At 43.1% G+C, this 72,089-nt stretch overlaps 1 protein-coding gene and 1 pseudogene across 3 annotated transcripts; one reads left to right on the top strand and one right to left on the bottom strand.

Annotated features, from left to right (window-relative positions):
- The window catches only part of LOC120864526, a 6,538-nt pseudogene extending 2,606 nt beyond the window's left edge, over positions 1–3,932 (top strand).
- Positions 3,933–20,785: 16,853 nt separating this feature from the next.
- Positions 20,786–67,019, bottom strand: ZNF496 (zinc finger protein 496). 3 transcript variants are annotated; one of them, XM_040240370.1, is made up of 10 exons: positions 66,869–67,019; positions 66,484–66,709; positions 64,932–65,048; positions 64,157–64,583; positions 63,552–63,735; positions 57,139–57,215; positions 31,975–32,086; positions 31,354–31,461; positions 30,173–30,286; positions 20,786–24,244 (listed from the first exon to the last, which is right to left on the bottom strand). In XM_040240370.1, the coding sequence occupies exons 4-10, from the start codon at positions 64,544–64,546 to the stop codon at positions 23,487–23,489; spliced, it is 1,743 nt and encodes a 580-aa protein (XP_040096304.1). In that variant the 5' UTR covers positions 64,547–64,583; positions 64,932–65,048; positions 66,484–66,709; positions 66,869–67,019; the 3' UTR covers positions 20,786–23,486. The 3 variants fall into 3 exon arrangements, with proteins under 3 accessions (XP_040096304.1, XP_040096302.1, XP_040096303.1); XM_040240368.1 differs by having other exon boundaries at positions 31,975–32,107; positions 66,869–67,018; XM_040240369.1 differs by having other exon boundaries at positions 31,975–32,107; positions 66,484–66,674; positions 66,869–67,018.
- Between the last annotated feature and the right edge of the window lie 5,070 nt (positions 67,020–72,089).

Genomic DNA, 72,089 nt, shown 5'->3' with positions numbered 1-72,089 from the left:
ATACAAACAACCCAATAAACAAATGGACAGGGGGCAGAATCAAGATGGCAATGAGGGAAGACAGAGTCTGTGTCTCCTCAGGCCTAGGATACTCACCAGGTGCTGGTGGGGGACCTCTGGCAGACAGGCTGCAGGAGAAGCCCTGGGGGCAACCTGGTACTGGATAGGGGGAAGTGGGGGAGGTTGAAGTTGGGGGACCAACGGCTGAGGGGCTGCTGGGGGAAGGGGAGAGATTTGGGCTCAAAAAACAGTTTGGGTGCAGGAGTGGTTTTGGTTCCCTGGGTGGCAGTAGAAACACGTCCGCACAGCCGAAAGGGAGGATTCTCCTGGGATTGGAGGATCCACTGAGGGAAGCCTCTGGGGCTCTCCATCACTCAGCCAGCTTGACTGACGGGCTGCTGGGAGAGGGGGAGTCATTTGGGTGTCTTTGGGTGCTAGGAGCAACATGATTGCTTGGCCAAGAGAGACCCCTGATGGGATCAGAGGATCCATTGAGGAATCCCTTGTGGTTCCCATTTCACTTGGCCCCAGGAAGCCTTCTGGGGCCCCCTGGGCCTCTGCCTTCTGAAGCCCCATCTGCCCTCTGGGGCCCTCTCTACCCTCCAGTTGAGCCCTCACCCCTTTGGGGCACTCTCTACTCTTCAGGGGCTCCTCTACCTGTGTGGGTCCTGCAGACATGAGAAGGAGGGGGGGAGGTTCCTGTGGAGAGAGGAAAAGGTGGGCCGCTAGGGGAGGATCTTGCAGGATTCCAGGAATAGGTAACTGACTGTTCTTCCCCCACCCACTCAGCCCTGGGGAGACTCCTAAGGTCCCCAGGCCACCTTCTCCACCCTTTGGAGCCAACTCCATCCTCCAGGGCCCCCCTCTACCCTCCAGGCTGCCCTCTGCCTTCTAGTTTCCAACTCCCTCTGGGACCCCTTTTTCCTGGGGCACCCATCCTCTTTCTAGGGACATCCATCTGGCCTCTGGACTGGGCACTCTGCTTTCCAAGTTTCTCCTCTGCCCTCCAGGGCCCTCTCCTCCCTTTGAGGCCCTCTTCCTCCCTCCAGGCTGATCCCTCTGCTATCCAGGAGTCTCCCTCCATCCTCTAGGGTCACCCTCTGTTCTCTGGTTTCCTCCTCCCTCCAGGGTCCCTCTCCTCTGTGGACCCCTTCACTCCTGCAAACTCCACTACTGGAAACCTCAGGCCAAACTACTAGTGAGACAGGAGCAGAGACATACCCATAAAAAAAAAAAAAAAAAAGAAAGAAAGAAAGAAAAAGAAATGACAAAAAATACATTACAGATGAAGAATCATGGTGAAAAACTACAAAACCAAATAAATGAAGAGGGAATAGGCAACTTATCTGAAAAAGAAATTAGAGTAATGATAGTAAAAATGTTTAAAAATATTGAAAGTAGAATAGAGAAAATGCAAGAAATATTTAACACATTTAATAAAGACATAAAAGAAATAAAGAAAAAGCAAACAGTGATGAACAACATAATCACTGAAATTAAAAATACTCTAGAAGGAATTGATAGCAGAAAAACTGAAGCAGAAGAATGATTCCAGTGAACTGGAAGATAGAATGATGGAAATAACTGCTGAGGAGCAGAATAAAGAAAAAAGAATGAAAAGAGACAGTCTAAGAGACTGCTGGGACAATATTAATATTAAATATTAAATTAAATTAAATTAAATATTAAATCCCTATATTCAAATTATAGGAATCCCAGAAGAGAAAGAGGAAAAGAAAAGTTATGAGAAAATATTTTAGGATATTATAGTCAAAAACTTCCGTTACATGGGAAAGGAAATAACCGCCCACGTCCAGGAAGTCCAGAGAGTCCTGTACAGGATAAATTTAAAGAGAAATGCACCAAGACACATATTAATCAAACTAATCAAAATTAAACACAAAGAAAAACCATTAAAAGCAGCAAGGGAAAAACAAAAAATAACATACAAAGAATCCCCATGAGGGTAACAGCTGATTTTTCAACAGAAATTCTGTAGATGAAAAGGGAGTGACAGGATATATTTAAAGTATGAAAAGGGCGGGGGGGGAATATACATATACATATATATATATATATATATAGTCACGATTACTCTATAGATGTTCAGATAAATCTGAATAGAAGAGTGAGTCTTAATTTTAAAGATCTCGAAGCAGTCAGAGCTCTGACTTGTACTCTGATAAGGGAAGATTTTGGACTTTCTATCGATATTCCGCTGGAGAGACTGATTCCTACAGTTCCCTTGAGACTCAACTATATTCACTGGGTAGAAGATCTGATCGGTCATTAGAACTCTGACAAAAACCCCCCGAAGAGGAATTGACATAGGTACTGGGGCATCCTGCATCTGTCCTTTACTGGGAACCACCTTAAACGGCTGGTATTGCCTTGTAACAGAAGTAGATGATATGTGCTTCAACTACGCAAAGAAGAATGTGGAGCAGAATAACTTAGCTGATCTTATAAAAAGGGTTAAAGTACCACAGAAGACACTCCTGACGGATACTCTTAAAGAAGAATCTGAGATAATTTATGACTTTTGCATGTGCAACCCTCCTTTTTTTGCCAATCAGTTGGAAGCCAAGGGAGTAAATTCTTGAAATCCTTGAAGACCCCCACCCAGTTCTGTAAATATAGGAGGAATCACAGAGATCATGGCAGAAGGAGGTGAATTAGAGTTTGTTGAAAGGATCATCCATGACAGTTTACAGCTTAAAAAAAGATTAAGATGGTATAGCTGTATGCTGGGAAAGAAATGCAACCTGGCTTCTCTGAAGGAAGAACTTCACATACAAGGGGTTCCTAAAGTCACCTATACTGAATTCCACCAGGGTCGGACAACAAGATGGGCTTTGGCTTGGAGTTTTTATGATGATGTAACAGTACCATCACCACCCAGTGAGTGAAGAAAACTAGAGAAGCCAAGGAAGCCCATTACGTTTGTAGTCCTGGGGTCTGTGATGAAAGAACTAGCCTTCAAAGCATCATCTCCGGGTCCTGAGACAGTGGAAGGCATCGTGGTTGTGACAACATGGTTTGAAAAAAGCCTCATTGATCTAAAGGTCCAGCATAAACGAATTCCCTGTGGAAAGGAGGAAACCAGCCTTTTCCTAACGGCCATAGAAAACTCCTAGATTTACTTAAAGAGGAAGAAAAGAGACCGAGTGAGACAACTGAGAGAAGTGCCCCTCGCTCCCAAGAATGTCATCGAAGCCTTAGAAGAGAAAAAGTCTCCCTCCGGAAGAGTCTGGCAGTAGCCAGGATGTTGCCCAGGGCCCCCAGGAGAGTGCCTTGGGGGGCCTTGCTCCACCAGAAGGTGAGTCTGCCACTGTGGGGGCCACGGCCCCAGCCAGGACTCACTTTCTCAGGAGGAAAACCCAGAACCCATGGAGGATGAAAGGAGTGAGGAAAAGGGGAACATGGAGGTTCTGGAAGGTTGTAAAGGCTCTAGTAATGGAGCCCGGGACCACGAGGCTCCTGAGCCCTTCAGCAGCCCAGTGTCTAAAAAAGGGAACCATCTCCAAGGAGTGGCTGGATGTTACTTTTTCAAGTGTCTGATAAACGTTAAGAAGGAGGTAGATGATGCCTTAGTTGAAATGAACTGGGTTAAGGGCCAGAACAGGGATTTGATGAACCAGCTTTGTACTTATATACATAACCAAATTTTTAGGCTTGTTGCTAGTTAACTCCAAAATTCTTGCACAGTTGGGAAAGTTCTATAAAGCAGCTTGATTTGAAGAGTGGCCTGGGGCAGGGGGGTGGCAAGCTGAATTCCATCATTAGCCCACTTGTAACATTATGTGTAATTGTCTTAAAAAACCAACAAATAAGTCCATTTTTAAACACCCGCCTCCTTTAAAAAAAAAAAAAGAAAAAATACAGGGCATTGTAGTATGGTAGTTCAGAGAAAAAATTGTGGTGATCAGCATCAACAAAATGCCATAGGTAAACTCATAAGGGATTTAAAGGACGTGAGTCTGAGTGAGCTCCGGGAGTTGGTGATGGACAGGGAGGCCTGGCGTGCTGCGATTCATGGGGTCTCAAAGAGTTGGACACGACTGAGCGACTGAACTGAACTGACTAAGCTGATCACCTTTGGAGAAGGAAATGGCAACCCACTCCAGTATTCTTGCCTGGAGAATCCCATGGACAGAGGAACCTTGCGGGCTGTAGTCCATGGGGCCACAAGAGTCAGACACGACTGAGTGACTTTGACTTGACTACTCTATAGCCAAGATTATTTCCAGCCACAGAACTCTAAAAGGTCAGTTTTCTTAATAATCCCAAAAAAGGACAATGGCAAAGAATGTTCAAATTACCATACAATTGCACTCATTTCACATGGGAGCAAGGTAATGACCCAAATCCTTCAAGCTAGGCATCAATGGTACATGAACTGAGAAGTTCCAGATGTACAAGCTAGATTTAAAAAGGCAGAGGAATCAGAGATGACAATACTCATTGAAACATAAAGAAAGCAAAGGAATTTCAGAAAAACATCTACTTTCTGCTACTCTGACTACAATACTAAGGGCTCTGACTGTGTGGATCACAACAAACTGGAAAGTTCTTAAAGAGATGGAAACACCTGACCACCTTACCTGTCTCCTGAGAAACCTGTATACAGGGCAAAAAACAACAGTTAGAACCAGACATGGAACAATGGGTTGGTTCAAAATTGGGAAAGGAGTACATCAAGGCTCTATATTGTCATCTTGTTTATTTAACATCATGCAGAATGCAGGCTGAATGAATCACAAGTTGGAATGGAGATTGCCAGAAGAAATATCAACAACCTCAGATATGCAGATGATACCACTCTAATGACTGAAAGCAAAGAGGAAGTAAAGATCCTCTTGATGAGGGTGAAAGAAAAGAATGAAAAAGCTGGCTTAAAACTCAACCTTCAAAAAACTAAGATCATGGCATTCAGTCCTATAGCTTCATGGCAAATGGACTCATGGCAAAAAAAACTCTAATGCTGGGAAAGATAGAGGGCAGGAGAAAAAGGGGGTGACAGAGGAAAAGATGGTTGGATAGCATCACCAACTCAATAAGCATGAGTTTGAATAACTCCAGGAGATAGTGAAGGACAGGGAAGCCTGGCATGCTGCAGTCCATGGGGTTTCAGGGAGTCGATTGTGACTTGGTGACTGAACAGTGAGATTACTCTATCTAGTAAGGATCTCATTAAGATTTGATGGTGAAATCAAAAGCTTTATAGACAAATAAAAGCTAAGAGAATTCAGCTTCACCAAATCAGCTTTACAACAAATACTAAAGGAACTTTTCTAGCAGGAAGCATAAAAGAAAAAAAGTCCAACAAAAACAAACCCTACACAACTAAGAAAATAGCAATAAGGGCATATATATAGAAAACTACCTTAAATGTAAATGGTTTAAATGCCCAAACCAAAAGACACAGATAAGCTGAATGGATACAGAAGCCAAGACCTGTGTATATGCTACCTGCAAGAGACCCATTTCAGACCTAAGGAAACATACAGACTGAAAGTCATGGGATGGCAAAAGATATTTCATGCAAATGGGAATCAAAAGAAAGTGGGAGTAGCAATACTTATGTCAGACAAAATAAACTTTAAAATAAAAACTGTTACAAGAGGTAATAACGAACACTACATAATGATCAAGGGATCGATCATCCAAGAACATTTAACAATTATAAATATTTATGCACCCAACATAGGAACACTTCAATGCATAAGGCAAATGCTAACAACCATAAAGAGGAAATCAACGGTAGCACATTAATAGTAAGGCATTTTAACACCCTACTCACACCAGTGGACAGATCATACAGACAGAAGATTAATAAGGAAACACAAACCTTAAATCACACATCAGACCAGATGGACCTAATTGATATCTTCAGGACATTTCACTTCAGAGCTGCAGAATACACTATTTTCTCAAGTGCACATGGAACATTTTGCAGGATAGGTCACATCTTGGGTCACAAATCAAGCCTTGGTAAGTTTAAGAAAACTGAAATTGTATCAGGCATCTTTTCCAACCACAACAATATGAGACTAGATATCAATTACAGGGGAAAAATATTAAAAAAAACACAAGTACACGGAGGCTAAATAATATGCTTCTAAATAACCAAAAGGTCACTGAAGACTTCAAAAAGGAAATAAAAAATGCCTAGAAACAAATGACAATGAAAAAACAATGACCCAAATCCTATTCAGTTCAGTTCAGTTCATTCGCTCAGTCGTGTCCAACTCTTTGAGACCTCATGAATCGCAGCATGCCAGGCCTCCCTGTCCATCACCAGCTCCTGGAGTTTACTCAGACTCATGTCCATCGAGTCAGTGATGTCATCCAGCCATCCCATCTCCTTCTCCTGCCCTGTCGTCCCCTTCTCCTCCTGCCCCCAATCCCTCCCAGCATCAGAGTCTTTTCCAATGAGTCAACTCTTCACCTGAGGCAGCCAAAGTATTGGAGTTTCAGCTTTAGCATCAGTCCTTCCAATGAACACCCAGGACTGATCTCCTTTAGAATGGACTGATTGAATCTCCTTGCAACCAAATCCTATGGGATTCTTCAAAAGCAATTCTAAGAAAGAGGTTTATAGCAATACAAGCCTACCTCAAGAAATGAAAAAAACATCAAATAAACAACTTGACTACACCTAAACCAACTAGAAAAAGAAGAACCGAAAAAAAAAAAAAAAGGCCACAAGGAGAAGCCAATGGCACCCCACTCTAGTACTCTTGCCTGGAAAGTCCCATGGATGGAGGAGCCTGGTGGGTGGCAGTCCATGGGGTTGTGAAGAGTCAGACATGACTGAGCGACTTCACTTTCACTTTTCACTTTCATGCATTGGAGAAGGAAATGGCAACCCACTCCAGTGTTCTTGCCAGGAGAATCCCAGGGACAGGGGAGCCTGGTGGGCTGCACAGAGTCGGACACAACTGAAGCAACTTAGCAGCAGCAGCAGCAGCAGAAGAAGAAAAGAAATCATAAAGATTAGAACAGAAATAAATGAAAAAGAAATGAAGGAAACAATAGCAAAGATCAGTAAAACTAAAAACTGGCTCTTTGACAAGATAAAATTGACAGACCACTAGCCAGACTTGTTAAGAAAAATAAAAACAAATCAATAAAATTAGAAACAAAAAAGGAGAAGTTACAACAGACAACTCAGAAATATAAAGGATCATAAGAGACTACTATGAGCAACTATATGCCAATAAAATGGACAAACTGGAAGAAATGGATAAGTTCTTAGAAAAGTACAGTCTCATAATACTGAACCAGGAAGCAATAGAAGTGATCAGACCATTCATAAACACCAAAATCAAAACTGCAATAAAAAATCTTTCAACAAACAAAAGTCCAGGGCAAGATGTCTTCCCAGGTGAAATCTACCAAAGTTTACAGAATAGCTAACACCCATCCTGCTCAAAGTCTTCCAGAAAATTGCAGAGGAAGGAAATCTCCCAAATTTCTTCTATGAGGCCTCCATCACTTTGATACAAAAACAAGACAAAGATAACAACAAAAAAGAAAATTAGAGGCCAATATCACTGATGAATGTAATGCAAATATCCTCAACAAAATTCTAGCAAAGAGAATCCAACAACACATTAAAATGATTATACACTGTGATTAAGTAGAATTTATCCCAGGGATGCCAGGATTCTTCAACATATGCAAGTCACTCAATGTGATACAGCATGTCAACAAACTGAAAGATAGAAACCATATGATCATCTCAATAGATGCAGAAAAAGCTTTTGACAAAGTTCAACACTCATTTATGAAAAAAACTCTACAGAAAGTAGGCATAGAAGGAACATACCTCAACATAATAGATGCTATATACAACAAACCCACAGCAAACATTATTCTCAATGCTGAAAAACTGAAAGCAGTTTCTCTAAGATCATGAAGAAGATGAGGGTGCCCACTCTTGCCACTATTATTCAACATAGTTTTGGAAGTCCTAGCCATGGCAATCAGAGAAGAAAAATAATCCAGATCAGAAAAGAAGTAAAACTCTTACAGGTTGCAGATGACATGATACTATATATAGAAGACCCTAAAGATCCCACCAGAAAATTTCTAAAGCTAACCAATGAATATTGTAAAGTTGCAAGATATAAAGTTAATACACTGAAATGCCTTACATTCCTGTATGCTAACAATGAAAAATCAGAAAGTGAAGTTGAGGAAACAATCCCATTCACCATTGCAAATAAAAGAATAAAATATCTAGGAAGAAACCTCCCTGCAGAAAATTATGACACTGATGAAAGAAATCAAAGATGATGCAAACAGATGCAGAGATATTCCATGTTCTTGGATTGGAAGAATTAATATTGTAAAAAAGACTATATGGTCCAAAGCAATCTATAGATTTAATGCAATCCAAGTATGGCTCAGATGGGTTAGGTTTAGATACCCAGTAAAGAGAAAAACAAATATTGGAAATTAATGCACATATATGGAACCTAGAAAAATGGTACTGAAGAACCTATTTGCAGGGCAGGAATAGAGATATAGACATAGAGAACAGTACTTGTGGACACAATAGGGAAAGGAGAGAGTGGGACAAATTGAGTGAGTAGCATTGAAGTACATGTATTACCATATGTAAAGTAGATAGCTAGTGGGAAGTTGCTATATGACACAAGGAATTCAACCTGGTGCTCTGTGACAACTAGAGGGGTGGGATTGGCAGGGGCAGTGCGAGGCAGGGGCGGGTGGATGAGAGGGAGATTCAAGAAGGAAGGGATATGTATACTTGAAAAAAGGAAAGTGAAAGTGAGAGTTGTTCAGTCGCATCCGACCCTTTGCAACCCCATGGACTATACAGGCCATTGAATTCTCCAGGCCAGAATACTGGAGTGGGTAGCCTTTCCCTTCTCCTGGGGATTTTCCCAACCCAGGGATTGAACCCAAGTCTCCCGCATTGTGGGCAGATTCTTAACCTGCTGAGTACAAGAGAAGCCCAAGAATACTGGAGTTGGTAGCCTATCCCTTCTCCAGCGGATCTTCCCCACCCAGGAATCAAACTGGGGTCTCCTGCACTGCAGGCAGATTCTTTATCAACTGAACTATCAGTATACTTACGACTTATATGTGTACTTATGACTGATTCACATTGTTATATGGCAGAAACCAATACAACATTGTAAAGCAATCATCTACCAATTAAAAATAAATTTTAAAAAATTGGGGGGGGGGGGAAAGGTACCCAACAGTGAACATATAGTCTACCCTGAACTGGTGCTCAGTACCAGTACTGGCACTTTAAGTTCAGTTTAGTTCAGTCACTCAGTCATGTCTGACTCTTTGCGACCCCATGAATTGCAGCACGCCAGGCCTCCCTGTTCATCACCAACTCCCGGAGTCCACCCAAACCCATGTCCATTGTGTCAGTGATGCCATCCAACCATCTCATCCTCTGTCGTGGCCTTGTCCTCTTGCCCTCAATCTTTCCCAGCATCAGGGTCTTTTCAAATGAGTTAGCTCTCCGCATCAGGTGGCCAAAGTATTGGAGTTTCAGCCTCAGCATCAGTCCTTCCAATGAACACCCAGGACTGATCTCCTTTAGGATGGACTGGTTGGATCTCCTTGCAATCTAAGGGACTCTCAAGAGTCTTCTCCAACACCACAGTTCAAAAGCATCAATTCTTCGGCACTCAGCTTTCTTTATAGTCCAACTCTCACATCCATACACGACTATTGGAAAAATCATAGCCTTAACTAGATGGACCTCTGTTGGCAAAGTAATGTCTGTGCTTTTTAATAAAATTGGCACTTTGAGCCCCACCAACTTCTTGGTACTCCTTAGTGTTCTGATGAGCTCCCCTGATATCTGGGTTTCATCTTTTTTAAAATGGTGATCTTAAAAAAATTTTATTTGAGCTGTTTTTAATTAAGACTTAAGACTTAAGACAGATGCATATTCTAGACAAGAGCCTAGGAGGTTCTGGGTAGGAGGTCCAGGGAAACAGAGGTGGGTGGGTTTTTGTTAAATTTGGTTTAAATTGGGGGAAAAAAGTTGAATTATGGTCTGAACAAACTGTTCAGTAGTGAAATGAGAGATTATTATTATTATTTAGCCCCAAAGAATGAGAGACATTTGCTCCTTCTAGCCACAAGGTGTCCTCAGGTGACTGAGACCCTAGTGAAATTGTTTGAGGATCAATCCTTTGACAAGGAGCTGTCTCACAGGGTATACCAACTACAACAGTTAAGTAAATTCTCCTCTTTCAAGGATGCATAATACAGACTGATCACCCAGTGGTCTGAGCATTCATAGTGGTTTTAGACTGTCAGAGGGAGAAGCTGAGACATATGAAAGAGTCCAGTGGACCCAAGAGTGACTCTTTGGGGAGCTAGATACAGAAGCAACACAGGTCCAATCCACTACACTATTTTCAGGAACTTGTTCAGATCATATCTCATATCTGAATTAGACTACATAATAGTACCAGGAAATGGTATCTCAAAGGCCAAATAGCTCCTGGATGGAACAACCACCTATGTGTATACCAGCTGGGTTTATGTATAACACAGAACTGATACTTGCAAGAACTATTGGAGATTAAAGTAAATCCTGACCTGATTCCAAAACTGATTTTTTGTGTGTACGGTTAGAAAAACCCTATGGAAGGAAAGACCTCTCATTAGGTCAGTCAGTCTCCTTGATCCTGGCCTGCAGGGTCTATTGGAAGCAAGAGTGGTAAGAGCTTTTATCTTTTCTAAAATTACATCATCAGGAGAAAATATTTGCAGGACTAGCTCCTTAGACCCTTGGAACTGGAAAGACAATTGATAAAATTTTAGAATTCTCTCACCTTAAACTATTGTATGAATTTTAATTTGTATGCAGAAGCCCCCAAAAGGCTCCAAAACTTCAAAATTCATAGAAGACTAATCAAAGACTAATGATATAAAACGTATTTAAAACAAAAATTTGTAAGGCCTATGTAACTGCTGCTCCCCTCTATCCTCCTTTACTTGAGTACTCACTCTAGAAATCCTCTATTTGAATTGCCTTTCCACTGTGAAAAGACTTTTAAAATGTTGCATTTAGAAATGGGACTACATGAGGCTGTAGGTGATCCTATTCAGGACAAGGCCAAACTGAAGGGCATACTAACAAACTACTTCCCTGGTAGTCCAGTGGTTAAGAATCTACCTGCCAGAACATTTGATGACATATTTCAAAGCAAGATCCTCTATGACCCACCTCCTAGACTACTGGACATTTTTTTAAAAAAGTAAACAAGTGGGACCTGATTAAACTTAAAAGCTTTTGCACAGCAAATGAAACTATAAGCTAGGTGAAAAGACAACTCTCAGAATGGGAGAAAATAATAGCAAATGAAACAACTGACAAAGGATTAATTTCCAAAATATACAATCAGCTCATACAACTCAATACCAGAAAAACAAACAACCCAATCAAAAAGTGGGAAAAAGACCAAAACACATTTCTCCAAAGAAGACATACAGATGGCTAACAAACACAAGAAAAGATAATACTGTTCATTAGAGAAATGCAAATCAAAACTACAGTGAGATATCACCTCACACTGGTCAGAATGGCCATCATCAAAAAGTCTACAAACAATAAATGCTGGAGAGGGTGTGGGGAAAAGGAAACCTTCTTGTGCTGTTGATGAGACTGTAAATTGATCCAACCACTGTAGAAGATGGTATGGAGATTCCATCCATATACCCAGAGGAAACCAAAACTGAAAAAGACACATGCACTCAGTGCTCATTGCAGCACTATTTACAATAGCTAGAATATGGAAGCAACCTAGATGTCCATCGACAGATGAATGGATAAAGAAGTTGTAATGCATACATACATTTTAATATTAGTCATAAAAAGGAACACATGTGAGTCAGTTCTAATGAGGTGGATGAACCTAGAGCCTATTATACAGAGTGAAGTAAGTCAGAAAGAGAAAGATAATTATCTTATAATAACTCATATATAAGGAGTTTAGAAAGATGCTACCGAAGAATGTATTTGCAGGGCAGCAATGGAGAAACAGATATAGAGAACAAACTTATGAACTTGGGAGAAGGGAGGAGAGGGTGAGATATATATAGAGAGTAACATGGAAACTTACATTACCATATGTAAAACAGATAGCCAACAGGAATTTGTTATATGGCTCAGGGCAAACAGGGGCTCTGTATCAACCTAGAGGGGTGGGATGGGGAGGGAGATGGGAGGGAGGTTCCAGAGGAAGGGGACATATATATACCTATGGCTAACAAATGTTGAGGTTTGACAGAAAACAACAAAATTCTGTAAAGGAATTATCCTTCAATTAAAAAAAAATAAAGAAAAAAATGAATCCACCTGCCAATGCAGATGGCACAGATTCCATCTGTGCCTCAGAACTAGCATCCCACGTGCCTCGTGGCAACTGATTGTATGTGCCACAACTACTAAAGCATGCATGCCCTAGATCCTGTGCTCTGCAAGAGAAGTCACACAAAGAGACGCCCATGCACCACAGCTAGAGAGTATATCTCACACTCCACAATTAGAGAAAGCTGTGTGCAGCAACAAAAACCCAGTGAAGCAAAAAAAAAAAAAAAAAAAAAAAAAAGATGAAGTCTATAGGGCAAATGTTTAAAAAATAAAAAAGAATTTCATAAGTCCAGGGAAGATCCTCAAAACTTTTTGTAAATGGATTACAAGTTGGGATGCCACAGGTCAGACTACAGTCAAGTTGTTCAGTCACTCAGTCATGTCCAACTCTTTGCAATCCCATGGACTGCAGCAGGCTTCCCTGTCCATCAACTCCTGGAGCTTGCTCAAACTTATATCCATTGAATCGGCAATACCATCCAATCATTTCATCTTCTGTTCTTCCCTTCTCCTTCTGCCTTCAATCTTTCCCAGCATCAGGGTCTTTTCCAATGAGTCAGATCTTCGCTTCAGGTGGCCAAAGTATTGAAGCTTCAGCTTCAGCATCAGTCCCTCTGATGAATATTCAGGATTGATTTCCTTTAGAATTGACTGGTTTGATCTTGCAGTCTGAGAGACTCTCAAGAGTCTTCTCCAACACCACAGTTCAAAAGCATCAATTCTTCAGTGCTCAGCCCTCGTTATGGTCCAACTCCCACATCCATACATGACTAGTGGAAAAAATCATAGCATTGATTAGACAGACCTTTGTCCAGCAAAGTAGTATCTCTGCTTTTTAATATGCTTGATCATAGCTTTTTTCCCCAAGGAGCAAGAATCTTTTAATTTCATGGCTGCAGTCACCAGTGATTTTGGAGCTCAGTAAAATAAAGTCTGTCACTGTTTCCATTGTTTCTGCATCTATTTGCCATGTAATGGGACAAGATGCCATGATCTTCATTTTTTGAATGTTGAGTTTTAAGCCAGCTTTTTCACTCTCCTCTTTAACCTTCATCAACTGGCTTTTTAATTCTTCACTTTCTGCCATTAGGGTGGTGTCATCTGCATATCTGAGGTTGTTAGTATTTATCCCGGCAATCTTGATTCCAGCTTGTGCTTCATCCAGCCTGGCATTTCACATGATGTACTCTGCATATAAGTTAAATAAGCAGAGTGACAATATACAGCCTTGACTTATTCCTTTCCCAATTTTGAATCAGTAATCCCATGTCCGGTTCTAATTCTTGCTTCTTGTCCTGTATACAGGTAAGGTGGTTTAGTATTCCCATCTCTTTAAGAATTTCCCACAGTTTGTCATGATACTTACTTGTTAACTGGAAAATGTCCTGAATTATTCTAGTTTTCTCACTATTTACTATTCAAACAAATGTTTCCGTTTTTCTCCCATTCTCTCGACTTGAAATCATTAAGAACCGAAACTGCCTCTTTTCTGAAGACACTCAAGCTAACATTGGATAACATGACATAAACCTCAGAGAAATCATCATAACAGCTTACGTGCAATCTTCATGCCTAATGCTGTTTGAGTGACTCAGAAAGTTTACCTGAACACCCAATGACATAATCAGAGACATTTCAAATTGCAAAAAAAAAAAAAAAAGCTTCAACTCATAAAATCTTCTTCAGTTGGCACCCTTCTTGTCTTGATGCCTTATTGTGATCTGGATTGCACCTAGTTATACTGGTTATTTTAATTTGTTCTCTATTGGCTGCTTTCAAACTGTTTGTGGTTTGTATGCTTCACTGCTACACGATGACACCCTCCACAGCGATAATGATAGCTGGATAGCTGGAGATGATTGACCATTCCCAAAAGATTTCTCTTTATAAGGATTCATTAACTCCTCCGATTTTCAACACCACCCAAGACTTACTTCTTAGAAAACTCCATCTCATTCTCCATAGTGGCTGTAAAATCTACATTCCCATCAACAGTGCAGGAGGATCCCCTTTTCTTCACACTCTTTCCAGCATTTACTGTTTGTACATCTTTTGACAATAGCCATTCTAACCAGCATAAGGTGACTCCTTATTGTTGTTTTGATTGGCATTTTTCTAATAGTTAGTGATGTTGAGAATCTTTTCATGTGCATATTGGAGAAATGGCTATTTAAATCTGCCCATCTTTTGAGGGGGTTCTTATTTTTTTTTACGTTGAGCTGCATGAGCTGTTTGTATATTTTGGAAAGTAATCCCTTCTTATCAGTTGCTTTACTTGTGGTGGATCTGTTCATGTTTTCTATTTGTTCCTGGTTCAGTCTTAGAAGATTCTACCTTTCTAAAGATTTGCCCATTTCTTCCAGCTTGTCCATTTTGTTGGCATATAGTTGCTTGTAATAGTCTTTTACAATCCTTTGTCTTTCTGTGGTGTTAGTTGTAATTTCCCCTTTCTCATCTCTAATTTTACTGATTTGAGTCCTCTCTCTGTCTCTCTCTCTCTTTTTTTTTTTTGATGAGCCTGGCTAAAAGTTATCAATTTTCTTTATCTTCTCAAAGAACTAGCTTTTAGCTTTATTAATTTTTGCTATGATTTTCTTTGTTTCTGTGTCATTTATTTCTGCTCTGATTTGTATTATTTCTCTCCTTCTTCCAAGTTTGTTTTTTTGTTGTTGCTATTGCTGCCCTCATCCTCCACCACCCCTTTTCATTGATTGTTTCAACTTATTTTTTATTAGTTTGATTAGTATGTGTCTTGGTATGTTTTTCCTTAGGTTTATCTTGTAAGGGGCTCTATGTGCTTCCCGGACTTGTGTGGCTATTTCTTTTCCCATATTAAGGATGTTTTTGACTAAAATCTCTTCAGACATTTTTTGCATATCCTTTCTGTTTTTCTGCCTTTTCTGGGTTCCCTATAATCAGAATCTTGTTGTGTTTTATGTTGTCCCAGAAGTCTCTGAGATTGTCCTCATTTCTTTTCATTCTTTTTTCTTTATTCTGTTCCATGACAGTTATTTTCATTATTCTATCTTCCACTTCATTTTTTCATCCTTCTGTCTTAGTTATTCTGCTATTAATTCCTTGGAGTGTAGTTTCATTTCAGTTATTGTGTTTTTCATCGTTATTTGTTGTTTAGGTCTTCTAGGTCCTTGTTAAACAGTATCTTAAAGCATATATATGGAATCTAGAAAAATGGTACTGATAAACCTATTTGCAAGGAAAGAATGGAGACAAATTTTCTTGATCTGTGCCTCCAGGTTATTTCTAAGATTTTGGATTGTCTTTCTTTTTTTAGTATTTTATTTATGTGTTTGTTAATTTATTTTTGTCTGCACTGGGTCTTCGTTGCTGTGAGCAGTCTTTCTCTAGTTGCAGTTTGCAGGCTTCTTATTGTGGTGGCTTCTCTTGTTGTGGAACACAGACTCTAGGATGTTTGGGCTTCAAAAGTTACAGCTCTTGGGCTCTAAAGCACTGGCTCAGTAATTGTGGCACTGAGGCATGTGCAGTCTTCCTGGAGCAGGGTTAGAATCTATGTCCTATATATTGGCAAGTGGATTTTTAACCACTGGACCATCAGGGACATACTGGATCTTTATTATCATTACTCTGATTTCTTTTTCAGGTTGATCATCTATTTCTTCTTCATTTATTTAGTTTTGTAGGTTTTTACCTTTCTCTTTCCTAAATAACATATTCATATATCATCTCATTTTTGTTGATGGGTGGGGCTGTGTTCCTCTCTTGCTAGCTGTTTGACCTGAAGTGTCTAGCACTGGAGTGTACAGGCAGTTGGGCAGAGTCAGATCTTGTTGCCAAGATGAGAATTTCCAGAAGAGCTCACACCCATTAATATTCCCTGGGACCTGAACTTCCCTGGTAGACCAGCAGCTTGAACTCAGTGCTATCAACCAGGGGCTCAGACTCGGTAGACCCGGACCTCTCCTTACCTTGTACCGTATTGTAATCCCAGTCAGGTCGTGATAAAGGAAAAGAGGTGTTAATTTCATCTATATTAGTGGTGGGTTCTCCATTTGCCCCTGGGACCCTTTTACGGGCCTCATTCTGTATTCTTTCTCTCTCTCTTCTGTGGTGAAGAGAATCTGGAGCAGCTGTTGGCAGTCGTCCCAGGTGGGCTGATGAGTAAAAAGCACAGTATCTAGAAGGTTAGTTAGATCTCTAGGGTTGTCTGAGAACTTAGCATTTTGGGATCTCCAGTTATATAGGTCACTAGTAGAAAAGGGCCAGTATTGATGAGGTTGGTTTCCCTCATCAGGGGGACTGGCCACTCGTAAGGGGAGGACAACCGTTGAGGCTGCCGGCCTCTCCTGGGGCATGGCTCGCCGGTGGTGAGTATTTTGTGCAGGTCCCCCACCCTGTGTTTCGTCCCTGGGTGAAGGGATGACGGGGGCCGGTGGTGGTTTGGGGGCTTGGTAAGGGGGAGGAAAGAGAAATTCTTCTGTTCCCCCCTGCAAGATGGGGTATAGCGGCGCCGTTGGTTCAGGCTTCTTGGGATTCTTCAGGTTCTTTCCTACACATGTCACCAACACCTGAGCGGTAGAAAATCCCTGTTGAGGCAAAAAAGGTTTTTTTTACCCAAGGAGGGGGGCACAATATGATATTTTCCCATACTATAATATAGGGAACTTGGTCAGGGTGTCCGATCCGCGGTCGGAAGATGATATCCCAGACTCGGTGTACAGTTCCCAAGTCAAAGGTGCCTTCTGAGGGCCAGCCTACATGGAAGGTCGGCCATTCTGCGCTGCAAAAAGTGATTAATTTATTCCTTTTAATTTCTACACTGAGGTCATGAGCGCACATCTTGACCTTCTTAAAATGGTCAGTGATCAGAGATAGAGGAGTAGGGCTAGATTGACATTGCCCCATCGTTCCTGGATCAGTCAGATATTGGTAAATTAGCACAGACAATACAATATGGACAGCCACACAGACAGAGAGACAGGAGAAATAGACCTCCGGGAGTCCGGAGGCAAAACTGAAAGTAAGATGACGGCCTCGAGCCGTTCAGCGGGAGCGACCCGCTATTGTCTACAGAGAACAGAGGCACTCCGTCCCCTCGGAGGGGGTTGGGGACGTCTCCCAACGACCCACACCGGTGACCCGTCGGCGCGTCCACCTGAGTCATATACCGGTCTCAGAAAATAGGCCCTGTCAGAAATGAAAAGAAAGAAAAAAGCTCACCGGTTGTAGATGACTCTCCGGATCTTCTCCCGTGGAGCCGGTGGGAGATCCCAGATGAGCCCCCAAATGTTATGCCCAAGTCGTGAAATCTCCCAGTGACCACCAGGGAGCCGATATCCGATGCAAAAGCAAGAGAGTCTTTATTACTAAGCTCGAGCTGGGGCTCCCACCGTTACCGACTATAGGGAGGAGCCCCGGGTTTTGGATTACATTGCTTATATAGGGAGTGTTCATGAAAAAAAAAAAAAGAATTTCTAGGTAGGGGGACGTCTGATTGGTCACTTTCTTTCAAAGTGTTGTGTGTTGGTTTCTGATTGGTCCCTATTACCTAGGTAGACCACAAGTTCCTGAACGTCAAGTCAGGAGATTCTGGTCTGGGGTCTGATTGGGTCGTGGGTGGTGGGTTGAGGTCAGGGGATTTCCAAAGGCTCTTTCCCGAGAACCTTACAAAATGGAGTTTTTCTGTTAACAAAATGGAGTAGCTTAGGTTCTTCAATGGAAAAGGGCAATCCCCTGCCATTTACTTACATGCTAAGAGTACAGTCCTTTGGTGAAGGTTACCAACCTGCCTGTAATACTGAGGTAGAAATTGTTAGGCAGTTAGTGTAGGAACTCTGAGACCTCAGACTATTTCAATAAACATCCCACTCCATTAACCTAAAATTATATCCTTTGTTCCAAATTCCTGGCTCTCAGAGGAATGTGTTCTGGGTCTGACAAATTATCAGCACTCAGATCCAGGAAAGGGGAGTAATTAACTTCTGTTTCGTATGCCTGAGGGAAAAACAACTGATGATTTTTAATCTTTAGTGCATACATCTGGTCCATTGTAAAATGGTTGGAGGTCATAAAAAAGGGTCACAGGTTAGGCAACTAAATGTCTAAGACAACTTAAAACCTGAGGATCAAAAGATAACTCAGGAATGCTACAACAAAAATTGTGACCTTTATGTTGATTGGTTAAAAATGACATATGCTAAGGATAAGAGCCAACCAGAAATGTATAGATCAATATTAGTAAGAATATAAGCTACTACAGATTAGTCTTTCAGGGGACACTTCACCCCCTCTCAACATCTATGCTGACAGCTTTGTACTTGTCTTCTCTCTGAAATAAATTCTGTCTGCTTGCTACCCTGAGTGTTTGTGAAGTTCTTTCTTTAGCTCTGAGAACAAGAGCTCAGATTCCCATTTCAATATCCTTGGCTATAGCCTAGATACACAAGGGAAGCCTGGCCCTTCCCACTTATATATGAATCTGGTCTTCCATTTCATCTGCATTTTTTTAATGGGGAGTTGATAACACTGCAATGTACCTTGGTGATTATACACACATTAATCATGGTACCTTGGTTGCTGACCATGGTTTAGAGAGAGGATAAAATTCCCAGTCTGTATGGGATGGTCAAGCAGGTTTGGATGGAACCCAGGGCTTTGTACTTGATGAACTTATGGCCCTTAATAACCAGCCAGCAGATGCTGGATGCCTTAGATATGGGTTGAGGCAGCAGGAGAGCCTGGTCATCCAAACTTCATCCTGATGTTCATTTCCTGGCCAAGCATAGGTTCACATGTTACCTAATCTGTAGACTTGTTTGCATTGGAGCACTGGTGGGCACAGCATTAACTTCTGTTGCTAACAGAAAAACACCTGGGCTTGTTTGGTGGAATGGGGTGTGTGTATGTGGGGGAGAGATGACATAAATGTCATCAAACTCCCTGTATTACACTGCAAGCAGAAGTGTTTGTGCCTGATCAAAATTCTGCTTTTGGTAGAGGATGGAAACTATCTCATGGCAGAAAAGCAACCAGGACCAACCTCCAAGCCTAAGGTTGGCACAGACTTGTGCCTTCTCTTCCACCTGTATCAGGATTTTGTTCATTAAGAAAGATGCACAACTTGAGAGTTTTGAAATAAGTTTTATTTGGGGGCAAAATGAGGACTGCAACCTGGAGGACAGCACCTCAGATAGCTCTGAGACTGCTCCAAAGTGGCAGTGGGGGAAGGGCAATACATAAGATTTTGGTGAAAGGGGAGTTCAGTGCAATCAAATGTTTACTTTATGAAAGTCTTTCTGCCAGTCATGAGGAGCTGATGGCATCATTTAGTGATTTAGTGCTTTTCAAGATACGAAGATGCAAGTGTTGGGATCATGAAATCAGTTCCTGAAAAACTATCTGAAGACCTGGTTCAACGAGATTCCCTGGAGCACAAAGTGCCTCCACTCCACCCTGAACTCCCTTGGGGTGTTGAAGGTCAACAGCTGCAGCACCACAGGGTTCAATCTCCACAGAGGCAGATGCCCTTGTTCAGTCACTGGCAATGCTCTTGACAAGTGCCAATTTGTAGCTGAAAACTTATTAGCAAGGGACCTTTCCACCACTGGCTTCATTTTGGTTTTTCCCAGCTGGGGCAAGAGGTTAGGAGACGGAGGTTGTATGAAAACGGCTGAAGTTGGGTGAAACAGCTAACAGCTATGGTGCGATCAGGAGTGTATCCTAATCCTGTTCCTGGTAATTGGGATTTCCCTAGTGGTCCAGTGGCTAAGATTCCATGGCCCAGGTTGATCCCACATGCCACAACTAAGAGTTTACATGTTGCAACTAAAGATCCTGCTTGCCAGAAAAACCCCACATGCCACAACTAAGACCTGGTACAGTCAAATATATATATATATATAAACGAAACATTAAAAAAAAAAAGCCATTACTTCCTCTCTCTTCTAAAAAGAGACATGATCAGATCAGGTGATCAGAACTACCTACCTGAGGCCTAAAAGTTTTATAAGGTAATGTCTGACATCCAGAAGGGCTATCTTCAGCATCCTCCCACTTCAAGTTCTTTTCTAAAAATTTTATTTCACTGTGCTGGGTTTTCCTTGCTTTGTATAGGCTTTCTCTAGTTGTGGCGAGCAGAAGCTGCTCTCTAGTTGTGGTGCATGGGCTTCTCATTGTGGTGGCTTCTCTTATTGTGGAGCACGGGCTCCAGAGCGCAGGCTTAGTGGTTGTAGCGCACAGGCTTAGTTGCTCTGTGGCATGTGGGATCATCCCAGATCAGAGACTGAACCCGAGACTCCTGCATTGGCAGGCAGACTCTTTACCACTGAGACACGAGGGAAGCCCTCAAGTTCTCTTTGTCAGGCCAACTTACTAGCTCTCTCAGCTGTGCTACTAATACTCTTTTAATTGAAAAGTCAAACACGAATATTAATTCAGCAAGTCAAATTTTTATTTTGCACCTGTGAATTTATGGGAACAATGCCAAGGGATCAGAGGAAGAGGGAGGACAGATGCTTTTCGGATGTGGGGTCTCTGAACATCCATGGGAAGGTATGCACACAGCTCATCTGTCTGCCCAGCCACCCAGGAAGGGAGGGTAGGAAGGACGAAGTGGGTCAGTTCTACCTTCTGGAGAAGCTTTTTCCAGAACCCAATGGTTACTCTGCATGGGAAGAACCTGGGATTTGAGCTGCACCACCCAGAGGGGCTTCTGAATCCAGGAGGAAGGTGAACTTCTGATTAGTTAGGTACCCTGGTCAGGTTTGCGTCAGTGAATTTGATACTCCCTCACAATATTTGGTGGGTACTGATCAGATGCATAGCCTCCCCATGGGTTTCAATTCTGTTACACTCCCTTTTGTCTTTCTTACTTATGATCTGATTTTACAGATAAAATATACTAAATAGACCAGTTTTCTTCTTTTATACAAATATCTAAAGTGGGTGAGTTCATAACTTCCTCCCTTAATGGGACTGTTGGGCAAGAGTGCATAGGTGGGTAGGGCAAATGTACATAGAATCTGGCCTCTATTTGAAATTTTCTCTTCCCTTGTCCTTCAAGATACATATTTTCCTACTTTCTGGCAAGGTCAACCCAAGAGGGAAACTATCTAGAAAACAAAGAGCCCCAATAGTTTATTTCTTGTTCAGGGTATAACCAAATTATTTTATTGTATTCACTGTTCCTGGGTATATAGATGCATCTATACAGGCACAGCAATCATAACTGTAAAAGTGTTACTATTTCATTGGCTTTGTTATCTCTTGATGTGATAATGAAGTGACAATGAGCAAAGGGTCTTGCATTCATTTGCCCGGCCTTACTGCCTGCTAATGGGACCTGACGTATAAATATAAAACACAGGCCTGGTGGCCGGCTTTCTGACTCAGCCACCGATACACCACAGCTTCCATGCTTTTTCATCACTGAGCTGAGCCAACCTGGCCAGTCTTTCAGGATCAAGACGATGGTTTTCATTGCTTGAGGCTTCACTACCAGTCACTCCCAGTACAGAACCCCAGGCTACGAACTTTAAAGGCTATCCTGCAGAGGATCCCCCACTCTGGGAACAGAATCTTGAATCTGAGTTCTGCTTCCAATGGAACTCAGAGTAAGCTAAATCAACTTTGTACTAATTCATCTGAGAATGAGAAATATCACCAGAACCTCAGGATTATCTAGTGTTGTGGGTTAAATTGTCTTCCCATCCCCCAAATTCATATTGAAGTCCTAACCCCAGTACCTCAGAATGTGACCTTATTTGGAAATAGGGTCATTGCAGATATAATTAAAATGGGAACAGTCTGGAATCAGTAGGGCAGGCCCTACTCCATATGACTGGTATCTTTATGAAAAGGGGAAATTTGGAGACAGACACATACACAGGAACACCATGTAAAGACGAAGGAGGAGATGGGGTAATGCTTCGACAAGACAAAGAACATCAACAACTGTTAGCAATCACTGAAGCTAAAGGAGAGGCAAGGAACAGATCCTTCCTTTACAAGAATCCAACCTTTCTGACACCTTGATCTTGGACTCCAGGCCTCCAGAACTGAGATGATGAATTTCTGTTGTTCTGAGCCACTCAGCTTTTGGTACTTTGATACAGCAGCCTTAAGGAATTAATACAACTGGCACACGAAGTTAATATATATATAGAATGACTTCACCACAAGTTCTGTTTCTCCTGCTCAGCTCATCCAGACAAAAGAACTTCCCATTTATGGGACCTGAGCTCTCCTTTACGGGACCTGAGTGAGCTCTCCTTTCCTAGACATGACACAATGGGGAAGGAAAGTTAAGCGCCTTTCAAATGATGATGCTGTCACTTCTATCCCACAACCAAGTATACCAAGGACCTTCAGGGTACAAAGAAAGGACACTTTCTTTGTAGTGTGTGCCAACAAACAAATTAAAATGTGGCCTTTAACGTGGGCTTTGCCTTGAATGAGCTCACAATTCCCAATAACCAGTCACCACCATGAAAGAAAGACTTCCCTTTGGCAAGCTATAAAGTCCCCCACAAAGGCTTCTGAGCCTGGAAGGGCCATCTGATCATTCTGAGGTGTTCTTATGGACCAGATGGTGCCTGGGACACAGACTTCTGATGACATGACATGGCTTGGTGTGCTTGGCCCTGCTGCCCTTGTGCCAACAGGTCCAGCCCCACCTTATTGTCTTCCTCCTAACCCATCACCCCACCGGCAGCTTCCTGCTGTCAGGTAGGGAGAAATTACCTCCAGACCGCAGGATGGGGTAGGAATTCAGACGGGGCTGGAAGGGAGTGCACTGTAAGCTGGCAAGGGACAGACCCCTCAAAGGTTTCCTGTGGTAGGGGGTACCCCAGTCCCTCTACCATGTGGGAAGCACTGAACAGGGTTCTCTTAGACCCGAAACACCGGGCAAGTCAAAGCTGGTGCTGACACACTCTCCTAGCTTTTGGCACAGCAGAGACAGAGCAAATACCTAACTGGCCACTATCTCGTTTCTACCTGAGAGTTAAAGGTCAGGAGGACGTGGTCTCTGTCCTGGGGAGGAGTCTGAAACCGGTCAGTACCAAGCACAAATGGGATACACTCTACCCATGCTGGAGCTGCACGCAAAAATGTGTGTTAAGCCCCCGACTCAGTAGGAGTTCAGAGCCTGCTTGGACCGGCGTTTCATGTGCAGGCGCTGGTGGCGGAGGAGGTCAGAGTTCTGGGAAAAGCTTTTGACGCAGTACCTGCACTGAAAGGGCCGGGCCTTGTCCATGTGAATGTTACTGCGGTGCCGGGCCAGGTGCTCAGGCCGCTGGAACACCTTCCCGCAATCACAGCACTGGCAGCGCAGCTTGGCCTTGCCCTTTGTCAGCGGGTCGTCAGAATCCCCACCCGTGGTTCCTGACGCCTCCTGTTCTTTCTTCTTCACTAACTCGAGTCCGTCTGGCTGCAAGTGTATCCGCCTGTGTGAGAGCAGGTGGGAGTTAAGGCGGAAGCTCTTCCCACAAGCACCGCACCTAAAAGGTTTCTGGACCTCGTGGGTCTCCAGGTGCCCATCTAGGTCCTCGCTGTCACTGAACAGCTCCCCGCACACCGAGCACTCGTGCGGCTTCTCCTGCTCCCTGCGGCTCCGCAGGTGTCGGATGAAGTTGACCCTCCAGCGGAAGATTTTGCCACAGTTAGGGCACACGTAGGACTTTTTAGAGGAGGTCTGCACCTCACCCGCTGCCTCAATGCCACTCCGGTGGGAGATGGGGAGGCTGTGCTGCTTCTCTGTGGGGCTCCGTGGCTCGTCTGTGCAGTAGGGGCCGAGCTGGGAGTCCTCATCTCCGGAGCTGGACAGCACAATCTCGATCGTCACCTCCTCATCCAGGCTATTCTCGGGGAATGGTGCATCACCTCCCACTACCAGAAAGCAACAAGGTGGTCAGTGATGCTGCCCAGGCCACATCCGAGCCCCTGAAAACCCTACCAAGAATGTTCTGCGTTGGTCCAGAAATCTGCATTTCTGTAAGGAATCTTCCCCTGCAGGTATCTCTGTGGTATGTCTTGTGAGAAGGAATCCCTTAGCACCGGCCACACTGCTAACCCATTCTGCATACTTCTTTCTTCTCTCACTTCCCTACCTTTTTCTCCTAAATCCCCAGACTCAGGCCTTTTCTTTATTTCTTTTCTAGCCACTAAGATCCCTCCAAGCTCTAAGACTTTGTATCTATCTGTGTAAGTCTTGACCATTTACACATCGTTTAACTCTGCCTCTCTTAATCAGACAAGGGAAAAATTGTCAGGGTGCATTAAAAGCCTTGAGACAGAGAAGGGTCCTATATTCTATAAACAGTTTCAGGAGGCTGCCAGCTACCATATACTAGGCACTTAAATTCCCTAGGGGCTGTACAAGACTTCTGACATGCACAAGGCCATTTGATCCTGGACACAAGCCAATAATGTACTACTTGCCATTATAAACATAGGCAAACTCAGATCACATGCTTAAGGGCTCAGGGCTAGTGATATTGAGCCCTGCTGTGATGGTAGGCTCCAGTTCAAAGGCTCCAGATTACGCAAGGTCATCTCTTCCTCTCAGTATCATATCAGAGGCCAACCAACAGCCACTAATGGTAATGCATAAAGATGCACTGGACTTTATAAAATAACTGAAGCTGGCTCAATGGATCTTGAGTCTATGATGTTGGAAAGATGTACTGTGGGAAGGAGTTGGGTGGGCAGTGGGGACCCTGATGTAAGGTCCTTGCCTGCAGCCCAGAGACCATTACACAGCTCTCCTTACAGTTGTTTCCTCATTTTTTTGAAAAGAGGGGCTCAGGTCTAAAACAGGGCTGGGGGATAGTGGTTCCAGGTCCTTTGAGACAATAATAGGAATATGGTTATTCTGGACTTAACTGCTAGAAGGAGGAGAGTTGTGGCAGCTTAGGGAAGTGAGAGCTGGTGAAACTGGACAGAACATAGCAGGAAGACCCAATACCATAGCAAGCAGGAGAGACACTGGGCAGTGGAAGAGTCTATGCGGGTATTTACCCATATATCAGAGCACAAGTGTGAGGGGACTGGGTACAATGTGAAATGGGGTAGTGGGAAGGGACCTGAAGATTTAGAAAATTTTCAGTCTATCTATCCTGCAAAAAATGAGAAAGTATGCTCTGGAGAGAATACCAAGCGTGTGGCAGGACAACCACAGATCCTACTGACCATCTAAGAAGCCAAGAGTGGAGATGAGATAATCCAGGAATGGTCTGTAGAGGACCCTTTTGTCCGATGGCCTGGACCCTTGTAAATTTCATGGGCGGCCAACAGTGTTTCTGAGAATATCCATCTTGGAATAAAAAGGAAAGAGGATGAACTAAAGGAAGGCTTTCAGACAGTCCATGGGGTCAAAGAGTTGGACAAGACTGAGCAACTAACACTACTACCTCTATCAAACTTCTAAAACAAACTAATAGAACTATCTGGATGCAAACATGGATTATCCTTGAAAGAAAAGGAAGACAGCCCCAAAGGCAGTTCAGAGGTTGACAGAACTGCCACTGCATCCACAGGCGCGCAGGTAGGGTGGACAAAGCACTGAGCCAAAGATGAATCTCAAACCCTAAAATCTAATGGAATTTGCCCTGTTAGGATTCGGACTTTCTTGGGGACCATCAGTCTTTCTTCTTAGATGATATTTAGATTAAATTATGGATTTAGAGCTGATGCTGGAATAGATTAAGGGATGTTGGGATAGAATGGATGTATTTTATATATGAGAAGTATGAATTATGGGAGAACAGAGAGTGAATGGGAACAAGAAGTATGGATTATGGGGGAACAGAGGGTGAAGTATTATAGGCTGAATTGCACCCTCCTAAATATACATGATGAAGTCTTAACCCCCAGTAATCAAGAATGTGACTATAGTTGGAGATAAGATCTTTCAAGAGATAATATGCAAGAGACCTCTTGGAAGAAGAGATTAGGACACAGACATGCAGAGAGATGACCATGCGAAGACACAGGTAGAAGACAGTTGTCTGCAAGCCAAGAAGAGAGGCTGCAGGAGAAACCTCTCTACTGAAAACCTGATCTCAATCTTCTAAGCCTCCACAATATTGAGAAAATCAATTTCTGTTGTTTGAGCCTTCCAGTCTGTGGTACTTTATTATATCATTCCTAGGAGACTAATATAGTACATATGGGATGCATGCATATGTGCTAAGTCACTTCAGTAGTGTCCCACTCTTTGCAACACTGTGCACTATAGCCCACCAGGCTCCTCTGTCCATGTGATTTTTCAGGCAAGAATATTGGAGTGGGTTGTCATGTCCTCCTTCAGGGGATCTTCTAAACCCAGGGATCAAACTTGTGTGTCTTAGGTCTCCTGCATTGGCAGATGGTTTCCTTATCACTAGCACCACCTGGGAAGCCCACATATGGGATGACAGACCCCTGAAACCAGATGAAGTGACTAAAAATGGATGCATAGTTTCTAAAAAGGGGGAAATAATTCAATAATAATGTTGCTGTGTGCCATTGACACAACAGTGTGAAGAATTTCTAGTAGATGAAATGAGACTTACAGAGGTGTGTCCATAACACTGCAGAGAAAAAGTAACATTAGGGATGTCTCAGCTCAGCACTGAGATAAATATGGGTGATTGGGAGAAGGTGCAGGGCAAGAGAGAAGCTAAACTGTTAGGATAACAGTAGAGAAAACAGGGAAAAGTTACTGGTTATAAGTGCTTTTACCTGTATTGTATCAATCCTCAACAATAACCCCATAAGGTAGACTTGACTATTATCTCTATCTTACAGGAGAAAAACTTAAAACAGAGATAAAATAGCCCAAGGTTCAGGGGAACTGTGCTTAACTGGGGGTGGGGGTAGGGATTATGACCATGCTCTTCCAAGGCCAGAGAACAAAGGCTGCTTTGTACTTTCAAGAGCAAAAAGCTCAGGATCAGGTTGATGGCTAACTCCTCAAGAAGGGTAAGCTGTGGCTTGGGAATAAATCATTCCCTGTCAGCTGGAGGTGCTAAGGAGAAAAGCAGGAGGATAGGAAGCTATATGTAAAAAAATAAGTAAATAAAGACACCATAACAAATATATCCTTATAACATTAGGATGGGGAGGCTTTCTTAAGCAAGATACACAAAAAGAGAGATGAATAATTATATTTACATATTTAAAATATTTTTAAAAAGAACATTTATGTGCAGACTTCCATGATAGTCCAGTGGTTAAGAATCCGCCTGCTAATGTGGGGGACACAGGTTTGAGCCCTTCTCCAGAAAGATCCATGTTATCACAGGGTAACTAATCCCATGTGCCACAGCTACTAAAGCCTGAGTGTCTAGAGACCATGCTCCACAACAAGAAAGGCCACCGCAATGAGAAGCCCATGTACCACAACGATGAGTAGCCCCTGCTCACTGTAACTAGAGAAAACTGGCAAGCAGCAATAAAGACTCAGTGCAGTCAAAAATAAATGAATAAAATTTTAAAATTATGTGCTAAAAGACACATAAAGTTAAAAAGCAGTAAGAATTATGTACAAATAATTGGGACAGGGTTTCCCCAGTGGCTCTGCAGTAAAGAATCCACCTGCAATGCAGGAGACACAGGAGATGCAGGATAGATCTCGGGTTGGGATGATCCCCTAAAGGAGGGCACAACAACCCACACCAGTATTCTTGCCTGGAGAATCCCATGGGCAGAGGAGCCTGGCGAGCTACAGTCCATGGGGTCCCAAAGAGTTGGACACAACTGAAGCAATTGTGCATACACGCATGCACTTAGGAGGCAATTCACGGAAAAGGCAAACAGATATGGAAAAAAGAGAATGGGGTCTGGAGCCTAATCACATGGTCAGATCTTTAGTCTGATACTATGGGCCAAGGATCTGTGTCATTCCAAAATTTGTATGTTGAAGCACTAATTCCCAATGTGATGGTATGTAAAGTGGGGTCTTTCGAAGGTAATTAGGTTTATATGAGATCCTGAAGGTGGGACTTTTGTGATAGGATTAGCAGTTTTATAAGAAGAGGAGACAAGAGTTCTGTGTACCAAGGAAAGGTCATGTGAGCACATTAGGGAGAAGGAAGCCAACGACAAGGCAGGAAGAGAGTCTTCACCACACATTGAATCTGCTGCTAACCTGAGCTCAGACTTCTCAACCTCTAGAACTGTGAGAAATAAATTTATACTGTTTAACAGAAAATATCTCTTTGGTATTCTGATCTAGTAGCCTGTGCTGACTAAGATGGTATTATCTCAAGGTGCATAAAGATACATGAATATAATCACAAAAAGATCTTATACTGGTGTAGTGCTTGGGACATAAAGACTCAGAGCTTACCAAATGTGAAGGGGGAAGGGCAAAAATGAAGAAAAAAGGACCACAGAGTATTCTCTAGGCAATTCACAGAAAAAACACAGTAAACAAGAAAAGATATTCAGTCTCAGTGGTAGCATTACAATGTATGGTTGGACTGACTGACACAAATGGAACTGGTTGGAAGGACCCTTTGTGAGCATGGATGACCCTTCACCTGCTGTGAGAAAAGTGTGGGAAGAATTACCAAAATAAAAACGATGCCTATTCTCTGCAATCTATCATGTCTCACTGATCTTAGATAGATAGCAACCCTTAGCTTCTTGCCATTTCAAAATAGATTTGGTATCAGAGCTCAGCAATGAGAGAGTGAAAACTCCCCTGTGGTAATGAAAATCCACATTCTAAGTATGCTGCCAGGGCTGAGACCTCCTATGAGCAGGCAGAAGCAGAGAGGATTCAAACTTCATCTTGAGAATCAAGCTGAACTGGGAATAAGCCACACAGGGATGATCACCCTCGGCACACAGAAGCAGGCTCCTCAGAAAACCAGGGCATCAAAGCTTGTGGGGAGGGAGTACTGTCAACCTAGATCTGCTGTAGATTTACAAAAACAGAAAATTCCTTTAGTCTACACAGGATAGGGGGTGAATACAAATGACTGCGAACTCTGCATGATACTAGGTGGAAATACCAGAATATCACGCAAATCTTGCCTCCAAAAGGTATCAAATTGTGCATGAGTCACTGTATTTGCAAAAAACCCTTTGTAACACAGTGGATTTAAGTAAGGACTGGAGACTCAGAGTCTAAATGTTGCTGGGCACACTCTCCAGTGGTCCTCCTTTTGGCATTCTGCTAACCTGTTCTTTAATTGCAACACTGTCCAGGGACTCTGGTCTTTATGCTCAGAGAAGAAATACACAGACCATGTGTCCAAAAGCACTATGTCAGCACCCTGCCTCAACCAACCCTCAGGAGAAAGGCATGGAGGGGAGGGCCTCAGATTGGGAGTCAGCTGGAAAAGATCCTAGAAGAACAAAACTAGGGCAAGGAGCCTCAGGAACTCTCAGGAACTGTCAGCAGAAATTTCAGAAAGTTCAATTCCTGAACCTACATCACCCCCTGCACCACCAGCACAGACGTATATACATATACAACACACATGCATGCACATATACCACACATGCACAATTTCACACACACAGCACAGCAGACATTATATAAACATGTATGTACCACATACATAAGTGCCTGCAGGCATGCTCACATGTATACAACCCCTACACATGTACACCTTCACACACAATACCCCAAACACACTACACACGCATACAGCATGCATGCCACTACCACATTCAGGCACACACACACACACACACAGATGCACATGTACACATCATACCCCCATGTACATGCACCCACATACTACACACATATATACATACTCAAGCCACACATCACACACAGGTGCACCCACCCCCACCCCTTCCTAAGAATTCCTTTACCTGGGCAGGTGCTTTGAGGGAGCGCTGTCTGCTGGCTTGTCTGGAACTCTGGCACCTGCAGCTCATCCCGCTTTCTTCTTTCTTCTACCGGGAATGGCTGGAGACTTGGAAAGTCTTTCCAGAGAAGAAAATGAAAAATTCATTTTTCCTGCTGCTGCAGCACTACCTGGAAGAGGCATCTTAAGAGATGCCAGGCTATGATCCAAGAGCAGGCCTGGGCTCTCTCTCAGGGCAGTCACTCAGTAAATTAATGTGTGATGAGCAAATGAATCTGCAGGCAAAATGGGCCAACACCATGAACATGGGTTTTGAAGCTAGATAGCATGAACGTGGATCTGGGTTCTGACCCATCCACTTGACTGTGGACAAGGAACTGCCATCCATGCTGTCATTTTCACTTTCTGGGGTGGGATTTCCAGTACTCACGCAGACACTGCATAAACACAGTCTGGACAGTCTGCTGGGGCAGAGACGGGATGGGAAACTGAGCACACCAGAGGCCCTGGCTGCTTGCTCCAGGTGGGGGTGGCGAGTGCAATCTGCTCTGTGCCAGCTCAAAGTCCCAAGAGAAAGGAGGCCTGGGGGTACTGTGGCACGGTACAAAGCTTTTCCCCTGAAGAAGCAGGCATCTTAAGGCATTAAAGCACAGTGGTTACAAACACAAGCTCTGGTGACATGGAAGGCTGGGGGTGGGGGTAGGCAGGTGGGAAATGCTGCTTCTAAGCTGTGGCACGTCAACCAAACCCCAGCACCTCCCCAAGCCTCAGTTTCCTTATACTTCCTGCAGTATGGGCTGGAAGACAGGTGAGGCATCCAGAGGCACTGTGCCCAGTGCCCAGCCAAGAGGTGGCATGCCCTTCTCTTCTCCTACCTGACTTTTGGAGAGTATCTGACCTCACTTATAAAGGGGTCATTGCGTTGTTACCACAAGCCAGGTGTTACAGTGGAGGAGAAAGATATTCCTATTATAGCCTAGTTCCTGGTTGAAAAAAGGCAATCCCCACACCTGGGAAAATTGAAATACCACATTCTTTCCGTAAGGAATGAGGGATGAGGCAGGACTCATTCTACCAAGACATGGTCCAGGGGTGACAGAGGGCTCAGAGAGTGGCAGAAGGAACAGGCCTGCCTCTGGCCAGCAGCAGCCTTCCATTCCACTGAGTTCTGGTATCATTCCTCACCCAAGTAGGAGACCTGGGACATGTCCTTCCCCTGGAAGTCCTGCAACTCTGGAACACGTGGCTCATTCTCTTCTCCCTGGGAGAGATCCAGCTGGGCAGCTGCATCATCTATTCACAGAAAAGGGAAGGATATGCATTCATCAGGCCTCTGCTCCCACAGGAAACCAGGGTGGGAGGACAGTGGTGACTCTGAGACAGGTAGAGGAGAGAGAAGTTGGAGGGACACACAACACACCAAGAACACCAAAAGGGGCCAGGCAGGGGAAGTGGAAGGACCAGGGCAAGCAGGGAAAGGGCAGGGGAGGGGACACTAAAGGGGAAGTTGTGGGCTTGGGAAAACTCTTTCAGGCCTATCAGAAAACCAGCAATGAAAAGAGTCAGAATAAGAACGATAGAAGAAGAGTAAATGCAAGGGATACAAGTTTTATTTGGTTGTGTATGTAAAACAGTCAGGTAACAAGCCTAACTTTCATGTGATAGCACCAAGCAATGGTTAATCTGCAGAGTGGCCCTGGCACCACTGTGCACAGGTGCCTCCCATTAGGGTATGGGGGTGGACAGTGAGGTGAGATGTGGACCCCCAGGTCCCAGGTCTCAGGAGAGAGCTGAGTGAAGTCTTACTTGGAGGCAGTGAGACCCCACAGTCTTCTCCAATGATGAACTCTCCGTAGAAGCCAGTCTGGGCAGGGTCTAGAAGGGACCAGTCCTCTTCTGAGAAGCAGAAGATCATATCCTTGAAAGGAGAAACCCGGTTCTGAAACCACAGAACAAGTACACCTCAATCCAGGCACAAGCTAGGGGAGGGATGTGGGAAGGATGATGAGTGTGAGGCAGAGCCCCTAGCAACATATACAGCTTGGATAAAGACAAAGCAGAGAGGCTGCTCCAGAGCTCACAGTCCCCCCAATTCTAGCCTGATATCCACCCTCAGATGTATATGGTTTGGCAGAATCCAAACAGTGGATACCTCACAGGGTGGCCAAGGATGTGTAGGACAGGTCTTCCTACACAGTGCTGGAGAGGCTGCATATCTACAACCCCAAGCAGGCAAATGCAGAATGTCCCCAGATGATCAATGTAATGCAGAGATCCCAGTTCTAGAGTTTATTCTGCACATGTGCAGCATGAGGTCTATATGAGCTCCTCTGCTGCAGCACTGGTGATGATAGTTAAATTTACTCTCAACAGAAGACTGTTTATGTATGCTGCAGAATATCCTATAAGGCATAGTCACCAGTATTAGAAAAAAATAAGAGCTTATTTGTCCTGAGTAGGAAGTCCTCCAAGGTGTATTGTTACATGAAAAAAGCATCGTGCAAAGATGGTCTAGGTCCCACCTAGAAGTCTTGACCATTGGCTGCTTCTGCAGAGTGAGCTAGGACTTTCCATATAAGTGTAATATTGAGACTTTTCTTATACTTTGTGTCATGAACCATGAGAATGTATCAAAAATTAACTTTGATTTGTGACATGATGGCACATCCACATAATATCAAGAGACCATAAAAATAAAGAAGTCTTTTATAATTCTTTGCCAGTTAGAGCATGATGCTAGGTTCTCAAATTTCCTGTATATACTGATATAACAATAGATTAATGGCAAATATAAACGTCACTGAAAAATTACTCATTTTGTTTGTAGTAATCTGGAACTTTGATCATTTGACAGAATAGTTGGGAAATGTAAAATATGAAAGATGGACAATTACTGGTCTAGCTGACATTTCTGTTTGCACCTTCTAATTCCAGAACAGAAATACATAAATACATTTCTACTAAGCATGTCACTATACATTGGCTTAACGTGCACACATTTTCTGCAGAGGGTTTTAATCCACAAAGCATTTAAAATAAAATTCTATTTGGGGTTTTTAAAAAAAGCCCTTTATACATTTAATTGGAAAAGACTTCAAAAAATTACCAGTTATTGCCATATGGTTGCCCTGGGGCCAGGTGCCAGGAGGAAGGGGCATGGGGAAGGCTGGGTAAGGAGAATTTTTGTTAGTTTTCTGTTTCTGACCATGCGGCATGTGGGATTTTAATTGCCTGAACAGGGATTGAAACCATGTATCCTGCATTAGAAGCATGGAGTCTTAAAAACTGGCCCACCAGGGGAGTCCCAGGAGACTTTTCAGTGAATCTCCTCCAGTATCTTAGGACCCTTCCTCCCAGCCACATACACACTTTTTAATTTTTTAAAATTAAGCATAGAGAAAACAGAATAATACAATAAACATGAAGGATATACAACTCTGCAGCTAGAGTCAATAAATTAACATTTTGTCCACAGTACGGTTACCCCAACATGCATCAGTGTGAATCTCCTACTACTAAAAAATTATTCTCCTACATTAGTACAATTTTTTTTTTTAGCACAGTGGTTCTCAACCAAGGGGGTCTGATTCTGTGCTCAGAGGATATTTGGCAATGTCTGGAGACATTTTTATCACCACTGAGGGGTGGGCGCTACTGGCATCGAGGGGGTGGAGGCCAAGGATGCTGTCTAACACATCCCTGGGCGGTGGTGCCCAAGACAGCCCAATGCGACAAAGAATTATCTAGCCAAAATGTCAACAGAGCCATGGTCAAGATACTGTTCTACAACACCCAAGAAACAACATTGGTTCAATAAGCATATTCTGAATTACGAAATAGCATTATCCTTTCAAGGAAAAAAATCATGAAGAGTTACACAGCTAACTGTGACAAGAAGTCAAGACAGGAATTTGCTGGGTTAAAGCTTTCTAATAGGCCCCTAGAAGTCTTTCTAAACATGCATTGCCTTAAAATGTCAATCATCCAAATATAAATAAAATTCAACAGTCTTATGCTCATATAACCATAAGTGTATGCTTACAATTACTTATTTATAATTTTGGTGTTTTTTTTTTTTGCCAAAATCCATTGATTAGAAAAAATTAAAAGTGTGATTCTCCCCCAGGTACTTCAGGATATAGAAAAGTAGGCCTTTATACACAATTGGGAAAAATGAACACTTGAACAACATTTGAGAGAATGTAGCAGAAGGATACCGTGATCTAGTAATTCTATTTCTAGCAAATCATTAGAGATGTAAGTATAAATGAAGGTCCCACCACTAAACCTTCCCAGAAGGAGGCTTCGCTATGGAATTGGTGTTTAATATTCTGTGCATGTCTTTCGAACTCCCACTACATACGAATACAGCATGAAACGACAGCATTGCTCTGTAAGTTCTCATCTGTCATTTCGTCCATCTGTAAGAGTGTCTCCAGAGTGTATGTGTAGAGGGAGCAATGGGAACACACATTTTGATTGATATTAAGTATTTCCACATTGGTTTTCATGTACAGTACCTAAAGGACATTCCCACTGGCAACCCAGTGGCATGCCTGTTTCCATACACCTTTGCCAATACACTGGGTATTGTGAAAAATCTAAGGTTCTAGCAACATTGTGGGTATGAGGCAGTCATGGCAGTGTAACTCCCCTTACCTCAATGAACATCTCGTTGTGGATTTACTGGTCAATTGGGTTTTGTCTTAAGAGGCTCATTTATTTATTTATGCTAGTTTTCACTGAAGTATAGTTGATTTACAATGTTGTGCCAGTTCCTGCTGTATGGATTCAGTTATACCCAAATATGCATTCCTTTTTTTCACATACTTTTCCATAAAGGTTTATTACAGGATACTGAATATAGTTCCCAGTGTTATACAGTGGGACCTTGTTTATCCATCCTAAATTTAAGAGTTTGAATCTACCAATCCCAAAATCTCAGTTCAACCCTCTCCCTCCATCCTTCCCCAAACACAAGTCTGTTCTCTATGTCTGTGAGTCTATATTTTGTAGATAGGTTCATTTGTGCCATTTTTTTAGATTCTACATATAATATCATACGGTATTTGTCTTTCTCTTTCTGACTCACTTAGTATGGTAATCTCTAGTTGCATCTATGTTGCTGCAAATGGCAATATTCCATTATTTTTTATGGCTGAGTAGTATTTCATTGTATATATGCACCACATCTTCTTTATCCATTTATCTGTCCAAGGAGATTTAGGCTGCTTCCATGTTTTGGCTATTGTGAATAGTCCTGCTATGAACACCGGGGTGCATATATCTTTTTGAACTATAGTTTTATATGGGTTTATTTCCAGGAGTGGAATTGCTGAGCCATATGGCCGTTCTATTTTTAGTTTTCTGAGGACCCTCAATATGTTTCCATACATTTTTTTCCACTTATTTTTTTACAGTGGCTGCACAAGCTTGCATTCCCACTAACAGGATAGGAGGGTTCCATTTTCTCCACATGCTCTCCAGCATGTATTATTTGTAGATTTTTAATGATGACCATTCTGACCAGTGTGAGGTGGTAACCTCACTGCAGTTTTGATTTGCATTTCCCTAATAATTAGCTTAGGGTTTCCCTGGTGGCTCAGTGGTAAAGAATCCATGTGCCAATGCAGGAGACATGAGTTCGATCCCTGGGTTGAGAATGCCTAGAGAAGGAAATTGGAGAAGGCACTGGCACCCCACTCCAGTACTCTTGCCTAAAAAATCCCATGGACAGAGGAGTCTGGTGGGCTGTAGTCCATGGGGTCGCTAAGAGTCAGACACGACTGAGCGACATCACTTTTACTTTCACTCTCATGCATTGGAGAAGGAAATAGCAACCCACTCCAGTGTTCTTGCCTGGAGAATCCCACGAATGGGGGAGCCCGGTGGGCTGCCGTCTATGGGGTCGCACAGAGTCGGACACGACTGAAGCGACTTAGCAGAGAAGGAAATGGTAACCACTCCAGTATTCTTGCCTGGAAAATCCCTTGACAGAGGAGCCTGGTGGAATTGAGTCAGACACAACTTAGAGACTAAACCACAACAATAATAATCAGCAATGTTGAGAAGATGCTCATTTATCTAATGAGTTGCTCTTCCTTTTTTTAAGTAAAATCAGCTTGTTATTAACTGTGGCTATACTTAACTATCATAAAATAAAAAATAATAATATGATTTCAATTAGAAAAATTCTAAGTCTGCTTCAATCACTTTATGGTGGTATGAGTAATCAGTAATATTAGTGACACAGAAAGAATTGCAAGAAAATGTTTAACAAGTTAGTAGGGTGATAATTTTAGAAAAGAGCTTCAATATCAGAAATGTGGCTTTGGAACACAGAGGAGAAGAAAAAGTTCAGAAACAAAATTTGGTAATATGTAAAAATTTAATTAATAAATTTTACTTATGGAAAAAATCTATAAGTAAAAACAGGACCCTAATCAGTGAGGGGAAAAATATGATTTTCATCTGATGTGCCTGATACAGTTGCTAACTACTTAGAAATAAAATTAGATTCTGATCTTTTATCATAATTACTACAAAAAAAAAAAAAGGCAAAAAAAAAAAAAGGCTTGAGGCCCATCCCCCAACTAAAAAGCTTTCAAGCACTAAAAATAGAGAGGCCATATGAAAAATTAATTGGCAAAAAAAAAAAAAAGAAAAAAAAAAGAAAAATTAATTGGCAGATACTCCACATGAATTATAAATATTCATAGTAATGAAACAGCATGAATGAAATTAAAAGACAAATGACAGACTGGGAACAAAGATACACCATTAACAAAAGGCAATGAGTACTTGCTTTCTAATATAGTAAAAAAAGTAAATATTTTAAAACATAAAAAAAATTCACCTTTACTAGTACATGAAAAAAATGTATATAAAATACCAGTACCAATGTTCTCTTTGATGAAGTTTCAAAAAAAAAGGTGATAAATTTCATCTGAGCCCAGAGGTCAAAAGTCCTACAATCCAATCACAGAAATCCCTTGGAATCTTCACAGAGCTTCTATACCAATAAGTAAAATTAACAAGGTTGCTGGATAGAGAGTCAATATTCAAAAATCAATTTTATTTCTATATATAAACAAGTAGAAGAAGAAATATTAAAAAACCATAACACTTACAATAGCATCAAAAATCATGAAATTCTTAAGGAAAATGTTTACTAAATATGTACCCTACCCAAACACTGAAGAACTAAGTAAATGGAAGGATTTAAATGTTTCTAGATGGGAAGACTTCCAACTATTAAGATGTCAATTGCCCCACAATGATCTATAAATTCAGTGAAATTTCATATAAAAATTCCAGGAGGCTTTATTTATTTAAGTTGATGTGTTGATTCAAAAATTTATGACATACTAAGAACTTAAGAGTAGCCAAAGGAACTCTGTAAAACAAAAGTCGACCTGGAGGACTCACTACCAACTGCACGGACAAAGTATAATGTTACAGTGTTCTTGACATAAAGGATCAAAACATAAATCAGTGCACTGTTAGAGCCCAGATGTCCAGACATTATGTGGACAATCAATTTTTCACAACGGTACCAAGGTAATTCAGTGGAAGAAAGGGAAATCTTTCAGTAAGTCGTGATAACTAAATATAAAAAACCAAACCAAACCAAAACAAAAAACAAACCCTATGCCTCACACCATACACAAAATATTTTAAAAGGAACCAAAGGGGCTTCCCTTGCTGTCTAGTGGTTAAAACTCCATGCTTCCATGGCAGGGGACTCAATCCACAGTCAGGGAGCTAAGATTCCCACATGCTGCTCATTGCAGCTGGAGGGGAAAAAAGAGAAAAAAAAAAAGGAGGCAAAGACCTAAATGTAAAACCCAGAACTATAAAACACAGTAGGAAAATATTTGTGGCCGTAGGCTAGACAAAGATTTGTTAGATAGGACACAAAAAGTATTAAATGATAAAAGAAAAAACTGATAAATTCAATCTCACTAAAATTGAAGATATATGATCTTCAAAAGTGAAAGTGAAGTTGCTCAGTCATGTCTGACTCTTTGCAGCCCCATGGACTGCAGCCTACCAGGCTCCTCTGTCCATGGAATTTTCTAGGCAAGAGTATTGGAGTGGGTTGCCATTTCCTTCTCCAGGGGATCTTCCTGACCTAGGGATCAAACCCAGGTCTCCCGCACTGCAGGCAGACACTTTACTATCTGAGCCACCAGGGAAGCTACGATCTTCAAGACATCATTAAAACAATGTAAAGGCAAACTGAAGACTGGTAAAACATACTTTCAATACATGTATCTGACAAAGGACTTAATCTAGAACATGTACGCTTTAAAAAGTTCCTAAAACACAGAAAGACAAGCAACCTGAAGAGCAGGGAAAACATTTGGACACTTCACAAAATATGCAGAAATGATGCACAAGTACATGAAAAGATACCCAACATCATTAGTCAACAGAGAAAGTGAAAGAAAGTGAAGTCGTTCAGTCGTGTTGGACTCTTTGCGACCTCATGGACACCAGGCTTCTCCGTCCATGGGTTTTCTAGGCAAGAGTACTGGAGTGGGTTGCCATTTCCTTCTCCAAGTCAACTGCTAAGTCACTTCAGTTGTGTCCGACTCGGTGCAACCCCATAGACGGCAGCCCACCAGGCTCCCCTGTCCCTGGGATTCTCCAGGCAAGAACACTGGAGTGGGTTGCCATTTCCAAGTCAACAGAGAAGTGCAAACCAAAACCACATTAAGATATCCATTTCAATAACCAAAATACATGTTTTTAAAAATGACAGTGCCAGGTTATGGTGAAGATATGTAAAAACTGGAACTCATATTCATTGCAGGTAGGAGTATAAGTGGTTAGATCACTATAGAAAACAGCCAGTTCTCCTATAATTCATTATATACACTTCCCCTATGGCAAGTGTATATACCATATTAATTCCTAGATAATTGCTCAAGAGAAAGGAAAACATACATTCACAAAAAGACTTGCATATGAATATTCATAAAAGCTTCATTCATAACATTCAAAAGCTGAAGTGACCCAAATATTCACCAACAGGTCAGTGGATAAAGCAACTATGTGTGTTTGTTTTTGGCCACACTATGTGCCTTGTGGGATTTTAGTTACCCGACCAGTGTGGGCTCTCCACAGTGAGAGAGGGGAGTTTTAACCACTAATTACCCTGGATAAACTAACTGTGACACAGTTATACAACGGAATACTACTTGGCAGTAAGAAGGGACAAACTACTAACACGCACAAGATGAATGATGCTTAAATCACTGGGCTGAGAAAGAGAAGCCTGACTCCAAAGATACATACTGTATGATTCCATTTATATAGAATTTTAAAACAACAAACCTTATTGTGACAAAAAGGAAATCAATGCTGGTCTGGGAAAAAGAGCACGCAAAAGGACACAGGGACCTCCTAGGATGATGGAGATATTTTATATCTTGATTGGTTAATGGTTACATGTGTAGACAGTTGTCAAAAACTCTCTACCCTTTACATTTAAAACAGGTGTTGTTGTTGTTCAGTTGCTAAGTCATGTCTTGACTCTGCAACCTCATGGACTGTAGCATGCCAGGCTCCTCTCCTCCACTATCTCCCAAAGTTTACTCAGATTCATGTCCAAAAATAGGTGTGTTGTATGCAAATTATAGCACAAAAACTAGATTAAAAAAAGTGAAAATACAGAGACCATCTTTAGCCATCATTTCAGCAAAGATTTAAAAAACAATATTAATATTAAAAAATAATCTATGTAACAATTATACATAAATTCTATATATGTAGGTCACATTAAAAATCACCCGAGATCCTTACCCCTGAGGTCAGAGCTGGCATCACCCATATGGGGAAAACCACCTATATGTGGCCAAATCATGCCACATGGGGAAAGATACAACCCAGCTTGGCACTTTCACCAAAACATGTAACCTGAATCTCAATGTGAGTTAAAACCTATCTGAGCAGAGTCTGCATTACAACTAGCCTTCACTCTTCAGAACTATCGACACTGTGACAAAGACTGAAATTCCAAGGAGAAAATGTTGGACACAGGACAACTAATTCGGAAGCATGATGCTCTAAGATTACTATTTCAATGCTGAATTTCCAGAATGTAGTAACTGCATTATGGTTATGGAAGGAACTGCCCCGGCTTTTAGGAAATATGCCCCCTCGGCATGAACAAAGAGATAAAAGGGGTAGAATGTCTGCATATAACTCCCTAAAAATTCTGAAAAAAAAAAAAAAAAAAAAAACAAAACTGGGGGGGCGGGTGAGTAGAGGTGAGGCAGAGACAGAAAGACAGTGGGAGAGAGGGAGGGACAAGCAAGAGAAAGTGACAGAGGAAGGGAGAATTAAAGCAAAGACCAGGGCTGCCCTGGTGGCTCAGTGGTAGAGAGTCTGCCTGCCTATGCAGGAGACATGGGCCCCATCCCTGATCCGCAGAGCAACTGAGTCAGTGTGTCACAACTATTGAACCTGTGCTCTAGAGCCCAGGAGCTGCAACTACTGAGCCCACATGAAGCCTGTGTGCCCAAGAGCCCATGCTCTGCAACAAGAGAAGCCACTGCAATGGGAAGCCTGTGCACCACCACTAGAGCCCCTGCTCACCACAACTAGATGAAAATGAAGGCTCAGCACAGCCAAAAATAAAAATATAATAAAATTACAAATAAATAAAGTAAGGCTATTTGCAAGTCTACTATTCCAGCAATCTTCCCAAATTTGATATCAATGCCAAAGAAAAAGTTAAAAATAAAAATAAAACAAATATTTCAGGGACTTCCCTGCCAGTCCAGTGGTTAAGGCTCCCTGATTTCATGGCAGGGGGAATGGGTTCAATCCCTGGTCAGGGAACTGAGATCCTGCATGTTGTGTAGTGCAGCAAAAAAAAATCAAAACTTTCTAAGGCTGAATCAGTTTGGAACTGGACTTCTCAAACTTGGATACATATCACTCAAGCATCTTGGTAAAAATGCACATTCTGCCTCTGCAGGTCTAGGGTGGAACCTGAGAGCTCACATTTCTCAAGTGGCTTTACTGCTGGCCAGAGGCCAGTGTGGGGGAAATCTGTCCTCCAAGGTAAGTTCCACAGAATGGAAGACAAGGCTCAGGAAGTCACAGGCTCTCTTCTCAAGGGCCTGGAGGAGAGAAATTGATAGTGGTCTTAGAGGGGGTAAGAAATATGCCACCCTGAAATACACCACTTTGGCCCAAAAATCTTTTTGAGTTGTAGGGAATGGATAAACAGAAAGACTGCAAAAAAAAAAGTACCCTCCCCCCATTTGCCTAAAGGCAGGTTGTAAATGTTCCTCTGTGAAAGTATGCCTCCCCTCCTACCAGGGAGGTAAGGTGACTTAATCAACAGACAGAACTCTAGACTCTTATCAGCCCAGAGAGAGCATAGCAAAGTTAACTAAATCATCTTTATCTTGTATTAATTTACGTATCTACCTTCCCACAATTTATTAGCCCTTGAAGCTCAAAATCCTCTTGTCATTTCTCCATAAATGAACTGCCTGTGGTTAAAATGGTTTTCCCAGGTGGTGCAGTGGTAAAGAATTTGCCTGCTGGTGGAGAAGGCAATCGCACCCCACTCCAGTGCTCTTGCCTGGAAAATCTCATGGATGGAGGAGCCTGGTAGTCTGAAGTCCATGGGGTTGCTAAGAGTTGGACATGACTGAGTGACTTCCTTTTCACTTTTCACCCCAGTGTTCTTGCCTGGAGAATCCCAGGGACGGGGGAGCCTACTGGGCTGCCATCTACGGGGTCGCACAGAGTCAGACATGACTGAAGTGACTTAGCAGCAGCAGCAGCAGCAGTAGATACAAGAGACTCCAGTTTAATCCCTGCGACAGGAAGATGCCCTGGAAGAGGAAATGGCCACCCACTCCCAGTATTCTCGCCTGAAAATTCCATGGACAGAGGAGCCTAGTGGGTTACAGTCCTTGGGATCGCAGAGTCTAACATGACTGAGCACACACGCACATGGTTAAAATGGTATATAAATCTCTGGATCTGACTGCTTTCTAGTTTTCATTCCTGTAAGGCATCCCATAGGCATACAAAATAAAAAATTTTCACCTGTTAACCTATCTTCTATCAGTTCAATTTGCAGTTTCCAGGCCACTAAACCTTAGAAAGTAGAGGAAAAAGTTTTATTTTCTCCCTCCTTGGGAAGTCTCTCAATGTGAGAAATTGATAAGGAAAAGATAGTAATTGACACTATTGATGAAATATGAAAGAAATCAGAAAACAGAAAAAAGAGAAAAGAAAGAAATTCATGAAAATACTCAGAAATCTCAGAAAACTGGAAACATGCAATATTCTTTTACTTTTCTAAAATCGTGCCAATTTTTATAACAAGAATGAGTGGGGGAAATATATAGGTCCATTTAAAATCAGATTTGCAGAGGAGACCCGTTTCCTTCTTTAAGATGGAGGAGACATATCTTTCCTTAAGTACTCCCACTAAGTAAAACTAAAATCCTAGGAAATGATATATTAAAAACAAACACAGCAGACTATGAGAAGTGGAGAAAGGGAGGCACACCAGCTAGAAACCTTAGATCAGGAGGAACAACAGTGGTGAGTACCCTCATTTTTCTCTCTGCCTCATATATCAAATCAAAACTTGAAGCTGAAGGAGCCAGTGACTCCAAAACCCTAATAGACACAGATAAAAATAAAACCCTAACAAAAGCCTGTTCTCTCAGGCACAGGACTGAGAAAGTAGCTAGACAGACAATACCTGCTCTACTCCAGCCAAGCACCACAGAAAAAAACCCTCCAACCTTGCTCATGATAGGAGTGAGAGAGTGACAGTCTAAACTTCCACCCTCATTAGGCTGCAATCAAGTGTCCAAACACTCCCGCTGGGGTGGTCTCAGAGAATGCCAAGCAGGGATCTGGAACTTCCATCCCTGCTGCTGATAACAGTCCTCCTCACTACCAACACTGTATCAGTGGAGACCTTATCAGGAACTACCAACCAGTATCAGGAACTACCAACGCCCTCAGGAGCCCTCTGACTTTGGAGCCAATGGAGCCAAGTTAAGGGGTAAGCTTGATTTGTTCCCTCACCTGTCAGTATTATGGTAGCCTACCTGCTCGTTTTCCTCTCTCCACCTTTAAGATTTTGCTGTGTTTTTAAAAAATGTATAATTTCCTGGGATTTTAGTTGTACTTAATGAGCACAATTAAAGAGATGAGAATACCACACCACCTGTATGGAGGTCAAGAAGCAATAGTTAGAACTGGACATGGAACAAGAGACTGGTTCAAAATTGGGAAAGGAGTATGTTTTACATGCAGAGTATGCAGGTCAAGAAGCAATAGTTACAACTGGACATGGAACAAGAGACTGGTTCAAAATTGGGAAAGGAGTATGTTTTACATGCAGAGTACATCAGACTAAATGCTGGGCTGGATGAATCACAAGCTGTAATCAAGATTGCCAGGAGAAATATCAATAAGCTCAGATATGCAGATGATACCACTCTGAAGGCAGAAGGCAAAGAACTAATGAGCCTCTTGATGAGGATGAAAGAGGAGAGTGAAAAATCTGGCTTAAAACTCAACATTCAAAAAAGTAAGATCCTGGCATTCAGGCCCATAACTTCATGGCAAATAGATTGGTAAAAAGTAGAAACAGTGGCAGACTTTATTTTCTTGGGCTCCAAAATCACTGCAGACAGTGACTGTAGCCATGAAATTAAAAGACGCTTGTTCCTTGGAAGAAAAGCTATTAACAAACCTTGACAGCATATTAAAAAGTACAGACATCATTTTGCTGACAAAGGTCCATAATCAAAGTTATGGTTTTTCCAGTAGTCATGTGGGGATGTGAGAGTGGGACCAATAAAGAAAGCTGAGAGCCAAAGAATTGATGCTTTTGAACTATGGTGTTAAGAGAAGACTCTTGAGAGTCCCTCGGACTGCAAGATCCAACCAGTAAATCTTAGAGGATATCAGTCCTGAATATTGATTGGAAGGACTGATGTTGAAGCTGAAACTCCAATACTTTGGCCACCTGATGTGAGGAGCTAACTCACTGGAAAAGACCCTGATGCTGGGAAAAATTGAAGGCAAAAGAAAGAGGGCAGCAGAGGATAAGATGGTTAGATAGCATCACCAACTCAACGGACATGAATTTGAGCAAACTCCAGGAGATAGTGAAGGACCGGAAAGATACATCATAAGAAACTTCTGAAACCTAAAGACAAAATTTAAAAAAATGCGATGTTTTCCATAGCAAGAAAGGAAATTCATGTGATAGCAGATTTCTGGTCAGAAACTGTGTACGAACTGTACTTTTCAAGTGCTGAAAGAGAACTGTCAACTGTAGATTTTAGATCTGATGAAAATATACTTCAGGAGTGAAGGGAAAATCTAGACAGTCCCAGAGGAATCAAAAATAGTTACACTTGCCACCAGCAGATTTATCTTAAAAGAATGGCTAAAGAAAATTTCCTAAACAGAAAGGAAACAAGGAAACAATAAAAGGAATTGTAGAACATAAGAAAGGAAGAAAATGTTAAGCCAAAATATGAGCAAAGACAATAGGCTTTCCCTCTTTTTAAGTTTACTAAATAATGTGACAGTTGAAGCAAAGGTTGTAACACTGTCTAACATAATTCTAAATATCAGACATGGTTCTTAATGTATGCAGAAAAAAATTTAAATCTATGGTATTATAAAATGGGAAGGGTGAAGGGATGTAAAGCCTTGGGATAAGTTATGTATAATACCTAGAGAAAGTGAGACAGGAAGGAAGAGGGCAGGGCACAACCATTAAAAGAATGACACAACCATTAACAACAGAATAGGATATAAACTGGTTAGAACCAACTAGGCCCAAGAGGGTGGAAGATTTCCCTTCTAGTGGACTTGAGCCTCATTATACACTCTTGAAACAAATTAGTATCTAAATGACACATCCACAGAGGCCACAGCAGTTCAGAGGACAACCATAAAAGGCCAAAAACTAAGTGGTGGCCCAATTCCTGGAAATCTCTGCTCCTTCCCCAAATTAGAATAATCTTCCCACTCGTTAGCCTATGAAGTTACTCAGCTAATAAAAATCACCACCACCACACCTCAGGGCCACTCCTGCCTTCCCAGACCATACACACCGTGGAGTGTTTTCTCCCAGAGCCTCGTACTTCCCCAGAACCCGCTTTTATGCTCTGGGGCTGCTGCTCCCAACTTCTGAAACGACCCACACTGTCCAGAGTGTGAAAGTGAAAGTGTTCATTGCTCAGTCCTGTCCGACTCTGTGACCCCACTGACTGTAGCCACTGTCCATGGAATTCTCGAGGCAAGAATACTGGAGTGAGTAGCCATTCCCTTCTCCAGGGGATCTTCTCAATCCAGGGATGAAACCTGGGTCTTCCACACTGCAGGTGGATTCTTTACTGCCTGGGCTACCAAGGAAGCCCATCTACAGAGTCGTATTTCTCTAAACTTGCTTCCACCTTACTATGGTCTGCTAGTGAATTCCCTCCTGCACAAAGCCAAGGATCCTCACTTGGTGGACTGTCCGAGGGAATCATTCAAGACTTAGGACATGACCATCCTCTCATGTGTGCCATACTTTTTCTGCAACACGATCACTAAAAAGTTATATGACAAAAATCCTTTGCTTGATCAAACTTTAGTCAGGCTCCTGAACCTTCCCCGATGCCCTCTGTGCACTTCCTCATAAAACCCAATTTCAGCATTAAGGCAGTTTAACCAGCAACTAAGCTTAGCACAGCATAGCAGTTTAACCAGAATCTTCTGTCTTCCACAACTGATTGGGTTCCTCATCCCTTACCACCCCCAGGTCATGTCTGATCACCCTGGTCCAGGGGTCCCCAACGCCCGGGCCATGTACTGGTACCGGTCTGTGGCTTGTTAGATAAACTGGGCCACAAAGTTGAGAGGTGAGTGGTGGACAAGTGAGCAAAGCTTCATCAGTATTTACAGATGCTCCCCATCACCTCATTACTGCCTGAGCTCTGCCTCCTATCAGATCAGTGGCAACATTAGATTCTCATAGGAGTTTGGAGCCTACACTGAACTGAGGAGACACTTCATGTCCAAGACCAGGAGAGGCGGCTGACTTCACTGGAGTGGCCGTGACCAGATACCCCACATCCAAGTTCAGAGAAACCCCAGCAAGATAGTAGGCACTGGAGCGGTGGCTACGTGGCACTCGAGCAGCTGTGAGAAGATACCCCAAACCCAAGGGCAAAGGAGATGCCCCAGCAAGAGGGTAGGAGGGGCGAATTCGCATTTAGAATCAAACCCCATTCCTGCCAGAGATGCTCAGAGGGCTCAAACAAACCTTGTGCACACCAGGACCCAGGGACCCCACAGAGACTGAGACAGAACTGTTTTGAGTGTCTCCTGGTGATTGCAGCCATGAAATTAAAAGACGCTTACTCCTTGGAAGGAAAGTTACGACCAACCTAGAGAGCATATTAAAAAGCAGAGACATTACTTTGTCAACAAAGGTCCGTCTAGTCAAGACTATGGTTTTTCCAGTGGTCATGTATGGATGTAAGAGTTGGACTATAAAGAAAGCTGAGCACAGAAAAATTGATGCTTTTGAACTGCGGTGTTGGAGAAGACTCTTGAAAGTCCCTTGGACTGGAAGGAAATCCAACCAGTCCATTCTAAAGGAGATCAGTCCTGGGTGTTCACTGGAAGGACTGATGTTGAAGCTGAAACTCCAATACTTTAGCCACCTGATGCGTAGAGCTGACTCATTAGAAAAGACCCTAATGCTGGGAAAGATTGAGGGCAGGAGGAGAAGGGGATGACAGAGGATAAGATGGTTAGATGGCATCACTGACTCGATGGACATGGGTTTGGGTAGACTCCAGGAGTTCGTGATGGACAGGGAGGCCTGGCGTGCTGCGGTTCATGGGGTTGCAGTCGGACATGACTGAACTGACTGACTGTGGAGGTATGGGTCAGCAGTGGACTACCACAGGGACAGGGGCTCTGGGTGCAGCAGACTTGGGTATGGCATAAGTCCTCTTGGAGGAGGTTGCCATTAACCCCACCATAGAGCTGCCAGAACTTACACAGGACTGGGAAATAGACTATTGGAGGGCACAAACAGAAACTTGTGTGCACCAGGAGTCTCCAGCAGAGGTGTGGGTTGGTGGTGGCCTGTTGCAGGGTTCAGGGCAGTTAGTGTAGCAGTACTTGGCATGGGATATTTTGAAGGAAGTCCTCATTACCTTCATTACCTCCACCATAGTTTGGTCCCAGGTAAACACCAGGGATGGGACACAGCTCCACCCATCAATAGAAAATTGGATTGAAGATTTACTGAGCATGGCCCTGGCCATCAAAACAAGACCCAGGTTCCCCCTCAGTCAGTCTCTCCCATCAGGAAGCTTCCATAAGCCTCTTATCCTTCACCATTGGAGAGTAGACAGAGTGAAAAGCACAATCACAGAAAATTAACCAGTCTGATCACATGGACCACAGCCTTGTCTAACTTAATGAATCTATGAGCCATGCTGTGTAGGGCCACCCAAGATGGACGGGTCATGGTGGAGAGTTCTGACAAAATGTGGTCCACTGGAGAAGGGAATGGCAAACCAATTCAGTATTTTTGCCTTGAAAACCCCATGAACAGTATGAAAAGGCAAAAAGATAGGACACTGAAAGATGAACTCCCCAGGCCGGTAGGTGCCCAATATGCTACAGGAGATCAGTAGAGAAATAACTCCATAAAGAATGAAGAGATGGAGCCAAAGCAAAAAGCACACCCAGCTGTGGATGTGACAGGTGACAGAAGCAAAATTCAATGCTGTAAAGAGCAATATTGCATAGGAACGTGGAATGTTAGGTCTGTGAATCAAGGCAAATTGGAGGTGGTCAAATAGGAGATGGCAAGAGTGAACGTAGACATTTTAGGAATCAGTGAACTAAAATGGACTGGAATGGGTGAATTTAACTCAGATGACCATTATATCTACTACTGTAGGCAAAAATCCCTTAGAAGAGATGGAGTAGCCATCATGGTCAACAAAGGAGTCTGAAATGCAGTACTTGGATGCAATCTCAAAAACAACAGAATGATCTCTGTTCATTTCCAAGGCAAGCCATTCAATATCACGGTAATCCAAGCCTATGCCCCAACCAGTAACGCTGAAAAAGCTGAAGTTGAACGGTTCTATGAAGACTTACAAGACCTTCTGAACTAACTCCAAAAAAAGATGTCCTTTTCATTATAGGGGACTGGAATACAAAAGTAGAAAGTCAAGAAACATTTGGAATAACAGGCAAATTTGGCCTTGGAGTATAAAATGAAACAGGGCAAAGGCTAATAGAGAAGACTCTACATATGGAAATCACCAGATGGTCAATACCAAAATCAGATTGATTATATTCTTTGCAGCCAAACATTGAGAAGCTCCATACAGTCAGCAAAAACAAGACTGGGAGCTCAGATCATGAACTCCTTATTGACAAATTCAGATTTGAATTGAAGAAAGTAGGGAAAACCACTAGACCATTCAGGTATGACCTAAATCAAATCTCTTACAATTATACAGTAGAAGTGAGAAATAGATTCAAGGGATTAGATCTGATAGACAGACTGCCTGATGAACTATGGACAGAGGTTTGTGACACTGTACAGAAGACAGGGATCAAGACCATCCCCAAGAAAAAGAAATGCAAAAAAGCAAAATGGCTGTCTGCAAAGGGCTTACAAACAGCTGAGAAAAAAAGGGAAGCTAAAGGCAAAGGAGAAAAGGAAAGATATATCTATCTGAATGCAGAGTTCCAAACAAGAGCAAAGAGAGGTAAGAAAGCCTTCCTCAGTGATAAATGCAAAGAAATAGGGGAAAACATAGAATGGGAAAGACTAGAGATCTCTTCAAGAAAATTAGATACCAAGGGAACACTTCATGCAAAGATGGGCTCGATAAAGGGCAGAAATGGTCTGGACCTAACAGAAGCAGAGGATATTACGAAGAAGTAGCAAGAACACACAGAACTATACAAAAAAGATCTTGATGACCCATAAACACGATGCTGTGATCACTCACCTAGACCCAGACATCCTGGAATGTAAAATCAAGCAGGCCTTCACTACAAACAAAGCTAGTGGAGGTGATGGAGTTTCAGTTGAGCTATTTCAAATCCTAAAAGATTATGCGTGAAAGTGCTGCAGTCCATACGGCAGCAAATTTGGAAAACTTGGCAGTGGCCATTGGATTGGAAAAGGCCAGTTTTCATTCCAATCCCAAAGAAAGGCAATGCTAAAGAATGTTCAAAGTACCGCAAAACTACAGTCATCTCACACACTAGCAAAGTAACGCTCAAAATTCTCCAAGCCAAGCTTCAACAATACATGAACCATGAACTTCCATATGTCCAAGCTGGATTTAGAAAAGGTAGAGGAACCAGAGACCAAATTGTCAACATTCTCTGGATCATAGAAAAAGCAAGACAGTTGCAGAAAAACATCTACTTCTGCTTTATTGACTAGGCCGAAGCCTTTGACTGTATGGATCACAAGAAACTGTGGAAAATTCTTCAGGAGGTGGAAATACCAGACCACCTTACCTGCCTCCTGAGAAATCTGTTTGCAGGTCAAGAAACAACAGTTAGAACTGGACATGGAACACCAGACTGGTTCCAAATTGAGAAAGGACTAAGTCAATGCTGAAATGCCAGGCTGGATGAAGCACAAGCTGGAATCAAGATTGCCGGGAGAAATATCAATAACCTCAGATATGCAGATGACACCACCCTTATGGCAGAAAGTGAAGAAGAACTAAAGAACCTCTAGATGAAACTGAAAGATGACAGTGAAAAAGTTGGCTTAAAACTCAACATTCAAAAGATGAAGATCATGGCATCCAGTCCCATCACTTCATGGCAAATAGATGGGGAAACAATGGAAACAGCGAGAGACTTTATTTTCTTGGGCTCCAAAATCACTGCAGATGGTGACTGTGGCCATGAAATTAAAAGACACTTGCTCCTTGGAAGAAAAACTAGACAGCATGTTAAAAAGCAGAGATATTAATTTGCTGACAAAGGTCCACCTAGTGAATGCTATGGTTTTTCCAGCAGTCATGTATGGATGTGAGAGTTGGACTGTAAAGAAAGCTGAGTGCCAAAAAATTGATGCTTTTGAACTGTGGTGTTGGAGAAGACTCTTGAGAGTTCCTCATTCTGCAAGGAGATCAAAGCAGTCAATCCTAAAGAAATTCAACGCTGAATATTCATTGGAATGACTGATGCTGAAGCTGAAGCTCCAATACTTTGGCCACCTGATGGGAAGAACTGACTTATCTGAAAAGACCCCGATGCTGGGAAAGATAGAAGGCAGGAGGAAAAGGGGATGACAGAGGATGAGATGGTTGGATGGCATCACTCACTTGATGGACCTGAGTTTGAGCAAGCTCTCAGAGTTGGTGATGGACAAGGAAGCCTGGCATGCTGCAGGCCATGGGGTTGCAAAGAGTCGGACAGAACCAAGCTACTGAATTGAACTGAGCAACAAAGATCCAGTAAAGTAAAAAAAAAGAAGACAAAAGAGCAATTTTTTTAAAAAAGAAAAGAAGCATGAATTTAGAAGAACTCAATAGCACCATCAAAAATAAGATCTAAGCAACATTTATAGACTACTTCATTCAACAACCGCAAAATTTTTTTAATTTAAATGCTCACAGAATATAAACAAGACAACCCTATGCTGGATCATCAAAATCCTGGAAGAAGAAGAGAAACTCTCAACAAATTGAAATCATACAATATGTTCTCTGAAAACAATGAAATTGAACTAGAAATCATTAATAGAAAGATAAAAGGAAAAATTTCAAATCTTTGGAAACTGCACACCACACTTCTAAAGTATGGTGAAGAATAAGGCTCAAGAGAATTTAAAAATACACTAAAGTGATTGATAATAAAACAAAAACACACTGTACTACAATTTGTGGGATGCTGTTAAAGCAGGATAGCATAAAATGCTTACATAAGAAATGCTTACATTTGGGGACTTCCCTGGTGGTTTACCAGAGAAGGCAATGGCACCCCCACTCCAGTACTCTTGCCTGGAAAATCCCATCGATGGCAGAGCCTGATAGGCTGCAGTCCATGGGGTCGCTAAGAGTCAGACACGACTAAGTGACTTCCCTTTCACTTTTCACTTTCATGTATTGGAGAAGGAAATGGCAACTCACTCCAGTGTTCTTGCCTGGAGAATCCCAGGGACAGGGCTGGGATTCCATCTATGGGGCTAGTGGGCTTCTGTCTATGGGGTTGCACAGAGTTGGAAACGACTGAAGCGACTTAGCAGCAGCAGTAGCAGCAGCTGTTGGTTTACCAGTTAAGAATATTGTCTTCCAATGAAGGAGACACAGCTTTGATCCCTGGTCAGGGAACTAAGATCTCACATGCCTTGGGGCCAACTGAGCCCACAAATACTAGAGCACGTGTGCCATAACTAAAGCTTTTGCATTGCAATGTAGATCCTGCATGCTGGAACTAAAATCTAATGCAGTCAAATAAATATAGATAAATATTTTTTTAAAAAGGAAAAGAAAAACACAGATTACCACAACTCATCCACTGTGAAATAGATAGTATGAACAGTCCTATAACCATTAAGGAAGTTGAATCTATAATTAAAATACCACACACACCCCACTCCACCCTCAAACCTCTATAGTTCATGTAGTTTCCCGAAAGAATCCTACCAAACATTCAAAGAATGAACACTAATTCTACACAATCTCTTTTAGAAAACAAGAAGAGGGAATACTTTACAGTTAATCTTCAGAAGCTAGTATTACCCTGGCCAATTTAGGCAAAGACAGTAAAGAAAACAAAAAGCACTGACAGACATCTCTCATGAATAAAGAATAAAAAATCCTTAATGACATAACAGCAAATACAATTCAGCAATATATAAAGAGAATTTCATACCAAGAAGTCATGAATGACAAGAAAGCATTTATTCCAGGGATGAAAAGCTGGTTCAGATTCAAAAGTCAATCAATATAATCCACAATATTAACAGTCTAAAGAAAATTCACATGATCCTATCAACTCATAAAGGAAAGCTTTTGACAAATTCATCATCACACATAATAAAAACTCCAGAAAAACAGGAATTAAGTAAGAAACTTGCACAACTTGATAAAGAGAATTTATTTAAATTTTACAGCTAACATGCTTAACTGTGAAAGACTAAATGCTTTCCCCCTAAGATGGGGAATAGGGCAAAGATGGAGGTTTATGCCTGCCCCTGCTATTCAACATTATGCTGGAAGTTCTATCCAGTGGAATAGAGCAAGAGAAGGAAATAAAAGAAAAACTGAAAAGAAAGAAATAAAACTGCCCTTATTTGCAGATGACATAATTGTCTACACAGAAAATCCAGGACTGCTTAAAATTAAAAACAAAAACAAAAACCCCACCAAAACCCTTCTCAAACTGACCAATGATTCCAGCATGGTCTCAGAATACAAAATAAACTTACAAGAATCATGTATGTTTCTTATCCTATAAATAAATGTGTTGTCACCACAATTTTAAATATATTATAATTTACAACTGCTAATAAAGTGAAGTACTTAGGTCTACATCTAACAAAACATGTACAAAATGTATATACTAAGAATTTATATAACAGTGATGAAATAAATTTTTAAAAAAGTAAATGAAGAACCATATTGCATTCACAGATTGGAAGACTCAGATGATAAAAATGCCAGTGTTCCCCAAACTGATATATAGGTTGGTTTAACAAAATCCCTATCAAAATATCAGTAAGAGCCTTTGTAGTCATGGACAAGACTATTCTAAAATTTACAGAGAAAAGAATTAAAATAGCTAAAATCAAAGGGATTAAAATAGCTAAAATAATTTTGAAAAAAAAAAAAAAAAGAATAAAATAAAAGAATCAATCTACCCAACTTTAAGACTTAGCATATAGCTACAGTAATCAAACTTGTACAGTACTAGCAGAGAAAGAGACAAATAGATCAATGGAACAGAATAGAGAATCTAGGAAAAGACTCATAAATATGCTCAACAGATTTTTGACAAAGGGACAAAAGCAATTCAGTGGGGGACAGACAGCCTTTTCAACAAATGGTATCGGAGCAAGTGGATAACCACTGGTAAAAAATATGAACCTTGACCTCAATCTCACATTTACACAAAATTAGAGGTCACTGACTTAAATGTAAATGGATCACAGATCATGGATTAAATGTATCAAGGACTCAAATGTAAAATGTGAAACCATCTCACTTTTAGGAAAAAATAGGAGAAAATCATTGGGATCTAATACTAAGCCAAGAGTTCTTAGACTTTATACCAAAAGCCTAATACTTAAAAGGAAAAACTAACAACCTGGACTTAATCCAGATTTAACACTTTTGCTCTGTTAAAAACTCTGTTAAACGGATAGAAAGACAAATTTCAGAGTAAGAGGAAAAATCTGCAAAACAACAACAAAGGACAAGTATCTGGAATATATACTGAGTTCTTAAAACAATAGTAAAAAAGTAAATGGTCCAATTAGAACCACGGGCAAAAGTCATAAAGAAACATTTCACATAAGAGGATATTCAGACAGTGGAGAAGCATATGAAAAGATATCCAACTTTATTAGCCATGAGGGAAATGCAAATTTAAACCACAATATCACTTATCAGAATGGCTAAAAAAAAAGTGACAACAACAAACGGTGAGATGATGTAGACAATGTAGTTATTCATACATAGCTCACAGGAATGCAAAATGAACAGCTACTCTTGAAAAGGAAGTTACTCTGAAAAATAAGTTTCCCTACAAAACTAAATATGCACTTCCCATTAAACCTAACAACTGCATGCCTGAGCATTTATCCCAAAGAAACAAAGACTGACATTCACACAAAACCTGTACGCAAATATTTACAGCAGCTTTATGCAAAACGGCCCCTGTGGGGAGAGAGTAAATTAGCCAAGATGGCTGTATTCAGGCTCTTTCGCCTCACATTTTGTAAATAATGACTATTAATGGCTGAAATCATTTTTATAGCACTGCACATGCACTCATGAGGTACTCCCTTGGCTACTTTGTGGGGTATCCCTGTATGAGCTTCACCGTGAAAAACTCTGGCTGAAGCTACACTGGGGCCATGCTGGAGGAACATCATGATTATGTTACATGAGATTATATTGTGGGTCTGTTATGGCCACATTCTGATTACACTGTGGCTGCTGCTATGGCTGCCACAACAGCCAGGAGAGAGGCTGCATTATGGCTGCTATGCCAGCCAGGAAAGAATAAACGTGTCTGCAGTCCCTACGGCTCCTCAAGTCTTCTTCCAGCCTCTTAGCTTGTGCCTTGCCTACCCTGGGTTCAGCGAACAGTGTGGACAGTGTGAAAAGCGAGACAATTGGCACTGTGAGCAGGATCAGCAAGAGAGCCCCAACTAGAAACAACCAAGATGTCCTTCAATGGGTGACTGGTTAAACAAACTGTAGTAGAGCCATACCAAGACATTCTACTCAACACTACAAAAGGAACAAACTTCTGATACGTGCAAAACCCTGGCTGAAGCTCCACAGTTATGCTGTACATTCCCAAATGTTACATACTGTATGAATCCATTCATGTAGTTTTCTTGAAATGACAATGTTACAGAGATGTAAAACAAGTTAATAGTTGTCAGAGAAAGATGAGAGCATGGTGTAAAAGAGAAGTGGGTTTGGCTATAAAAGGCAAAATGAAGGATTCTCCAATGAAGCAAATAACCTGTATCCTTTATGTATCCATGTCAATTCGCTATATTTTCAATTTGCTGTATATTTTCACAAGGTGTTGCCATTTAAGAACTTTCCACAGTTTGTTATGATCCACACAGTCAAAGACTTTAGCGTAGTCAATGAAATAGAAGTAGACATTTTTCTGGAATTCCCTTGCTTGTTCTATGATCCAGTGGATGCTGGCAATTTCATCTTTAGTTCCTCTGCCTTTTCTAAATCCAGCTGTACATCTAGAAATTCTTGGTTTACGTACTGTTGAAGCCTAGCTTTAAGGATTTTGAGCATTACCTTACTAACGTGTGAAATACGAGAGAAATATCAATAACCCAGATATGCAGAAGACACCACCCTAATGGCAGAAAGCACAAAGGAACTAAAGAAGCTCTAAGAGAGTGAAAAAGTTGGCTTAAAACTCAACATTCAAAAAACTAAGATCATGGCATCCAATCCCATCACTTCATGGCAAACAGGGAAACAATGGAAACAACGACAGACTATTTTCCTGGGCTCCAAAATCACTGTAGATGGTGACTGCAGCCATGAAATGAAAAGACACTTGATCTTTGAAAGGAAAGCTATGACAAACACAGACAGCATATTAAATAGCAGAGACATCACTTTGGCGACAAAGTTCTGTATAGTCAAAGCTATGGCTTTCCCAGCAGTCATGTATGGATGGATGTGAGTTGGACCATAAAGAAAGCTGAGTGCTGAAGAACCGATGCTTTCAAACTGTGGTGCAAGAGAAGACTCTTGAGAGTCTCTTAGACTGCAAGGAGATCAAACCAGTCAATCCTAAAGGAAATAAGTTCTGAATATTCATTGGAAGGACTGATGCTGAAGCTGAGGCTCCAAAACTCTGGCTACCTGATGCAAAGAGTGGACACAATGGAAAAGACTCTGATGCTGGGAAAGACTGAGGGCAGGAGGAGAAAGGGGGTGACAAGAGGATGAAATGGTTGGATGGCATCACTGACTCAATGGACAAGAGTTTGAGCAACCTCCAGGAAATGGTGAAGGCAAGAAAGCCTGGCATGCTATAGTCCATGGGGTCACAAGAAGTCAGACATCACTTGGTGACTGAACAATAACAAATATTACTTAGTATAAAAGTATAAGCAATCTTATACTTAGTATAAAAGTGTAAGGGATCTCTTGTGAGTATGAGATTCAACTTCATGTAAATTGAACTATATGTGAATTTACAGTTATGTAAAAAAATTAAAAATATATAAATTTCACATGCACCCATGACCTCAGAACAGCATTACTCACAATAGCCAAAAGGTCGAAGCAACCTAAGTGTCCATCAATGAATGAACAGATAGACAAAACGTATTATATACATAGCAGGGAATACTATTCAGCCTTAAAAAGGAAGGAGATTCTGCACATGTTACTTCAAGGATGAACCTTGAGGTCATTATGCTTAATGAAATAAGCCAGTGATGAAAAGAAAAATGCTGTATGATTTCACATATACGAGCTATCTGGAGCAGTCAAATCATGGAAGTAGTAGAACGGTGGTTTCAAGGGGCTGGCGGGTATGAGGAATGGAGGGAGTTACTTAATTTGTGAGGAATTTCAACTTGGGCAGATGGAGAAGGAAATGGCAACCCATTCCAGCATTCTTGCCTGAAGAATCCCATGGACAGAGGAGCCTGGCAGGCTATAGTCTATGGGATCTCAAGAGTCAGACATGACTTAGAGACTAAACCACCACCACCACCAGATGAAAAACTACTAGAGGTTGGCTCTATAACAATATCAATATGTTTAATATTACTGAACACTTAAAAACACTATATTAAAAATGGTTAAGATAGTATATTTTATGTTATGCCTATACTACCATAAATTTTTTAAAACCAAAAAAAAAAAAAAAGATTTTCATGATGGTGATTTCTAGTTCATTCAGCAGCAACTATCTTCAACAGTGATAAAACAACACTGAATATCAAAATATACATCTTTTTTTTCACAAGATGCATATCAAGGCTCATTAGATATTAAATTCACAATATCTCCCTGTATGTCACACTAATCAAAGATACATGAATTTTTAATAAGAAATATGAGTTTCATCTCCCTTGGATCATGTTCAACAACCATCACCGTACATGATAGATACTGAAACACATGTGCCAAGCACTAAGGCTCATGAGTGATTGCCCCAGAAATCACTCACCGGGGGTAGCTGGAAGGTAGTCACCTGCTGTGCGTCCCTCAAACTCGCTTCCTGAAGAATGGAAGTGTCTTGCAGGACTGAAAGAGATCAGAAAAGAATCTCATAAAAATCTGAGTCTCTTTTCTTACCTGTAGAAAGAGGATTACCAGATGATGTACGTAAAAAGCATCTGCAAACCACAGGGATTTCTACTGCTTTGCTTTCAGACATGTCAGTGTGGGCTTTAAAACGAAATGCTTGGGTTTCAGTTGGCTCTGCCACAAACCAGCTATGTGACTCCGTGCAGGTGCAAGGACCTCAGCTCTATCATCCAAAATATGAGGGAAATAAAGGTTAAAACTCCACGGAGTAAAAGGTCAGTAAGAGCTATTGGCAACAAAGAATTTGTGGGACTCTAGTGTCAGGCAAGTTTATACATTTATAAGTTTATAAATTGCAAAGCTTCTTAAGGAAATCTATCTTTCTTATCTCTATTAGATGCTCCTGGAAGAGTATCACTACCCTACCCACTAATCACACAAAAATGTACACAAAAATGTAGAGTGTAGCATTGGGATCATCTCACTCTCCCTTATCCTGGGCTACCAAGAGACTCTGCTATATTCTCATGTGATTTCTCTCCCCTGACAAGCTCCTGCCTGCGCTTCTGCAAGAAGTGAGCCATATACCTGCCCTATGGTGCAGTCATGTCAAATGAGCTGTGTTTCACAAAGTGCTCCTATATAGAATAAACTTGGAAGGATGCACTATCATCTCTCAGTTTAGAGAAAATTCAGATTAACCCCAGCTCATAATGCAAAATCAGTGTCAAATAGAAGCCAATGCTCCTCACCTTTCACACCTGGGATGCAAAGCTTTCTGCAAACAGGGGCAGGTATGACTACTTGAAACAAGAGCCTAAGACAGGAGCCAGCTCAGCCAGCAATGACATTTGGGGAGCAGTTCCCTATGGGAGGCAGCCTCATCACTATGCTGCCAGAAGCTCAGGGTTGGTGGGCATGGATTTGAGGAAGGGATTTTCTTAAAAAAAATTATTTTATTTATTTGGCTGTGTCAGGTCTTAGCTGTGGCACTCTGGATCTTTTATCTTCGTTGCGGCATGCAAACTCTTAGTTGCAGCATGTGGGATCTAGTTCCCTGACCAGGAATCAAACTTGAAACACCTGCATTGTGAGCACAGAGTATCAGTCACTGGACCACCCAGGAAGTCCCTTGAAAAAGGGATGTTTTAATTTTGCTCTCATACCTACCACCTTCTGAGGGATAAAACACAGCCCTATCCTACCTTTCAGCATGATAAATGAGCATATCAATACTTTGAGAATTACTTTGAAAAGCTTTCAGCCTCTAAATAAAAACTATATTTTGGGGAAAATCTTCAAGACTAGTAACTATATGGTTTTTACTGGAAATTCTTCCCAGTGATCAATCACCTGAACGTTTAAGGTATTGCTAGTAGCGAACTCTCATCATGCTTTCTTTGTCCATTTACTATTGCTCAGGGAAATGGCAGCACTGACCCTTTTGACATGCAGCAGCTGGCTTATCTCAGACCTCTACCAGGAAGTGAGTAGGCTGACACAGTTCCTTAAGACCCTCTCATAGCCACCTGTAGAACCTGTAAAACCCAGGCTGCTGGCATGGGCATGCATGCTAGGTCACTTCAGTCATGTCTGACTCTTTGCAACATTATGGGCTATAGGCCACCAAGATCCTCTGTCCATGGGATTCTCCAGGCAAGAATATTGGACTGGGTTGCCATTTTCTCCTTCAGGGGATCTTCCCAACCCAGGGACTGAACCTGCATATCTTGGGTCTCCTGCAACGGCAGGCGGGTTCTTTGCCACTAGTGCCACCTGGGAAGCATTGTTTATCTGGGCAAATGGTTGTTTCTCATGCCTGTGGTTGTGGGCTGAATTGCATCTCTGCTGAATTCATATTAAAGTCCCAAGCCCCAATACCTCAGAACGGGAATATATTTGGACATAAGATTTTTCAGGCAGTAATTAAGTTAAAATGAGGTAATGGGAGTGAGCCCTAATCCAGTATACCTGATGCTCTCATAAGAAGAGGAGATTAAGACACAGACATACATAACGAAGACCATCTTAGGACACAGAAATTTCTGTTGTTTCAGCTGCCCAGTCTGTGGGACTGTATTACAGCAGCCCCAAAACACTAGCACATCTGTCTTGACTTTCAACCAAGGAAACGTTGGAGTTTATTTGATTTGTACAAAAATCAGTATAGTTTCACACATAAAGGAACGTAATATGTAACTTTTCTACACTCCAAAGCTTATTACAGTAAAGACAATTTCTGTGAATCACCAAGAATGGATTTCTGGTCTCCTTATACTTTCTTCTGCCATCTATAACTGTAGTACAAAGTGATAAGTCCACCTGAGCTAACCCTCACACCATACAGGTCACTCTCTTCAACCTGAGAGCACCAATTTTTTTCCATGGTGATTACAACTAAAAATCATGGGCAGGGGACTTCCCTGGTGGTCCAGAGTTTAAGACTCCATGCTCCAAATGTAGGGGCTCAGATTCAATCGCTGATTAGGGAACTAGATCCCACATGCTATACGGTGCAGCAAAAAAAAAATCTTAAACAAAAAAACTCCCTGGACTTTCATGGTGGATCAGCGGCAAAGAATCCACCTGCCAATGCAGAAGACACAGGTTCAATCCCTTGTCTAGGAAGATTCCACAAGTCTCGGAGCAACTAAGTCTGTGCACTACAACTACTGAGCCTGTGCTCTGGAGTCTGGGAACTACAACTACTGAGCTCATGCGCTGCAACTACTGAAACACATCTTAGGGTCTGGGCTCTGCATGAAAAGCCCATGTACCGCAACTGGAGAAAAACCCTCACAGCAACAAAGATCTGGCACAGGCAAAAAGAAATGAGTAAAATTAAAAAACAGAAAACCCTAGGAGTTTGCATGCCATAACTAAGAGTGTGAATGCCACAGTATAGCCAAAAAAAAAAAAAAAAAAAAATCATGGGCAACTCAGGCCCCCTAGTCAGTATTTTATGGGTAGCCAGGCATACCTCATTTTATTGCACTTTGCAGATATTAAGTGTTTTAAAAAGTAAAGATTTTTGGCAACTCTGAATCAAAGCAATCTTACTGGTGCCAATTTCCCAACAGCATTTGCTTACTTCATGTTTCTGTGTCACATTTTGAAAGTTCTCATAACATTTCAAACTTTTTCATTATTATCAGTGATCTTTGATTACTATTACTATACAGCAACTTTGGCTACTATTGTAATTGTTTGAGGGGCCATAAACTATGCCCACATAAGACAGCAAATTTAACAGATAAATGTGTGTGTTGTGCTGGCTCCCTCATTTCTCTCCCTCTTCTTGGACCTCTGTTCTGTGAGACACAATACTGAAATAAGGCCAATGAAGAATCCTACAATGGCCTCTGAATGTTCAAATGAAAGGAAGAGCCACATACTTCTCACATTAAAAGATTTAAAACAGTGAGGAAGGCGTATCAAAAGCTGAAACAGACTGAGGAACTTCCCTTGTGTGGCCCAGTGGCTAAGACTGCACTCCCAATGTAGGGGGCCTGGGTGCAATCCCTGGTCAGGGAACTAGATCCCACAAGTAGCAACTAAGAGTTTGCATGCAGCAATTAAAGATTCTGCATGCCACCACCAAATAAATAAATATTAAAAATAAAAAAAGCTGAGGCAGGCTAAAAGCTAGGCCTCTTGCATCAAACAGCCAAGTTGTGAATGCAAACAAAAAGTTATTGCAAGAAATTAAAAGTGCTATTCCAATGAACACACAAGAAAGTGCAATAGCCTTATTGCTGATACAGTGGAAGTTTTAGTGGTCTGGATAGATCAAACAAGCCACAACATTCCCTTAAGCCAAAACCTAATCCAGAACAAGGTCGTGGTTCTTTTTATTCTACAAAGGCTGAGAGAGGTAAAAAAGCCATAAATAAAATGTTTGAAACTAGCAAATGCTGTTTCACCAAGTTCAAGGAAAAAAATCTCTTCTCCATAATACAAAAGTGCAAAGTGAAACAAGTTATCCAGAAGATTAAGTTAAGATCATTAACGATGGTGCCTACACTGCACAACAGATTTTCAGTGTGGATAAAGCAGCCTTATATTGGAAGAAGATGCCACACAGGACTTTCATAGCTACAGAAAGGGCAATGCCTGGCTTCAAAGCTTTAAAGAACAGGCTGACTCTCTTGTTAGATACTAATGCAGCTGGTGACTGTAAATTGAAACCAATGCTCATTTACCATTCCAAAACTCCTAGGACCCTGAAGAATTATGCTAAAGCCACTCCGCCTGTGCTCTATAAATGGAACAAAGCCTAGATGACAGCACATCTGGTTACAACATGGTTTACTGAATATTTTAAGCCCCACTGTTGAGACTTACTGCTCAGAAATAAAGATTCCTTTCAAAATAGTACCCAATAGTATCTCTGATGGAGATATACAAGATTAATGTTGTTTTCATGCCTACTAACACAACATCCATGCTGAAGCTCATAGATCAAAGAGTAGTTTCAACTTTCAAGTCTTATTATTTAAGGTAAGAAATACATTTCACAAAGCTATAGCTGCCATACACAGTGATTCTTCTGATGGATCTGAACAAAGTAAACTGAAAATCTCCTGGAAAGGATTCACTGTTCTAGATGCCATTAGAACATTCATGAGAACATTCCCGGTGGTCTAGTAGTTAGGGTCTTCCCACATAGCTCAGTCGGTAGAGAATCTGTCTGCAATGCAGGAGACCCAGGTTCGATCCCCGGATCAGGAAGATCCCTTGGAGAAGGAAATGGCAACCCACTCCAGTATTCTTGCTTGGAGAATCCCATGGACAGAGGAGTCTGGCAGGCTACAGTCCATGGGGTCATAAGAGTTGGACACAACTTAGTGACTAAACCACCACCACCAGCGGTTAGGACTCAGCGCTTTCACTACCAGGGCTCAGGTTCAACAGTTGGTTGGGGAACAAAAATCCCACAAGCCAGCATGGCCAGAAAAAAAAAAAAACACTCATGGGAAGATACCAAAATATCAACATCAACACAACAGGAGTTTGAAAGAAGTTGACACCAGTCCTCATGGATGATTTCAAGTGGTTCAGGGCTTGAGTGGAGGAAGAGATGGCAGATGTGGTAGAAACAGCAAAGGAACAGAATTAGAAGTGGAGCTTGAAGATGTGACTGAATTGTGAAAATCTTATGATAAAACTTGAAGAGTCGCTTCTTAGGGATGAGTAGAGAAAGCAGTTTCTTGAGATGACATCTACTCCTGGTAAAGATGCTGTGAAGACTGGTGGTGAGATGGCAACACAAGGTTTAGAACATTACATGAACTGAACTGATGCGACAGTGACAGGGAGAGGACTGATTCTAGCTTAAAAAGAAAGAAGTTCTGTGGGTAAGATGCTATGGAGCAGCACTATATGCTGTAGGAAAATTGTTCCTGAAAGGGATGAGTCAATCAATGAGGCAAGTTAATTACTGTCTCATTTTAAGATACTGCCAGTTACTCCAACCTTCAGCAACTGCCATTTTGATGAGTCAGCAGCCACCAACATGGAGGCAAGACCTTTCATCAGCAAAAAGATTTCAACTTGCTGAAGGCTCACACAATGGTTAATAAAATATTTTCTATTAAAATAAGTACAATTTTTTGAGACATAAATGTTATTGTGCACATAACAAACTACAGTGTAAATAAAAATTTCTTACGTACCGGAAAACCACAAGTTCATGTGATTCACTTTATTATCTCCATTGGACAGACTAGAACACTGAGGTCTGCAGAATTTAGAAGCATGACCTAGGTCATAGGTAGAGGATTAAAAGCCAAGTGTATCTGCTGCCAAAGCCAACTGCTTGTGGCCATTAGTGCACTTTATACAGACATGGCTAGCCACCATTCATGCCCCAAGTCCTAAAGATATCACCCATTCCCTAGGGGGCATTTTTATATTTTCTTTCAACATTATAAAATCTTCAGAGCAGAAGCTATTTAGCTGAGAAAAGAGATGTTCAGAGAGATAAAAGGACATGGCTATACTCAGCTCCCCACGCAGGCCCTATTTGGACAGTGATGGTGCCCAGCTATCTCCAAACCAACAAAACAAACTCAGAGATGTGCCCTCAAAGCAGTGAGATGATGCAGTCTCAAAAAACACCTACTCACAGTAGAGGTCCCTCTGGGCAGACCTGGCACCATGAAAAGGACACTCTCATGAGATTCTCACTGAATTGTTCTAGGGAAGGACCAGACTCTGAAAAAGGTTCAGAGCCACTCAGGGGGCAGGAGAGAACCAAAAATGTCAAGAGCTACTTCCAAGTGCACAGGGCCAGGTACAAACGCCCCTCCCCCACTCCCATGGGCACCCTACCTGGGTCCCCGCTGAGCTGGCCTGAGAGCCTGCTTGGAAGCCCAGGGCTCTGAGCCAGAGCTATGGGCTGGGCATCCTGGCTCTTTGCAAGGTCACTGTGGGGCTCTGCTGGCAGCTGCTCTTGCTCTTGGTCTGGAGGGCTGTCCCCATCGTCAATCACCACAGGGTCTTCACAGTGCTTGAGCTGCAATCCCAGAGAGGGCTCTTTAGAGCTCGGTGGAGAGGCCCCTGGCCAGATGAGGACCAGCAATTGTGCCAGGGATTGGGCAAACTTCCCACTCCCTGGGCCTGCTGAGCATTAACTCAACCACTAGAAGCACAGACCCACCTTGTTAAGGGCTATAAAGAGGGATGACATAATCATGTCACAAACTAGAGCCTTTAGGTAATAGATTCTGTCTTTTGGGGTTATCAAACTTCAACGTGGACATAACGAAAGCACGTGGCTCTAGATGGAATTCCTCATCCCTGGCCAGGGAATACGTGACCCCACCAAAGCATCAAAGCACAAGGTGGCCACCCTCTCCACATCTGCTGCCCAGCCCCACTCTCTCCCTCTCCCTTCCCATCCTCCCAGCCAGCCTAGCCCAGCCCCCTCTGCTCACCCATTGCCAGGGTCTCCCTGGCTCTCGTTCCAGGGCCTCCACAGCGGACACAGCCTGATCACCACTCTCAGGTTCCTGGGCCCGCACCCAGCCCTGGACCTCCCGGGGCAGGATGGCCAAGAACTGCTCCAGCACCAGCAGCTCCAGGATTTGCTCCTTGGTGTGCCTTTCAGGTCGCAGCCAGCCCCGGCACAGGTCCCAGAGGCGGTGTAGGGCCTCCCGGGGGCCTGCAGCCTCCTGGTAGCAGAAACGTCGGAAGAGGCGGCGGGAGGACTCGGGACTGGGAAGCTCACCCTGGGAGGAAGGGTTCTCTCCCGGTGGGCTCCTCATTTTCCTGGGCTCCTCACTTTCCTTTGGAGCCAAGACTCGGGGGCACAGGGCTGTGGGCATGATGGGATTTGATGGGGGTCAGCAGCAGAAGACGACCCTATTTCCAAACAGAAATCACTGGCTTCAATGTTCTGGTTTCCTGTAGTAGTTTTTTGGGGGTGGTGATGGGAAAAGTGAAAAAGCCCACAGAGATCAGCCTTTGGGAGAAGCACCAGGATATGTGACAAGTGTCAGTGTGGATGATCCTTATACAAAGGCAGAGAAGGAACAAACCCATTCCCAAAAGCATCATTATATGATTTCCCTAACTGAGGATTGGATGAACAAGGCAGGCAGTCCAGGAGAAAAGCAGTGACATTTCAACGTGGCACTGGTGTTTCAAGCATCCCAGGAGACCAATGGGGCCGCATGCAGGAGAGAGATGGTAATTAACACTCTGTGGTACCTTCGATGGCCAGGTCCTCCTGGAAGGGACCTGAAATGGACGAGTTGAGAAGGCCGCTATCTTGAGGCTTCAGAGCCAAAGTCACCGTCCTTGCCCTTGAGACCTTTACAAAATGAGCTGAAAAGACAAAGACAGACATGCACAGGAAAAGCCTTCCAAGCTGATTCAGGACAGGAAATTCACCCTGCTGGTAGTGAGTGCTATCAGAGTTAGACCAAAACAGAGCCAGTAAGCCTTGCTCAGTGGAGTGTGCACCAGGAAGCAGGGAAGAAAGCAGACAGCCCAGAAGACACCCAGACAAAAGATGCATGTGTGCATGCTCAGTTGCTCAGTTGTGTCCAACTCTTTGTGATGCAGAGGACTGGAGCCCGCCAGGCTCCTCTGTCCATGGGGATTCTCCAGGCAACAATATTGGAGTGGGTTGCCATGCCCTCCTCCAGAGGATCTTCCCGACCCAGGGATCTAATCTGCATCTCCTGAATTACAGGCAGATTCTTTACTGCTGAGCCACCACGGAAGCCCCCAAACAAGAGATGGGGAGAGTCAAAAGAGGCACATCCTGAGTTTACTAGAGAAAAATAACAGTAAGTATTTAAAAGCACCGGTGTTTTAAAAGGAGCGTCCATCCAATTCAGTAAAGTAAATAGTGAATAGTATTACTGAATAGTAATTCTGAATAGTAAACTTCAGTATATATTTAAAGATGTCTGGACCTTCGACCTAGCCTCCACCCATCTTGCCTTCTCTTCTCTTGTCATCTTCAAACCACAATGAAGAAAACCACACACACCTCACAGACCTTCCCCAGGCAGGACAAAGGTGGGGCACTAATGGCACAGCCTCCACATATGAAGAGAAGGGGCTCAGGAGCCCCTGCAACTCCTCAGTGAACATATGCAGGGCAACATCACAGTAGCAGCCACTAAACCAGAGTACGGGACCCGGGGAAAACGAATGGCAAATACGGCCCCACAGAGTCCCCTCCCCCACCATCAGGCCTCTGAGATCCTTGGATGTGGTCCCTTGCTCTCAACACCCGGTTTAGGAGGCTCCCCAGCATGCCAGCACACATTACAGTTTGCCCCACCACCGGATTTCCTCCAGTGTCTGCTCATGCATCTGACACCCAATCTCAGCCCTACTCAACTCCACCTTCCCTGAACTCGGCCATCACACACCTCCAGGGCCTCAAGGTTCCTCAGGTCTGCACCCACCCTCAGTACTCTAGGGCATCTGGCTCTGGGCTTAGCCCATCATGCCTAACCAGAGAGCCGTGTTCCTGTCACCCTGGCAGCGGCACGTAGGAAGCTCAGAGATGATGAGTGATGAATGAATTAACGTTGATTAATTCAAGAGGATCCAACAGGGGGCGGGGCGTACTTAAAAGCAGCTCTACGAGAAGGAACGGAGCTGGATGAGCTAAAAGGGAAGGGGATGAGCATACCGTATGCCAGGGAAAGGGGCAAGCTTTCCTTTGATCCAGGTTTCTCTCCCTTTTCCCTCCCTATACACCCGCACCCACCTCCACTCTAGCCAGCTCCCGGCTCCTCACCTCACAGCATGGAACTCCTTCTCAGCGTCTACCTCAAAGCCCTCCGGCGGCGGAAGTCTACGGCGGCAGCTCCTCATCCTTCCAGCCCGGTCTCCCGGGTGTCCTTCCTGAGGCGGGTTCTCTGCAAAGGCCACTCTGTCCCCGGCTAGCCAAGACCCCGTCGCCTGCTCATCCAGAAAACCACGGCTCCGCTTAAGAGGGAAGAAGTGGGATCAAATGCAGGCGCCTGAAAAACATTTGTGTCGTCTCATCCCCCTGCCCAGAGATTCAGAGCTCAGCTCTGTGAAAGGAGGCCGGAGCGCGCGGGGCTGGGAGCCAGGGGACCGAGGAGCGCGCACTCGCGTGCGCGGGCCGCAGAAGCCGGGGCCGCCCGGGCCGCACTCACCTCCTCGCCGAGTCCCAGTTGGCGGGCCGTACAGGCCTGACCGCCTCCGGAGCCCGCCGGACGCTGAGGAAAGGAAAGGCCGAAGCCCTCCGGCTCCCTCCCCTGGGACACTTCCTGCTCCGCTCTAGGACCGGGGAGGTCTCCGCATCTCAGTGGTTCTCTCCTCCGCCCCCCGGCCGAGGTGTGCGCTAGGGGTGACATTCGACACCCCCGGCCCGGCCCGGCCGGCGCGCCCCGCCCTGCCACGCCCCGCTTCGCGCGCGCCCAGGCCTCTGCGCCTGGCCGGGGGCTTTGTGGGTCCGTCAAGCCGCCTCTGCCGGGCCTCCCCGCGGGCTTGCGCCGGGGGCGCGCGTCGAGGCGGGGCGGCAGGCAGGGGCCTCGAAGGAGCGTCTGGGACCGCGCCCGGAGGCGGGTGGCGGAGCGGCGGGGCAGAGAACCGGGTCAGCGGGAGGGCTCGCGAGGGTGCGCCCTGCTGTGGGCGGCCGCCGCTGTGGGAAGGTTGGTCTTGGGGCTCCTCTCTTCTCTGTTCTCCCCTTTGGGACTCGTACAAGGGGCTTGTTTACTCCCAGAAGGGCCGATCCGGGAGCCGAGGCTGAATGCTGGAGTTGGGAGGGGGAGCGGTGGAAGAAGGCTGCGGCGCACCGCGGGCCGTTACATTTCAGTATCCCCGTGTGGCACCCCCACCCCCACCCCACGCCTGCAGGCCCAACCTCCTTCCAGCCAAAACCTCTCCTCTACTCTCGACCCGCGGCCGCTGGAGAGGCGAGGAAGGCTCGGGAAAGGAAGACACCTCCCTCCTCTGTCCTCTATCGGATGCCCTGGCTTTTGGAGGGTTTGCGGAGTTTCACAGCTATCCGTTACACGTCCCTTCTGGGCATCAGGACAACCCAGGGAGGGCCCAGAGGGACTTCTGTCCGTCTTGGCCCCCAGTGGGTGGTCGGGGTGCTTATCGCTCCCTTAAGTGTAGGGTGTAGCTAGCTGTTCACACGGGGTCAGGGGAACGGGCTAATGGACTTTGACTGGAAGTCGAGTCGCAGCGAAGGCCAGGAAGTAAAGGCCTCTGGACGTCTAGCCAGGGCTCCTTGCCGCTACACTATGCTGAACATGTAGCTCGAAGACAGGCCTTCCGGGGACCATCCTTAATCTTCCAGGTTCTGGAGCTTGGGAGAAAGCATGTCTGGAGATCCTGAGCAGAGCTGATTGACACCAACACTTCTCTTTTTTCATCTGCTGAGCACTGAAGTTGAACTTTCCCATAGAAGAAGGCAAAGAGATGTCTATCTGGTAAAGAGGATGGGCTTCCCAGGTGGCTCAGTGGTAAAGAATTGGTAAAGAATCCGCCTGCCAATGCAGAAGCCACTGCATATGCGGATTGGATTCCTGGGTCTGGAGGATCCCCTGAAGGAGGAAATGGCAACCCACTCCAGTATTCTTGCCATGACTGAGCATGCAGACAGACTAGAGAGGATACACTACTGCAGATAGCTGATGTCCGGTCAGATCAAGCAGAACAATACCAGTTCCCCTAAAGAAAGGAAGTAGGCTGGTTGAGCAGATGTGAAAGAGGTGGATGGACCGTGAAACTGTATTTATTTATTTTTTGGTGGTGCTGCATGGCATGTGGCATCTTAGTTCCCCAACCAGGGGTGGAACCTGCACCCTCTGAGTTGGAAGCACAGAACCTAAACCACTGGACCACCAAGGGGGTCTCTGGAACTGGGTTTCTTGGCATTGCTTTACTCATTTCAAGGACTTGGGAGCCTTTTGTTTCTTCCTCTAAATAACAAATAATCATTCCTGAGTAAGGGAGTTAACAGGGAGCCACTGTTTGGGATATGCTTGGATTCTGTGACTTTTGCAGGAGATAAAGCAAAGGAGTAGAATTCATTTTTGTGAACAGTGATTGGTCCCCCAAATGACAACCAGGTGCAGGCAGGGTCTCCTGTCTCCCTGGAACCTGCAGTTACCAGTGGGAACTACCCCTTTCAGATTTAACTGGATTCAACAGAACTCATGTGCACCCCTTTCTCAGGAGCACCAGCCAGGCACCATGGCTTGGAGGAGAGTTAGAGGAGGAACCAAAGATTAGCCAAGGCAGGTCAGACTAAGGTGCTTTGGCAAATAGTGCAGCCTGCCCTAAAAGTCCAGATCCTGTATGCCTGAGTTCCCAGCCCTGTGATCGGTTGGGTGAGGGAACTACCTGTTAAGTGTTGGTAATCTGAGCTCATAGTTCTGTCCACTGTTGTTCTAAAGCAGGTAAATTCAGAGCCCAGAAATCCCTAACTCACAGCATCAGATCAGTCCTCACTGCCCTAATTCCTTCCCCTGAAGTGACACCTCTCTGTGAACTATCTCTTAGAAGCTTTGTGTTTATTTACTGCATTTTGCTCAATACAGTGGTTATGAGTCAGAGCACCCAGGTTAAAACCTGCCTCGTCAATTCCTAACCAGATGATCTTGGCTATACTTAACCTTTCTGTGCCTCAGTTTCTTCACCCAAAAAAATGGATAATGCTGTCTATCCTACTGAATGTGTGGGGCCATTCAGTTATTTGACAAATGTGCACTGAGTACTCACTAGGCATTCATGGTGCTAGGTTCTATTCCAGGTTCTCAGGGTGCATCTGTGAACACAATTGGCTGAGGGGATCGGTGAGGGCAGGACAAAATCAATAACGTGATCTGCTATGTTTGATTCGCACTGCAGAGGAAGAAGAACGTTAAGCAATATCAGGTAATGGATGCTGGGGATGAGCTGGGGATGGTCACAGTATTAAGAAAGAGGTCAGGCCAGGTTCCATTGTGATGGTGACATCTGAGATGAGGGAGTTGATCAAGCCCAAGCATGGGTGAAAACAGGGTCCCAAGTGGAGGCCACCATGACAGCAAAGGCCCTAAACGTGTAGAAGCACAGGGAGGCAGTTAGTGAGTGAGGGCCATGGTGTGTCAGCTTGGGGTGGAGGTGGGGAGGCAACTGGAGACCGTGGGAAGGTACTTTCATTGACATCAAATGGGATTATGACAGATGCCACGAGTAAGCAACAGAAAGAAAACCCTGAAAGTAAATGCTACTTCAGGACCATTGAGCCATCTCACAAGTAATGTTTCATTTGGTTTCTGTTATGTTGCTGATTGAATGTATTTTTATAAAGTGCTTGCTGTGTGCCACCAATTTTGTCAACCTTGGGGAGATCATAGTGGATAGACAATCCTGGCTTTTAGGAGCTAGAAGAGGAATCAAATGAATAGATGGCATGAAAAAATAACACAAGGTAAGAAGGAGCCTGCTAGGGTGGTTGGGTAGGACCTTCATAAGATAACATTTGAGCAGAGAGCAGGTGGAGGGCAAATTGAACAGAGGTGTGCAAGAAGATCATTCCAGCAGAGGAACAGCATATGCAAAGGCCATAAAGAAGGAGGCTTATCCCCTGGCTAGAGAAAGGGGAGACTGGAATGGAGTGACCATGAATTTTACACTTAGAAGTTTTCAAGTGAGGGCATGGCTTGATGGGGTTTTAATTTTATCATTATCCCTGTGCAGAGCAGATTGGATCTGAATGGAGGGAGGCAGAGGCTATTTTTGAAGCAGCCACAGAAATGAAAGCAGGACATGGCCCATTCCAGAGTCAGCTGATGGAGGTGAGGCTGGTGAGCAGTAGTGGTTTCCTCCATGGTGTGCTACTGGGTGTTAAAGGAGTGAGAAACGTGTAGTTTTGGCCCCAGTTGGGTGATTAGAGAGTCTGCCCAGGAAACTGCAAAACAGTTTTTGGGAAGGGGTTAGAAGACAAAGATGGGTTTTGGACTTGCTAGGTCTGAAATGCTCAAGACAAATAGCTATGATGGTTCTGGAAGAAAGCCAAGGCTAGAGGTGGAAATCTGTTGTCACAGCACACAATAGGAGTTGAGATCCTAGGATAGACTAACATGGGTAGAGGAGCTGTCTTGGAGGAATTGAATAGGCCACACTAGCTTTGGAGACTAGAAAGAGAGGAGAGAGATCCAGAGGGGAAAAAGAGGAAAGGGGGAAGGGGCTAGGGGGAAGAGAAGGAGCAGCCACTATGAGGTGGAGAGAAGTCTGGGCAGTGCTGAGCCTTGGAATCTCATGCAGGCAAAGGTGTTTTCAACAAAGAGGGATAGTCAATGAGGATAAGTGCTGCTGCAAGATCAAATGAAATGAGGAAAAACCACTGATAAGGGCATTGACCCATAGTATTTGGTATAGAGGCCCCCTGAGCAGAACAGAGGTAATAGAGCTGCTGGAATGGGGTAGTTTGGAGAGAGAAAGGAGGTGAGGTAGTGGAGACAGTTGGGTAGAAAAAAGTGGCAGTAGCTGAGGGAGAATGGGTCCCATCTTAAAAATGGGAGAATTACAGTGTGTTGCTTAAAGGAAGGAGGGGCTGGGCAGGAGCCAGGAAGAGCAGAGAAGGGAGAAGAGGAGGCCAGGTGGTCTCTGCACCCTGAGCCTAACAGGAAGCAAGTGAGTGGAAGTCCATGGTGGACTTCTGAATACACAGACACTTCAGCAAAAGAAGAAGCAGGATGTGATGGTTTATTTTATGCATCAATTTGGCAAGGTCCTGGTGCCCAGTTACTTGATCACACAGAAGTCTCAAATTTGCTGTGAAGATACTTTTTGGATGAGATTAACATTTAAATTGGTAGACTTTGCATAAAACAGATTATCCTCCATGAATGAATGGGCTTCAATCAGTCAGTCTTCAAGAGTAAAGACCAAGGGAATTCCCTGGTGGTCCAGTGGTTAAGACAGTGCAGAGTTTTAACAACGTAGGGGGCATGAGTTTGATCCCTGGTTGAGGAACCAAGATCACACATGCCGTGCGGCACTGCCAAAAGATTAAAACAAAAGTAAAGACTGAGGTTTACATACACACACACACACACATACACTGTCCTCCCCCCATCCCACACATAAGGAATTCTGCCTGCATACTGCCTTCTGTCTTGAGCTGCAACATCATCTCTTGCCTTGGTCTCTGATCTGCTTGCAAGCCTCCACAATTATGTGAACCAGTCTTGAGAAATAAGTCAAGCGGGCCCCTCCCCTCCTCATACACACACACTCACACACACACACACACACACACACACACACACACACCACTCTCACCAGTCTTGAGAAATAAATCAAGCGGGCCCCTCCCCTCTTCATACACACACACTCACACACACACACACACACACCACTCTCACCCTATTGGTT

The sequence above is a fragment of the Oryx dammah genome, unplaced genomic scaffold (assembly GCF_014754425.2).
Source record: "Oryx dammah isolate SB20612 unplaced genomic scaffold, SCBI_Odam_1.1 HiC_scaffold_5, whole genome shotgun sequence".
Taxonomy (NCBI): Eukaryota; Metazoa; Chordata; class Mammalia; order Artiodactyla; family Bovidae; genus Oryx; species Oryx dammah.
This window is presented reverse-complemented; position numbering and strand designations above follow the sequence as displayed.

Coding starts and splice junctions, on each gene's coding strand:
- ZNF496 (XM_040240368.1), bottom strand. CDS start 64,546: ATGCCCACAGCCCTGTGCCCCCGAGTCTTGGCTCCAAAGGAAAGTGAG. Junction 31,462..31,974: donor TGGGGTCTCACTGCCTCCAA/GTAAGACTTCAC, acceptor TTCTGTGAATAG/ATGATGCAGCTGCCCAGCTG. Junction 30,287..31,353: donor GTCCCAGGTCTCCTACTTGG/GTGAGGAATGAT, acceptor TTCTCTGGAAAG/ACTTTCCAAGTCTCCAGCCA.